Genomic DNA, 72,089 nt, shown 5'->3' with positions numbered 1-72,089 from the left:
TTTGCTCTGAACAGGCAAGGTCAAGAGAGAATTGGAGAAGAACAGGAGAAATTAGGTCCATTTTACAGCAGGGAAACCCCAGGCAAGTCTAAGATCCACATTTGTAGAGTCTGATTCAAATTGGAAGAGACAAAGGTGTGCAAAATACCTGCAGAGATCAGTGCCCAAAGGGCATGCCTACAGCAGAGCTGAGAGTGAAACAAGAACCTCAGTCCTGTACTAGCTGCTCTGTCTAGGTAGTCCATACTACTTAGGTCTGGTATGAAGATTGCTGAGACATCATTATGTGAGAAACCCTGCAGAGCACTAGAGATGATGCTGAGCTCTACCAGTGTGAGCTGACTTCATTAAGGGTCTGGTTCTGATCTCTCTTTACCACCTACAAATGTTAGTATCTCCCTACTGCCAGGCTTGGATACATTAGTTTCTAGTGTGTTGGATCCTGAAAGTGATCTTGGAGAGATGCTTTAAAAGGTATTTCTACTCTCCTTTCATCTTTTATGAACAGTGTTATGTTAAGTGCTCTTTGGCTGCTGTTTCAGGGAGCTGGCACAGCAAAGTGGTACGGAGCTCATTTTAATAGAGCTGGACTCATTAGCATTTCAAATTCTGAAAATATGCACAGCTGGATCACAGCCAAGGAACAGGCCGCCTCATCTGTGGCTGTCTACTGCCCTAAAAATAAAGTTCAAATCAACTTTAGTAGAAAAAAGTCTGTGTGTATATATAAACATATATATTATACATATATAAACATACATTACAGCCAAGCTGATGTTTGCTCATTGCCTGCTTAAAGGGTTGAAGTACTGCTCTGTCCTTTGGATGGTGTCTGACTGCTACGACTATTTTCACATCTAGGTCTTGAGATAATAAATTAGGTTTGCTGTGTTAGATTCTGAGCTTGAGGAGGAACAGACACTTTAGAGCACCATACTGCCTTGGTTAATATGGCTGTTTTCCCACTGTGACCTTTTATTTCAGCACACGTGCAAGTCTTGCTTCTAGTGAGTGGGAATGTTCTGAAAGCCATTTTCTCGGGTAAAGTAGATCATAGAATCATTAAGGTTGGAAAAGACCTCTAAGATCATCTAGTCCAACTGTCCACCCACCACTGATATTGCCCTCTAACCATGTCCCTTAAAGTCCTACCTGGGGTAGGTGATCATATGCAAATATCAAGTCAGCTGGGGGAAGAAAAGTTGAAATGATGTTGAGGAATTACCTGGATAAGGAAAAAATAAAAATGAGCCTGTGGCAATGCGTAGATCCTCAGTACATCCTTCACTTCAGGACCACATACAATAGTGGAGACCCCAAAATAAAATAATAAAAATATACAGAGACAAAATAGATAAATGGTCTGGAATGCCTATTGTGCAAGAGGTAGAAGTGTTATTTCTTTCAGTGTGGGAGAGATGAACAAGAAGAAACTGTCTTTAGCTTCATGACCTGCAGGGAGAAGGTCATTAAGAAAGACTTGTTCCCTTATGGTTCTGACAGCAAAGACATCAAATTATTAGACTCCTTAAAATGAGTGAAAGGAGGTATCTTGTCATAACATATGAGTCAAGCGTGAAAGTTATTGCCAAACAACTTCTGAAATCCAAAAAAGGTGTTAGAAATTGCTGGAAAGAAGGTTTCTTGGGAATTATTAAAAACAAAGGTCTGTGTAAGCACATGCATTTTGTCTCAGAAAATCTGAGCAACACATTGTCAAAAAATTGAGAGAATAATGGGAGGTGATGCTAAATGCCTGTCCTCACATGCTTCCTTATGTAGTTGGCTGCAATTGAGAGAGATTACCAGGCCTGGATGGTTTTGCATTCTGATCCATGATTATGCCAGTCCTCCAAGACAGGTAAAACTTTACCATTCCAGTAGGCTAAGGTTGGAATGCTGGCTGCAGTTCTGTGGAATTAGCCTGAGATTAGAGGATCATAAGCCATTTAGATTTTTAGCATCTGCAACCTGGGCTTGATTTTTCAAAAGATGATGAGGGTGAGATTTTAAAAGATACTGGGACATTATTTCTTCTCCTTAAAACACATAGAGGTGTGTATCCTTATGCACCCTTTCAAAGTAGGGATTACCTATATCTAAATAGATGTGTATGCCTACTTCTTCCATGCCCTGTTTTATGAGCAGGAGGTACCTTTCTCTGGCTCCTTCTCTAGCACAGGCAAAGGCCTCTTTCTTCACCAGGACTTGCATGTTCCGGGATTTGTAGGCATTCAAGTTCCTACTTGGGAACTTTGGAATGGCTGATCCATCCATCTGAGCAAGACATCCAGTGAGGAAAAGCAAATGAGGGATGAAGGGGTTGTGAGGGAAGCTACAATGTCACAGATGTGGACAGCATTGATTTTGGGGGAAGGAGGAGAGTGAGAACTTAGCAAATTCAGTGCTGAAAAAGCTGATTATGGGAGATCAGTGTCACTAAATCCCTCACTAGGAAGAGGAGTGATGGCTGCAGGAGAAGGTCAGCAATGTGCTATCAACTCATTAGACACAACTATCCTGAAAGTTGAATTAAGCACCATTCTGAATAGTGGCAGCTTATTGGAGTATACTGCACCACTGTGGATCTTTCAAGGGTGTCTGGGATGGGGAATATTCTTCTAATATTTGTTTACCTATACATGGTGACTCTGAGTGTGTTTACAAATGATCCCAGTTCCCAATGAGGTGGTGGTGTTGGATGTAACCACTATTTTGCCATCATAATCTAGTTCAAAGTTGACCTTGTGGGTTTATGGCTGTCTAGTTCCCTCTCAACTCTGGTACACAGGCTCATTTTTAATTTAACACCCATCATTTAAGGAATTAAAAACAGTCCAAAAAAGTTCTGTTGACTGAAGTCTGAAAAAATGAAATGTTCTTTGGGGGGTTTTGGGTGTGGATCATAAAGCACATTTTCGTAATATTTAGTATGTCATCTTCAAGCAATGTTTTTAAACCTCAAAACTCCAGGGATGTTCTGTAGGCTTTAGCAAACAGATGTTAGCAGTCAGAGAAGAATTATGATTCCTGCCCAAAAGTATTCCCTCTTGCCTATCAAGATAGCCCAACATGCAACACTTTCAGGATATGTCTCTTATAGAACTGAGGACATACTGTTTCTGCAGGTCTGTGAATCAAAGAGAGGTCCCAACTGCCTTTTATTAATCATCAAGGTAACATCATTTGGAGTGTCCTGATTAACAGACTGTGTGTGCAATACAGCACGCTTTGTCTCTATAAGCAGCTTCTAACTTTGAATATGTGCATTGAGATCCTACATATCCTGAGTTTTGTAATCTGCTTCATGGACTGATGGGAATTAACTGTAAATCCAGACCCTTTCTGTTACAAAATGCAGGCAAGATTGGCCCCAGAGGTCCTTATGAGGACAAGGTGACATCTGATTCATGGGTGAAGTTTAGTTGCAGCTCGGTGGGACTGTATCAAATTTCTGGCATTTTCTATTTAAATTTTCCTAATGAATGTTTGCAAAACACACCAAGATGACACCATGGTATGCTGATCTAAAGAGACCAGGAGCTTCTGCTATCTTACAGGTAGTTTGACTTCATCAGAGCTGTCATGCATTAAGATTTAATGGAGGCATCTGACATCTTGCTCTAGCTCTACTTGTTGCAGCAACCCTCTGAGAATTATGTAGACAACTTGCCTATGCAGCAGACCCTCAGCCTGTGGTCTTCTGTTCCCTTCTCCATTCTTCACATGCTTTCCTGCATCTTCATTTCTTTGGCAATCCAGTTTCCAGCCTTAATCTGAACTGATGTATTGTTTGCTTCTTGCTTTCTCACCAACAGATCAAGGGACAAAACTCCTCTTCTGTCTTTCTGCTTGCTTACACACAGGAGTCCCATTTAAATGAAGGTGAGAATCCTGCTTTCAGTATTTGGGGAGTTATCAGATTTATGAGCTTGTGATGGGAATTTTTAATGAGAATTTCAAATGGAGAAAAATCACTTTTTGAAGTAGATCCACTTAATGTAAATACTAAACTAAAGAGCACATTCTGCCAGTATTCACATGAGTAGACATGCCCACTCACATTACAGTAAGGTGAAATAGGCTACTTGTGAAAAGTAAATGTGTGTCTGATTAGTACACACTAATTGTCAGCTGTGCAGTATGTGTATGACCTTTCTGTACATCTTCACATAAACTTTCCTGTGTTTACACTGCAGTGTCTCATTTTACAAAGCGGTTCATCTTTGTGGTTATGGAGAATGGTCCTTATGAAAAGGAAACACTGCATTAGCTGTAACTTCAGTGTATTTGTGATTAATGGAAATAGATACTATTGTACATGAATCGCTTCTTTAGAGGGCAGCCCAAAGTCTCCTGGGTGTGTAAGGTGAAGTCCCCCTCGATTTGGGGGCTGTGATGGACCTGTTGCTTTGTGAAAGGCATTAATTATACTTCAGAGGATTATGATGTCCTGGTTATATTTAATTGCCATTGGTGTAGAAGGTAACAGGAAGGCAGTGATGAGCCTTCAGCTAGAGAGCTGCAGATTGGCCAAATAACTGTTTCTCTGTGATTGATATTATGGAAAAGAGATGTTCCAAGAGCAACATTAATGGCAGTGGTTTCCTCATGTGCTTGAAGATGAACTCAAAATCCATGCAGTCCTTGGAAAGACTCCTTTGAATGCTTCACCAGACTCAGAACATGCTCACAGGCCCTGTGTAAATACATGACATGGACATACTGCTTTCACTGTGAACCCAGACATGTGCTGGCAGATTTCCTGCCTTAATAAAGTGAAATCCCCTGCAAATGGCTTAGTCAACCTAATAAAAATCAGAACTGGGATCTATCAGTTCAGGGAAGTATATCATAATTGTGATTATAGCCTTCTACTGTCTGAGCCACTTAAAAGTGAATAACATGTTGAAGCTAAATAAAATTTGTAGATCTATTTATTTAGGGTGCTTGTTTCTTAAGTGTCTGGATGTAAAGATAACTTACATGAATTCAAGTCATAGAAAGGCACTCCCTGGAACATTTTTGAAAGCTTCCAGAGACAGAGCACAAGGCTGACGAGCTTGGATCAAGAAGTGCAAAATTCCATGCACAGAAGCTCCCAAGTCCTGTTAGAAGCAAAGAAAGCTTGCATTTGTAGCTGCTTCAGGCCTGATCCAACTCGTGCTGATGTCAATGGAAAGCCCTCTTCTCAAGCAGCATTCTGAGCCTTGAGAGAAGCAGGGCTTATGGAGAACGCTGTAAATGGGCAGTTTACGTCTTTCACCCTGTTTAGCAACAAACTGATCTGCAGCTGTCTCACTACTGAAGACGCTGCAAACCATCAGAAGTAATGATGTTCTCAGTCCATGGTCAAGTGCTGTCATCTGCAGCTCCTGGATTTTCAAAGGCTAAGCAGTGACTTAAGTGGTTGACTTGGGGATATAGTCTGACTTCATACTCTAGGAAAAACAATGTGGATTTTTTCACAGAAGGCTGTGAAGAATGACAGTACCACCACTGGGTCCCTGGAGGCAGGCCAGGTATACATCCTTGGTTAGAGAAGAAAAGCAACCAGCTGTATAGAAAAGGATGTAAACATGAAGTTTTAAGTTTGTCTTGCCTCTTCTGTGACAGAAAGGAAGCCTTGTCTGTTGAGCTATTCTGCTTCTCTCTTAAAAGCAACTGTAATTCAAACTGTTGAAAAGGAGCAATTTAAGGATTGGGTTTTCTTCTTTTACTGTATTTTTCCAGAAGATGACTTTCATGTAGGCCTCTTCTGACTCACAAAGAGAGAAATCATCTGTAAGGAAGTAAATCTCTGATGGCTGCTCATAAGAGAAAAGCAGCCAATGAGTATGGGTGATCTAATATTAATAAACACCACAATGCATTGAATAATCTCCTATTTGCTTGTGTTATGCTATTAGGAAGCTTAATTTTGTCAGGCTTCCAAGAGCCACAGCCACGTTTGCATCTATGGTGTTCGTTGCTGTGAGACTTAATTAGACTCTCAGTTAAAGGAGTGAGGCATACTCCAGTTCGCATCACAGTGATGGCAAGATTGTCCTGTCATACTTGACCGAAGTGGAAATATACAGAATGCAAACTCAGCCTTGCATCCCTTCAGCAGCACAAGATTTGGGCTTAGAGCTCTTGCTGGAATCATGAACCAGGACAACAACTACCTGAAGGATGATTGAGCTGCTGTCTGTAGTCATGACTTGTCTCCTGACACAAAGGACCTCTTTCAGTTGAGCCTTATCCTCTATCTTGTTCCTTCTATTTCTCTAATGTATCATGTTTGCCTTGGGCCCTGTTGAGTACAAAACTATTCCTCTTCAATCCTCAACTGCCATCAGGAGCTGGATGGCAGACCTAGACCTTAAATCAGCAATTTCTAAACAGCCCTGTCCCTAAGGTTTTCAGTATGGGCTTCCCTTATGTCCCTTTTTCATTCTGTTGAACGTGTAAGGTAGATAATATCAATTAGTCTGTTATAAATCTGACATAACAGTAAAGAGAAAAATGATTTCCAATATAACATAAAAACTTTGACTTGAATGAAAGATAAGCAAATAAATCATCTCATTCCCACTTTTGGACTTAGGTCTGCAGGGACTGGGAAACACTGGGTATAGTTTTGGGGATAATCCCCTGCAATGAAACAGAAAAGAACCCAAAGACAAGTGGGAGAGGTTTGATTGCAGATCTCCAACCTGAAATGTGAGGAGATGACAGAAGAAGGACTGGGGAAGGACTCCTTGGCTCTGTAAGCAACACTGGGATATCAATGAGGAAAAGAAGCATGTGCTGGGAGTACAAACACAGCCAGGTCTGGGTCTGAGGCCATTCAATACAACGCACAGACTCCTGCTGACTGCACGTCGCTGTTGGACCAGCCTGCTTCCTCCACCCCCTGAGCTGAGCCTGGAACGTGGCTCTTCATTGAGTCACTCTGAAAAGGAGTTGAACATTAACGCATCTGGAACAGCTAGAGCTTGGCCAAGCGCCTGGTCTGATTTGGTGAAATATTCTTGGTAACAGTCAAGCATTTTTAAACCAGTCCTCCATTAGGTACAGCTTTACTTTGCTAAAGTACGCCAGTTTCTCTTTATATGCAGTCTATTTTAAGGAGATTTATACGCAGCCTGTTATTTGGGATAATGGTGGTGCCCAAGGACAAACAAAGTGCAAACAAAGTGCTTTTTTTCATTCTCTCATCTTTCACCTGTCCTATCTAGCCCTGATCCTGCTCCAGGTTCTCAGTTACATGGGCTCCCACAGGTTTCTGTGATCTCCTTGGCCAAACAGACCTCTGAAAGGTGCTGATGCTACAATTAGGGACTGTGTGTGTGCATGGAGCACTTCTAGCAGCAAGAGAGAGCAATCTCACATGAGGAGAGGGTGAGAAGCATGTTCCCACCTCATCCCAGCTCTTACATTACAGGAGGCATTGAAGTCAACAGTTTTACTCTCTGATGCCTTCTGGAACAGGCCATGTATTTGCATGCTGATTTGCAAGCCCTTCAGATGAAGCTGTTTTGCTTCTTTCACATGTATTTTAGTGTTGCTGGCTAAAACTGTACATTGGAAATAGTATTTTATCTTTTTGGGCTGGATGCAATGTTTTGTTTGACCCCAAACGGGGAGTGGATGAATCCTGTTTTTTGGTGTACTCAAATTTAATGCATTTTGGATGGCTCTGAAACAAAATATCATGTTTTCATGTTCGGCCAGCAAACCAAAATGTAATTATTTGCACAGCTGTAAGCCTACTTCAAAGGAGACATGGCTCCTCCTGGAGTCTCAGGTGCATGCAGAGGGCATCAGCTCCTGCCATGAGTTCTGCATCCATGGAAGTGCAGGTCCCTCAACTTGCTTTCTTGACGACTGCCATAGCATCTCAACTCACATTTCACAGTGGGAAACTAGGGCTATCCTAAATCAGTGTACAGATGCATGCATTAATACATAAGCAGAAATATGTGGATTCAGTAAAAAACCTCAGCATCAATGTTCATGAAACAAATGTGTATCATTAAAACTTAAGTAGGGAGATGGATGGAAGAATAAGCTCTCCTATACTTAAAATTTTCCTCTACTTAAGTTTAAAGCATATACAGCGTGTTGGCATTCCTCCACGGGCAATAGTTGAGGCTGACTCAAGTGGGATGGCTTTGCCCTGGCCTCTGTTGATAGATGACCTCACAAATTTTGTAGTACGAAGCACTGGGAGGCTTAACAGAAGAGGAAGAAAAAGGAGGGGGAGTGTCGCTCCACTGTACATCCACACAATTTTTGTCAGTAAACAACTTCTCCCTTGTTACTCTGATGTATTAACATGGACCTGGACCTTGTCCTTACAACTCTGCCAACACCACCATTGTCCCCTTTAAAATCATGACACAGACAGGCATGGAGCTGAAGGCAAGGCTGAGGTTGCATTGCATGTGTACACCTGCACAGACCATCCCAGGAGAGCACTGCCTGTGTGGCAAGTGGAAATCTGTTCACTATTGTCTAGACCTATGTACTTCTATTTGGTGACAAGTCCTCAAATATATCTCAGCACTCTTGGATATGTGATTGATGAGCATGAAACAATGGGTTGGGCGTGTGTGGGGTTTTTTTGTTTGTTTGTTTGTTTTTTTCTGTCAGTCCTGCAGAACTCTATTCAGCCTGATATGTTGTGGTAGATAGTGTCTTGAGTTTGTGTGTAAGGACTGTTTCACATTGTGTTTCCTTCAGAATAACATGAGAAATGCGAGGGCCGGGAAAAAATAAGGGAAATGAGATGGGGGCTAAAGGCCCAGCTAATGTGGCAAAAAGCCACAGGGCTCACTAGCATTGGAGAGCTTGGCCTATCTAGCTCTAAGGTGAGTCTGCAGCCAGGTTTTAGTGGGGATGGGAACTCCTGAAAGCATTGCAAGGCACCACACAGTGAGACAGCTCTGTGGGGTCTGGGAACACAGAAGGGGAAGGTTTACCATGTTTGGCTCATTGTTTGTTTTCACTTCAATATTGAGTTCTATATCTGATTTTAGTGGGCCTGTATTCCCAGCTTGTTTTATAAAGTGATTATTAAAAAGTGGCCTCTTAAAAAAAAAATTATTAAAAATTGTTTCCTTTGGCAGGGGAACATTTTCACAAACAGGCTGTGTAATTACTTTAACTAGCAAGAGACCTGCCATTTCCTTTGGTCACTGACACAGCATTGCCTCTTTCAAATGGCTGCGTGCAGAGTTATTTTTTTATTAAAGCTTTTGGGAGACTCAACACTTAACAATAAGTTTAAAAAAGTCGACTGGAGACTTCTGGGATGCTCACTTCTCCAGCAGCACTGTTTGAACAGCTCTGTGGGCTGGGCTGATGTCCAACTGGATGGATGGATGCTTTGCTGGAATGATCCAGGAAGGGTTTGCTGTGAAGCTGTATCTTGATTGGCAAATCCTAAGCTAAGCGATGGTTTGAGATCTGCCCAGCCTGAGCTTTCAGTGTTGCGTGAGACCATCTGTCCTGCTTGAATGTGGGACAAGAATGAAAGATGCTCTTCTGTTGCAGCCTAACTGCGAACTCCTTTCTCTTTATGATCACAAAGCCTCAAATAACTTGAGCTGGTGCAAATTCTTTTGGGAAATCCAATACTGCTGCATGTAGCTGACCATCTAACCTGCTGTGTCCTGGCTGCCTGTGTCTGTGCTGTTTCTCCTCTTGAATCCCCAACAAGGAGATGAGACTCCAACGAGCTAAGCATCCATAGGTTTTCCTTTGAGGAAACAAGATACAATTTGGGGTCAAACTGCGTTTATCCCTGAATTATCTGTTACAGCTAGGTCTCTAGTAAAATGCATTCATCATTACATGCCTGTATTGCTGTTGCTGCATTTCTAAACATGATAGTGAATAGCAAATAGCACACAGGCTTGTGACAGGATGTGGCCTCGAGCGAGACTAAGGAGAAGGACTGTCTGCCAAGTAAAATCCCCCTGAGGCTGTATGGCATCAGTCAGACAAATGGAAAGCCCAGACATCTGCTGTGCTGTTGAACACTGCTCCCTTTGCTGTCTCCTGCTGCCACCCACATTCTTCTTGTATGTGTGTTCCCTCCACCTGCCCCATTCAGATGTATGTCTAGACAGAGGTCTGTGTGTCCACCTGACAGCTCAATCAAATTCAGGAGGTGTACCTGCACTCTTGATGAGTGAGGGGTGATTGTATGCTTATATATGCACTATTAACTACAAGAATGGCCAACCTCCAGCTGTGCTTATGGCCACTGCCCCTTGTGGGATTGATCCTCCTGCTCCAGAGGGGTCTTTCTGCTCTCAATATGTTTCTATGGCTGCTTGAAATTTGCTGTTGAAAACCACACTGAGATTCACACCTGGCTTGTAGAAAACAGTGATGACTTTATTAATAGGCTAGGAATTAAAATGAGAGGACTTTGGTGTTAGAAACATATTAAGAGACACAAGTGACTTTATAGGTTCAGCATGACCTTTAACTCTGATAACTGTTTATTGTTATATATGACATCCAAAATATCTGTCTGTTCTATTTTCTGGTTTTAACTTGAGCAGGCACCTAAAGGCTCTGATCTGCTTTGCTGTTACATTAGCAAGCAAGGAGATTGTATGGTGTAGCTTGGCTTGGGTCCTGCTGTGAGGTATTTGAAGGTGCTTTAAATACATATCCTTTGCTGGGAGCTCATCTAGTTGAGAGGGGAGATTCTGTTGTTTGATGGATAGTGAAGAATCTGCTAATGAAAATAATAGGCTGTGGACAAAGGAAGTAATGATTTTTAGATTTGTTTTACCAAAATACCTGTTTATTTAAAAGTTAAGTTCTCCATAAGTATTTTACTGGACTGGGACACACATATGAATTCTTGGAACTCTAACAGCCTTACTTCATAAATATTTAATAGAAGTGTTGCTATCTTAAACCTCCTTAGAATATCTTGAGCAAGGGCTGAATTAGGCTCAAAGAAACTTTAGAAATGAACAAAGGAGCGCACAGAGCCAGTTCCTGCTTGGCGAAGCTCCACTGGCGCTACAGCGTTTGGCACACAGTATTTAATAAAATACTTGTATCCTTACTTAAAGCTTTACATCATTAGCATCCCCTGCCTCTCTTCCTACATAGCATTTTTCTTTGGATGCTGTTAAAACTGCACAGAGATGACCCTTACAGCTCTCATGGTATTTGTGTTATTAGAAAGTAGAAACATGGGCAATGCGTGTGCATTGCCATTAATGCTTTAGGGCAAGTCCCTCACCATGCAAGGGTATGAGTTAAGACAGGGAATCTCCCTCTCTCACCTGGCTGAGGGACAAAAAAAACCCAGCTCAATATTTGCTTTCCTTTGGTCAAGAAATTGTAGTTTGGCTAAAGACAATTTTCTATGAGATGATGCTTTTCACAGAGAGAAAGATGGATTTTTTCCTTTCTGGAACTTGACCGTTGGCAACGGGCACAGTGTGGCTGTGGGGGGCCAGTGGTACATGTAAAAGATGCTCTGTGGTTATTCTTTACCCCATCTTCTGCAACCTGCGGCCAGAGGTGACCCCCATGAGGCGGCATGGCCAGACATCCCCATAGGAACAGAGAAACCAGTACACTGCTCCTTACTCATTCATTTGGCACCTGAGCCTTGTGGGGAAATCCCTTCAGCCAAGAGGGGAATGATAACAAATCCACATGCTGAGAGGTGTAACTCCGGTCTGTAGGGCACTTTGAATGCCTTTAGCTCCACTGAGAGCCCAAGCAGCTGAAAGATGGCAGGGAAAAGGTTTGGTGGGCATGGGGAGCCTCTCCCGCTTCGCTTGCACAATGGCAAAAAGCCACCAGAAGCTCCCAATACCAGAAACATTTTACAGGAAAGGAAATTGATTTGGGGCACTTCATCCCACAGAGCTAAAAATGTTTGGGAATGTGTGTTTTCTTACGAGAAATGTAAAGCCTGGAGGTAGCTGGAGTGAGTAATAACTAACTGTAGCATTAATAGGACAGGTTGGGGAGTGATGGAGTAACGCCCTTGCTGGAAAGGTCCATTCAGAGCAGGCTGGTGACTCTGAGTCCTGTTGTCCTTGGAAAGTGAAGGAAAGTGCCTGCAATGGAGTGGCTTACAGCAGCCAGAATGCCCAGCCAACCTGCAGAACTGGCAGCCACTGCTGAACATCAGGGTGTGCTTTAGAAGATGAAAGCTTGTACAGAATCCCAGCTTATACATAAGAGGGTGTGAGGGTTGTGTGAAGGTGATAGCAAAGTAGGGCTTGTGTTCATAAGTGGTTGGGTTTGGAGAATTATGGTTGCTCAGGTCCAAGCTTTTTATTTGTCCCACTGAGAATAAATGGGTGGTGTGCTCTTACTCCCAAGTGTCTGAGCCTCTTCTCCATCCTCCATTACTACTCATTTTCATTCTGTTCTCCTTGTCCCCTCATCTCCAGGTAATAAGGAAGTTTCTTTGTTCTTTCAGTGGGAGAAGTGTGAGGCAATTAGTGACTCCCAGAGGGTTGAAGCAGGGCTGAACCACCATCTGGGATATGATAACCAAAAGAGGTGTTTTGCACTAAGACCAGTGCTCAGATTTCATTCATGTTTTAAAGCCAGTGATTGCATCTGGCTTTTTTGAACTTGGAATCATCTCTGGGTGAGAAAAATGCCTCCCCGTGTCTCAAGCTTTAAATGAAGGGTAACACACATTCCTCTTTCCGTACATAACTTCTCTCCCTCCCTCCCCGCTAGACTGTGGAGCTGCTTAGCCCTTCTCCCCCTTGCCAGCCTTTGGAGAAGGTAATGCCCTCACACTGCTGCTGGCCCCTCCTCGCCTGCCTGGGCAGACGCTGCTTCTGAGTGCAGCAAGCTGTCCAAAGGAAATAACTTTCATGTCAAAGGCCCAACAGGCTTATGCCACAGCTGCAAGCCTGCCATGTGAGCAGCGCACAGACACCTATGTCGACCTGGAAGTCACCTGGCTGTGGTGCAGATGCTAGGTTTCTCTTCTTGCCCAGCAACATGCCCTGCTTCTGGCCCCTCTCCCCCCATCCTCAGGCTGGGTGCTGGCTTGCCCTGAAGCTCTGCCCATCCACATCTGGGTGTGGATCTACTGGAAAGCTGGCCAGCCAGCCAAACCTCCAGAGATGTTTTTCCAGGGGCTGGGAGCCACACCGTACTTCTTCCACCCTGAAAGCACTGCAGCTGGATTGCTTCTGTGGGGCCGAGCTGCTGGTGGAGTGAGATCTGGGTAGCAGTAGGGGGCAACTGAGGTCTGACAGCAAGGGGCAGCCTGAGGTTGTGCCATCTTTTTTGCTTTAAAGCCTATAAGATGAGTCTGAAGTGTGAAGGGAATGTAGCAATGGGAGTAATTTTCCTCATTTTTTGGTGGGAACTAAATTAGAGAAGCTTGGCTGCAGAAACTTTGTCTTTACTACTTCTTTCTCTGCTAGAAGCTTAGAAGGGGAAGAGTGGGGAAGATTTTATCAACAGAGGGAACACGCAAATAAACCTGATGAGCTGAGAGAGGAGTTGGTTTCAAGCTACGCTGCAGGCAGGCCTGTGCTTTCTTCCTAAGTGTGACATGAATTGCCCTGAGAGGCTTCCAGCACCAGGAAAAGGGATGCCTTCAGCTGCAGACCGACCTCTTTGTTCTTCCCTCAGTTAGAGATGCTTACTCTAGGACCTGGCAGGTGGATTCCTGCAGATTTGTAAACAGAGTGGCTAGGGGGAGAGGGGGAGTGTTTGCGTTAATAGATTGACCCTGCTACAGGCAGAGAGCCCTCACATAGATGCCCAAATCATGCTGCAAGCTCTCTGCTGTGACCTACCTAGTGACTTCGCTGGAAACGGTGCTGGCTAGCACTAAGCCTTGGGATGGAGAGGAAAAGCAAAATGTCAGGTTTGCTTAAAGAATCATGGAATCATTAAGTCTGGAAAAGACCTCTAAGAACCTCAGTGCCACGTCTCCGTGCTTCTGGAACACCTCCAGGGAAGGTGACTCCACTGCATCCCTGGGCAGCCTGTGCCAGTGCCTCACCACTCTTTTTGATAAGAAGTTGTTCCTAATATCCAACCTGAACCTCCCCTGGTGCAACTTGAAGCCATTACCTCTGTCCTATTGCTTTTACACTGGAGAAGAGGCTGACTCCCCACCTTGCTACAACCTCCTTTCAGGTAGTTGTAGAGAGCCATAAGGTCTCCCCTGAGCCTCCACTTCTCCAGAACAATCCCAGTTCCCTCAGCTTCTCCTCGTAAGACTTGTGCTCCATGTTGCTTGATGAAACCAGAAAAAGAAACCCAACCAGACCAAGTCTTTCTTGCTTTCCAGCCCAAAACATTTATGTATCATCCAATGTCTTCCTTTGGTAGGGCTGGTTTTGCATTCTTGTGCTCAGGGGCAAATCTTGCAGGAGAAACCCATCTTCCCTTTGACCCTTGCTCCCCACCACCCCACCCCCAGTGCACTGGCAGAGGACAGGAACCTAGTGTGCTTTCACCACACATCTGCTTGCCAGGCATTTTGCTTCATTCACGGAATCCTCCAGCACTTCTTACTGGAGACGGAAAGTGTTTTGGAGGCTGGAGGTGACTTTAGGTCTGCTCGCCTCCAGCTTGCCAGTGACTCATCTGTCTGCAGCTGATAGGACATCGTCTGATATTTTTTCTTAAAACTTCAGACAGCTTTACGTGCTGATGTACTGAAAGGCCAATTTCTGTTTTGACTGTTGTCATGTTGGCTCACAGGGCGTAAGGTATGTGTCACTTCTTGGGGTTAACCATTCTCATTCAGCAAATTTTATTAATAGCTCCAGTGCTTATGAATGAAAAAAAATGCGACTTGTTGAAGTTGGAAGGAGTAGGAGGGAACTTCTTGTTTTTTCCCATCTGCTGTAGATTTTGAAGGCTTTCCACAGAAAGAGATGCTTACAAGAAGGCTGAGCTCTGTGCAGCATGAATGGAGTCTCAGCTGTTTGCACCAGGTCTGAATCTGGCCCCGTTACTTTACAGAATGCATTGAGGCTTGTGAATGAAGCCAGCTGTACATTAACGCGTGAAGCATCCAGCAGCAATGTCTGGAGCTGAGCAGCAGGAACTTAAAGGCTGGGAATTCTGTACTTTTTTATTAATGACAAAAAAAAAAAAAAGGAATAAAAATCAGGGGATTGCATTAAAATCATAAAGAAAAATGAATAAAGAGATAAAGGTAGCATAGAAATTAGACACCAAATCAATCTGAGACAACTGCAAATAAATCCCTGGCAACATCTAATCCAAGATATACCAGATATACCTTTCAAAAAGAACAGTAAATGCTTCTGCAGGTCTTTTGCTTTAAACTGTGTTTCTTTACATAGGCTGGCCTACCTGTGGTATTCTTCCTTTGCTTTTGGAACAAAACTAAGCTGCAGAGGAATTAATTTGGCTGGCATTTCCACAAGGACCCCCAGGTTCAGGAACCATGTGGCTTTCAGATGAATCTTTTTATCGTGCCTTTCAAGGTTGGCCATGTTTTATATCCCCTGTTGCTGATTTGGGTCACTTTGCCTTAAGTAGAACATCTCTTCAGAAATGATGAGATTGGAACAGAGAGGATCTGAACAGGACTGATTTGTCCCTGTCTCTAGGGAAACTTGGGGAAGAGATGATGTTCCTGGTAGTTTGGAGGGACTTGTAGTAGGTAGCTGATCTCCAGCTGTTGTTTATACTTTGGGAAACCAGGTATATAACAACAGCTGGAGACCAACAACCTGCACTGTTAGGTTGGGTTTCCCTTCCTCTTCCTTTGCTGACCTGTAAGAAAACTTGTGTGGGTGATTCATCTCCCGGTGTTCCCGTGGTTACTATGAAGTACGTTGCAAACAGTATACATCTGTGACATAACTGATTGCGTGCATGTGTGTTGAGATGATTATCAAGGCAGACAAACTGCAGTGAGAGGCTTTCTTAATCCTGCTTTCATCTGTGGGCAGTGAACTTGCAGTAATTACAAGGATACAAATTTTAGAAGTTGCAGGAAAAGGAGCGCCTGTGATTCATAATGACATCTTGTTGAAGAGAAGTCTCTAAATATGTAGAATAGAAAAATGATAATTTCTCAGTAGAACTTTCAAAACACATTTCACTGAGGTGCTGTTAACAGTGCTATGAAAGTGCCTGGTTTCTTTGAAAATACAGCTACTAGAGCAGGCTTATGAAGAATATCAAAGAGCACATGTTCTGCCAGAGCAGCATAACTCCATTCCTTTCAGCAGTGATTTTGGTGCTGTAGCCTTAGCCTTTTTCTTGACCAAAGTAAGAGCAGCCAAAAAGTCTGTAACTTCATCCAACCATCTGCACACAGCATTATAGATCAGCATATACATCTTGGATGTTATATTTGTACGCTGTGTTACTTGGTAGGAAATAGTTCTTAGATCTATAAAAGAAGATGATGTGACCTCCTGAATGCAGACATATTGCTTGCCATGTGCTATAGCAGGTAGCCCTGCAACTTTTTCTGGTAGCCTTCCATGCACATCCATCTGTCTTCCATTAGCTGTTAGTGACTTGCCACCCAAGACTCCCTAGGAAAGAGCTAGGATATTGAAGTTGGAGTGAAAACAAGCTTAAAAAATTGCATTAATTTTTCAGGTTTGTAATCAGTGTAACGGAATACACCTGCTGAAGTCTTCAAAGGTTTCCAGATATCACAGTGATGCGTAACACAAAGCTAACACATGTGCATCTTTACTATGGCCTTAAGGCATTGCTCAGTAAAGGCTCCTGTCCTTTTTTTCAGAGGCTTAGAGGCAAGCATCAGAGGGTTCCAGATCCACAGAGCTTTGTACTACACAGGGCTGTTCCCCATGCAAAGTGGAGGCAACAGGGAAGAATATCAAAGGCTCGCCAGGCATATATCCCACCAGCTCTACTCATTGCTGGGGGTTTGCCCTAGCATGGGTTTTGGAGGAGTGGGTGGAGAGAGGGCTTGTTTGGCTAACATTGAGCTCCCGTTAATGGTTACCCAAAGACAAACTTCCTCCTGCTCAGCAGGACTTGGCCCTGTCTCCCGCTTGCACTGAAAAGGAGGTGACCTTTTATGCTTCGGCAGCTTCCAGGTGGCTGTAAGCACAGATCCCAACCACTTGGAGTTCCTCAGCTCTGACCATACTGATTTGATGTTCCAGAAGGCCCCAAGACGGAGGAATTTCCATACTTGCAGAGTGTGTGGATGTTTTCTAAGCTTCATTCCATGTCCCAGCACTTCTGCCCAAGCAGATCTGTAAGATCCTGCACTGAAGCACATTGGTCTTACATTAATTATAACTTCTGACATTAGAAGAATGATCTATAAAAGCAGAATAAAAACCCCATCCAGTGAACGGTCTCAGTTAAACAAACACATAAATTCATGATAAGCCCTGTGAACTGCTGAGAAACATCTACTAGGGTCCATAAATGTGCTGGCTTTCAGTTTCAGCCTTAATTACCTTTGTGCTGCTTTACTATGTGCTTTCAACCCATGCAATGAAAATACATCGGTGCTAGATATCACAGCAGCTTGCGGGGAACAAAGCTTCATCCTTCTGGAGAGCTGGGCTGTGGGAAAAATGCACCCATGTGCCATTCCTGTATAGACAGGCTAGTATCGATAGTAGGCTTCCATTGATTCAGGAAGATCCTATAATTCCTTCAAAGTAAATCTGAGATTCAGCAAAGTATGAACACTTCTGTAGACATGAATTTTGTGCAGTGCTACTAATTCCTGATTACTCCCAACTCCTTCTTGGATGTCTACTCTCTATAGTAGAACAGGAAGTAGAGCTAGTTCACCATAAACCCTAAAAGTAGTTTAAAAACTTTTTTTTTTATTTAGGGTGCCAGATAGTTTAAAGTTTGTTTTCATTTCCTTTTGTATTTCTTGGTGGTTTGTATCTTTGAGAAATATCAACTTTTCTGGTTTTATTGTGCTTTCTCACACCTTCCCCTCTGGAGATTTAAAAATCTGAGATGTTTATAGCCTTAAATACTCTGATTTTATTGGTCCTGCAAGAGCTCCACAAATGGCTCAGCCTTAGTCGGCCACTAATCTTCTCCTTGGTTTAAAACAGGGTTGTTAAAGAAACAAAACCCCTAAGGACAAAGACCCCCAAAGGTCATTTATCAGACACTAATCAGAATGAATAATAGCTCAGCTGGGCTGAAGGAAAGGTCCTTTTTGTGTAGTAAACGTGGGCAAATCTGGATCTATTCCTCCTGGTGACCAATAATTTGACATAAATTACACAGCAACTACTTAGCAGGGTTTGGAGGTGTTTTCTTTCCTTTGCCCTGAAGATGAACTTCATTTGCAGCAGGGCTGCCAAATACATTTCATTGTAAAGAAATTTGCTTTCTAAACTAGACACCCTCAGGGATTGAAATTGTGTGGAAACAGAGCCAAATCCGATTGCTCGGCTATCTACATTGGTTGGCTGCACCTGAACGAGCGCTATCGTTCCCCACATCTTGTGTTTACTCAGCTATTTATCCGCTGGCTTGGGGCCACGTTCCTGGGAGCATGGAATTCCATCTGCTTCTGGGTGCACATGGGAGCCCTTGGGGGCTGTTCGTGATCTTTGCAGATCTGGTACTAAAGAGTGACTTGCAGTTGGTTTCTGCTGTTCTGTACTTGCCTGTTATCATAGAATCATAGAACAGCTTTAGTTGGAAGGGACCGTCTAGGTCATCTAGTTCCACCCCATGCCATGGGCTGGTTGCCCCCCACCAGCTCAGGCTGCCCATGGCCCCATCCAACCTGGCCTTGGGCACCTCCAGGGATGGAGCACCCACAGCTCTCTGGGCAGCATCATAACAATGGCTGATGGAGTTCCCTGTCTAGCCTTACAGAAATCTCAGAACAACAAGATGTTGTGGTGCTGAGAGCTGTCTGATTGCCTTGCAACCTAAGCATACTAAAAATGGTTGCTATAGTGCTCAAATCCACAAAAAAATACAGTCCAAAATGGGAAAAAAAAGTTCTCTCAGCCAATCCAAGCACAAACTAAGGAATGAGTCATGTTGGATGTATTTAAAAATATATGGCCTGTTCCTGTACCTGTAATGTAAAACATTGCTGCAGCTCACTCTACTAATACAGTGGAAATTCCAAGTGCATTTCTCATGAAGCCTATCTGTTATGTTATCCAGTTGAGTTACTTAGAAACAGCAGTCACTGCAGTGTTTTAACAGGGGACCATAACCACGATTTCCTTTGTGATTTCAGTGTACGCTTGTCTTGACAATCCATGAAGGTGACGTAACCAGAAAACAGACCATTAATCTCATCCGAAGCTTTACATTCCAGTGTGCCATAAATCAAGTTTTAAATGAGTTTCCACTGAACAAAAGCAAAAGGGCTTTGCAAAAAACTTTCATTTTCTGGGAGGCTTTCTTTCACTGCAAGTTATTATATAATTCTTTAAGTAGCAGCTAGTTACGCTCAAGCGATGAATTTCTGTTTTTACATCTCCATAAGATACTTTGCTTAATAGATGCAGAAGCTGCTGAAAGAAAAAGAAGGGCCAATTTCAGTGTCCCATTCTTAGGGAAAAAAAATGCAGCATTTATTTCTTCATAGCCAAAGGACATGGCTGATTATAGGTTGGAACCATGTGGAACTACCTCCTGGAATGAACTGGGGAAGTCGGAATGCTCAGTAGTTGGTCTGATCCTCTGAGCTCATTTTTGTGCTCTGGCACCTCTGATGTGGTACAAATACAAAATCAGCTGTGCTTGCAGGCTTTGTTTTTAAAAGCAGTTTCCAACACCAAGTCTTGCCTTGTTCTATAGCACATAAAGCTTGGAAATGCTGAGTGCAGGAGAGGATGTAGCAGAGATGTGTGAAAATGTAGTTTTATACCCCCTTGTTGGATAGAAATGCTGGAAAATGCAATATATAGCACACAAGCAGGAGCTCTGACATGTAGCAATGCTTTACATCCGTTCGGTACCTGCCTGTGGTAGGATGCAGAGGCTCTAGGGTTGCTAATGCCTGCACCAGACCTGTTGTGCTCTGCAAAGCCTCTGGGCAGAGTCCTAACAGCCCTTCAAGGCTCTGCAAAAGGAATGGGAGGCCCCGAAAGGGGAGCTGGAGCAGGGAGCCATAGCCACATGTGTGAACATTTCAGCTCCTTTTTCAATGGTGATGACCTAGGGCAGGAAGGTAAAACTCAGCAGGAACATTTTGACCTATTAAGAAACAGCAGTGTTAGCAGCAGAGCTGAAGACACACTCTGATGTTGGGGTGCTGTCAGACTGTCTGGAGCAGTGACCTTTTCCTCCAGGTCAGCTCTAAGCAGGGAAGAGAAAAGAGGAAGGAAGTCCTTCTGCGTAAGTGGCCAGTCTGGGACGTGCAAAGCTCTTTGGTGACCATTCTCTGCCTGATTTCTCCTGTTCAGAAAGTACAGACAGCAGTGTTATCCCACCTCACAGGTGGGAAATTAACACAGCCTGAGAGATGCCCAGACAGCACCACAGCCCAGGCAAGTGTTTTTGATTGGAACCACTGCCCAGCCTCAGTCCCGTCATGGGTTTGGCATGAGGACAGGACCTTGGCATGGCCAAAACCACTCTGTAGCTGAATGATTGATCTGTGAATTTTGTGTGGCTCAGGACACTGAATCTACTTTTTTTGAAATATTGGCAACATCACATTGTTTTGCCTTGAAAACAGAGAGATGGAGCAGAAAGGCTGCAGAGGAAACGCGTGTTAAAGTCTAACTGTTTCCATCAGTGTTCACGTTCCTCTCTTCATTCAAGAACATGATCTTGAAAAATACATCCGAGGTCAGTCACAGGGTGGTGGTCTTGTTAGTGGTGGCTTAGGTAGAAAGGAAGGGTATTTCCCACCCACAGAGGCTTACTGGCCTGGTGATGGACAAGGTGAAGATGCAGGAGCAAAGGAGCCCCCTCTGGCCTTAGCAAAACATACAAATGTGCTATTTTCCTCTGACTGGAGCAAAGTCCTTGCTGAGCTGAAGAAGAACGGAAGCACGCATAAGTTGGCAGTGGTATCTTTTGTAGGATGGAAATGAAAGAAAATTGGTTTCTGGATTAGATATGATCTGGGCTTGTAGATCTCTCCAGCACGGGATCAGTTCAGCTGGTCAGCAGACCAGATTTGCTGTCTCCCTGACCAGATATTGCTGTGGAATTATCTCAGGAAGCCTAGATTTTCACAGTACAAAACTCACCTTCTTTTCTAGCTCTAAGACTTACAAGACTTACATCACTTTTTGTCATTCCCTTGCCTCTATTTGCCCTGTTACTTTTCCTTTACTGGAATAATGCTTTCTAACAATAAGCACCTGGGAGAAGCAAACATTCTCAAGCATTACATCTGTTTGTTTCTTGAGTCCTTATCAGAGCTTTCCTACTAAGGTGCTTTCCCATGTAATTTCTGCTTTCCTCCTTCTGAACTCTTTCCTGCTTTATTACCTCCACACTGCCCATCTCATAGGGCCAGTAGCCTGCTCATGTTCTCTCTCAGGCACCGTGCAGATCAGACACAATTTCTGATTTTCATCCCTCTAAGCTTCCTCCCCAAAGTCTGGACACCTAGAAATTGCTTTCTTTGTGCTTCTCTAGAAGCCATCCCTTTACAAACTTTCTCCATTCGAGATTCCTGCAGCAAGAAGAGGACAGAGGTTACAGTGTAGTTGTGCCACTTGTAACTGGTCTTGCACCATCAGAGGTAAGAAGCTTGACAAGGCAGCCTTGAGTTGTGACCATCCACTATTCATCTGGCTCACGAGGCCTCTGCAACTGGCCTGTGGGTGGGGTGAATCTGCACAGGTTTGAGGAAGCATCCAGGCTTCTAGAAGCACTAAACTACCCTGGAGTAAAGGCTGGAAACTGTATTCCAACTCTGCAGCCAGGGAAATCATCAGCTTCAGGTAAAGGAGATAACAAAAGAAGCTCCTTTATCTCTGTTGAACAAAATTATGAAGTCTAGAGCATGTGTAGGAAGACATGCTTGTTCTTTTTGATCTTAAGTTCAGGCTTCTTGAGGGATTTTATGTCTCTTCTGGACCTTCTTTGCTTCAGGGACTCAGGGGCTATCACAGCTACCAATGAACAGAAACGATCAGCTGGGGCACTTTAATGATTGAAGGCAAATTCTCTCATGCCAAATTTAGAAACTCAGACTGATGGGGTTGGAAGGGACCTCTGGAGATCATCAAGTCCTACCTCCCCTCTTGGGCAGGGTCAGCTAGAATAGGTGATCCGTTACCATGTTCAGTCAGATTTTGGGTATCTTGATTGTTTTTTGATGCCAAGAGGTATTTTATTAAACTTTAAAGACTTCAAAGAAGGCCTTTGCTAAGAGCCAGAGTGCGGCTGGCCACTGGGCCTGCATGTGCCTCATGCGCCTTTAGCAGGTACATTTCAAACCCTCAGGCTCTGCAATTTTTAGAAAGTTGTTTTTATGTATCACAGACAGAATTGAAAGGGCTATTATCAACTGTTGTAATTTTGTACCAGTGCCTCACCTGAGTGTGCACTGGAGGGACACCAGGCCTTTGGGACATCGTAAATCTGCATAGATAGGTGGGTCACTGTCTGTCTTGCTCCACTGAGAAAAATCCACGGAAGACTGGTGTAGTGGAAAACTACCCAGGATAAACACAAATGTCAAAAGGAACAGCAATCTCTTCTGATGCACAGCCAGGAAAACTCAAGGTTTGCAGGAAGCTCAGTTGGTGACTCAGGGGGTGGTATTCTTCCCTTTGAGTCAGTCCTGAACCTATGCCTAGGTATGACCACATCTGAAATGTGGCTCCTCGGACAACAGCCCATGAACTGTGCTGGAGGGCTGGCTCCTAACTGCATTTTTCTTGGAAAACTCTCATCCAGGAAGAGTTCAGTCTTGACCAACGTAGCCGATGAAAGCTGGCAGAATCACAGCTAAGGCTTTGTAGCTTTGTTTGAGCAAGCAAAGAAACTTAGATCTATTAGATCAGATCCTTAGTGCAAATCAGTATAGCTCTGGCTGAGTTGCAACTACAAGCTCTTGGTCTAACACCATTGATAGCACAACTTGTTGATTAAATAGGAGGAGAGAAGAGCTGATGACCTGTTTGCTTGCTGTAGTTACAAAAAGGTCACTATTACCTCCAGAATCCAAGTAAAATGCATTGTGGACTATGAGACAAAGCATCAGAGTATTGATAACAGTCACTGCCTGAATGAGTTTCAACTCTGTTTCCTGACAAGGTTGAAACACATGAAGTGCTTCATGCTCACAGAAGTTGATTGAATCTCCCATCTTTAGTTAAGGCAGTGATCCTGCAACAGCTTGTTCGTATATGTGCGCAAAGAAAGTTCATTTGCTGCAACACTGTGGACAGGATGTAGGACTGGAAATCACTTCATTTGACAAGAATTCACACCCTGGCTGGAAGGATCACATAGGAATGACTGGCTTGCAGGCTAAAATACCTTTTTACACCCTGGCACGGTCCCCATAGATCTAGGTTCAGTCTTGTTGATGACTGAAATGTGCCCAGGTTTGTGCTGCTGCTTCTCCATAGCAGTAGCTGTGCTTATAGAGTATTTCTCTGTAGATCAGCCTGTGCATGTGTTTTAGGGAGAAGCAGATCTTTTAGCTGAAGAACCAGTGCTTGGGAAGAACAGCAAATGATTAAGAACAAGACCGTTCTTGCAGTAAAACTTCAGTGTTTCCAAACAAAGAACCCATTAAAATGGCATCTGATGTGTGACTGTGAGTGTGATAAGGCCAGAGGAAACATTTAATAGTAATGTTCTATCACTTGATGCTACAATGGTAAAATGGGAAACAGCAGGGAGTTATTTTCCATAAAAGCTAATACACTGAAAAACATTGGGCTTTTTATTGGTTAATGCTTTATAAAGCTATGTGTTGATAAAGACACAGTCCAATGGATGTCAGTGGTGTGGAAGATAAACTTGTGATTTAGTCTTTTCCTGGATTAATTTGAGATTGCAGGACCCATAATAAATTCTGCAGCAGTAACAGCACTTAAACCTATCATATTCCACATTAACTAGAGATTTATAGGTCTCCTAAAATATGGGGGCTCATATGAATGTCAGTTCGTGTAGGTGTGGCTCAAACAACACCACTGAGCTCAGGAGTGTTATCTTTGGGTAATACTTGACAGTGCTTTGTTCAGATACTCATCTACAGGCGGACTTGTATAGATGTGAGTAGAAGGAAGGAGAGGAGACAGAAGAGGAGTTACCAACCCTGCTAGCTGCTATTTCTGTTGTCTTAGAACCATAGAATCACCAATGTTGGAAAAGACCTCTAAGTTCATCCAGTCCAACTGTCCATCTATCACCAATATTTCCCAACTGAGTAGGGAGATGACTTTGTCCTGCATGACCAAAGCCCCTTGTTCACACCTGAACAGAACTTCCTGTAAACCATATTTGTTGACCCCAGGCCAATCTACAAATACCTTACAGAGCTGACAATCTCAGGCTGAGGAGCAGGTGCATCTTCTGCAGAGTCTCCGTCTGAATGCAGAGGGGATAATCCAGCACAGACTAATTCAGTCATTTAATTTCTAAACCGGTAGTGACATGTGATGACGGTCAGAGTGGGTTCAGCTACACAAATGTGAGAGCATGCTGAAATGGGTAATAGTTTGCTCTTTTTCTGCCTACAGCTCTTAACAGAAACCATTTCTCCAATCCCCAGATCCACCCGTGAATATTATGAGCTCAGAAGTGAGGCTTGAAGCCAAACCATTCTTGCTATTGGTTTTGCAAAAGCAAACAAAAAAACAAGTAATGAGGTCTGTCCAGCTGTTTTTAACCCATTTCTAATTATAGCATGTTTTCTGAAAATGATGGATTTCTCCTTCTGCTCTGGTAGCATCACTTAGGTGGCCATCAGGAACTGATGGTTCTGGCTGAGACAAACACCAAGGAACCCATATTTCTCCATATGTTACAAAGCAGTGCTTGTGTGATGAGGTGGTTTCAAGCTACGTGCTGTACAGTGGCTTCAGATGCTTAAACTGGTTCCTGTTGGGTTTGTATAATGGGGTTGATATTCTCTTTGTAATTGCTCTGCATCACCAGTGGGTTGTGTTTAGACCAGTCTGAAGCCCATTTGGGATTCTTCATCTGAACCTGTGCAGCAGATGGATCTGCAGCAGTAGCACCCTGGAACAGGTACCTTAGGGAATACCACCTGTGATTTGGAGCCCAGAGCTGGACACCAACTTCCTGTGGTTCATAGAGCATGACTACTCCATACACACACTGTGAATTTCCCACGTCAGCCTATACAAAGAGCCCTGCCAGACATAGTCCCTCTATTTCTATTTCAATAAATTAAATAGGACTGTTGTCTGACTCTAAATTCTGGCAAGGAGAGAGAAGGAAAGATTTAAGGAGCTCATGGGTAGTGTTAATGTTAAGAATCATTTTCATTTAAAATACATTCTCATTAGGTTCAATCAAAATACCAGAAAGTAAAAAAAAAAAAAAAAAAAAAATCATTCACATTGCACCAGTGTGTTTTTTGCTTTTTTAGCCAAATGATTTTTGGCTAAAAACTTCAGGTTTCCTAGGGTCAAATGAAATGAAAAAGCAAGCTAACCCAAGCATCCGTTGAGTTTGTCATTTTATGCCACATGGGATACTCTGAGAAATAGTTCTGACCAGGTCTATTTTATGCTAATGACCTCAGCAGCAGACAGTAGTTAGGGTTTTTTTGCTCACCCTTTAATTAAAAATAAGCTTCTGGTAGGGTATTTCTTTTGAGGACGCAGGGTACTTGATCCTTGTGACAAGTTTTAGCAGAACAACCAATTCCACCGTAAATAATTTGCAGAAGTATGTGGAGTTTATTAGTGTTCTGTGGAGTAATTTTGTGTTTTGTTGTGTTTTGGTGTTTTGTTTGTCTTTTTTTAAAGCATCCAACATCTTTTTCCCCTGAACAATTATACTATAAGCATTTAATTGGGTAAGCAGTGCCAGTGAAAACCCTTCCCCAATATCATTTTTCTGGCCATCCTGCCGGCAGGACTGAAACTTAATGACTCATGTGGGTCTCTGTTCCTCTCTCCAGTGAGAGCTAATAAATCCTAATGGAGTGGCTGACACTTTATGGCTCTAGTAGAGGAAGAGGAAACGAGCTCCTTGGTTGAGGACACCATGGCTAGAAGAGTAAAAGAAGCTCTGCGAGGAACATGTGGTGATTCTTCAGCTGTTCTACCCTTCTGTAGCTGCAGCTATCTCTGCTTTACCATGTGTCAGTGCCACCAGACACTGAAATGCCCTTATGCTGGCACTGGCAGACATTCTGTCTGGTAGCTGAACTTCTGTAGACATCTAAGGAAACAGAGGGGAAGAGCTGGTGTGTTTGGCCAGAAGAGCTAACACACTGGGGTCGGGAAATTGAAGTATTTGCTGGTGTATGTGCTAGGTGTTCACATCAGCTGCATGGGCAGCTCTGCAAAGCCAACATTCCTGGGGAGCTCTACTGTCTTTGTAGGTGGCCAATCCACAGCCAGCCTACCAAACAATTACCCTAGTCTTCCCTTCTTGCACACACTTAACAGGATCTGGGAGCACTGCCTTAGAGAAATGATAATCCTGGAGAAAGTGTATCAACATCTAATGTTTATGGTCCTGAACACTGTAAGAAGTTTCTACTTTCAGACCTACTCACACAATGTGTCTGCATCTCCCAGATGCTCAGTGATCCCAAAAACCTGTGTTTGTGAAGTGCTCAGGTCTGCCCAGAGACACTTCCAGGCACTAGGGAGAACAGGTTGATGTTTTTTAAGACTTTGTTGTTAGGGTTATTTCAGGTATTTCTTCTTTGAGAGCCTTGTTACGTGGAGCTCAGCAGTATCCAGTAATCTGTGATACCTTGTAGTTGTTATTGCCCAAAAATGCAGGAACTAATTCTTCCTGAAATGTGCTTCAACCTATTTCTCTGCTCGTGCTAATGATGTATAATGGTATCCCTGCGCTAATCTGGCTGTTTGCCTTGCTCTCACTGCATCTTTTCTGGCCATTTTGGCTGATTTTGAGTGGCTGATTTTGGCACTGAAATAATCTGTCCATCCCGTTACCTGGATCCAGGCAATTGCATGGAGTCCCACCAGCGTGTTGGTGCTGGCAGTCTGGGTGCTCTGCTTCCATCATTACTCTTGTCATTTGCTCACCGTGGCAGCACAGAAAGTCTCACTCTCTCTGCTGTTAAAATTTGTTTCTGAAACTCATTTTTCATATGGTTGTTTCAGGGAAGACCTCTGAAAACCTTGTTTTGCCCTATTTGTGGTGTGCTTAATGCACTGCAGGAGCATGGCACTAAGGGACATGAGTTAGTGATGGGTTCGGTAGGTCAGGTTGCTGATCTTCAAGCTCTTTTCCAACCTAAATGATGCTATGATTCTGTGATCTTTGCAATCCACAGGCTTTTCCTGTGCTGCCATTCACCTGTTGTCTCCGTACATAATGAACTCCAAGTGGGAACCTGCTTGGTTTGATCTCTCATTGATTATGCTTGAGCCCATCACCAAGGCAGAGGCCTAGGGTATGATTTGCTTTGTCAGACTGGTATGGATCATTGCCCTTGTTTCCTTTTTCTGCAGCATGAGCTGTAGTCTTCAGGACATACCAGCTGTCCACTAGGACACCAAAATGCCTGAGGTCTTGCTCCCTTCCAGTAACACAGTGGAGTTTTTTAGGGTTTTGCCTTTTCTGCTCACAGCCTTGTTTTGTTAGGTCTGTCTCATGGCTGTGGTGAGTGTGGAATGGATGACCTGTGGGTTCTAGCTGGGCTAAACACCTCTGGGATTTGTGGGGAGTGATCTCAGTGCCCCAGCTGGGCGTTGGTGATATCCATATCCCATTCTCAAAGCACTATGAAGAGGACGAATGACCGCACAGCTTCTTCCCTAAATGATGGCATCTGCAAAAAGTAACAGTGAGAAACTCAAACTGGGGTTTAGGGTCCCAGCTTGCTAACCATGGGGATTTGCTGTGCAAGATGATGGCTTATGTTGTCAGTGAGTTACAAGGACCAGCAGATGAAGCCAGCCAGACACAGAAGCCCAAATAACAGTGGGATGATTAACGTGTCTGTAATCAGCAGGCACCGCAGTGCACTGCCATGGTTCGCTGCTGTCAGAGCCAAGGCAGCTGCATGGATGAAGTTACATCATCCCTCATGATGTCATGCCCTGCTCAATGCAAGGCTGCTCCAGAGAGGGGTCTGGAAATGCAGGAGGTGCGAAGGAACTCTTGTGAGACAAAGGTCCTCAGGAAAACCAAGCACTCAGGTCTCTCCTAGGCATGGGATGACCTCAGGAGCATCACAGGGCACAGTTCCATTTGCATGGCATCTGTTTGCACAGGCAGGGAAAAGGCAGTGCTGCTCTCTAGCTCTCTTCAGTCCACAGCATATGGGGTGTGTTTTAATTCAGTGCACTCAGAGGAAGCTAAAAAGATATAAAAATCCCAGGAACTGGCTAGGTAAGCTGAGAGCATAATTTACTGGTGAATGCTGAGTAGGAGTGGCCTGGGGAGAGATTCTAATGAGGGTACTACAGAGCTTGTCCCAGTGAAAGTTATTTTCAGAAAATGCCTTCAACTCGTGATGACCAGCCTCACTGTACAGGGTTATCCTCTTTTCTATCAACAACATGCCTGGCCTCTGCCTACCATTCATCCACTATGCATTGACTGAATTCTCATTTGAAAGAGAACGAGTTCTTTCTCCCTTCCTTCCCTAGTAAGTCCCCAAAGAGAAGTTAAATGAGTTATTATTTCTTTAATATGAGACATCTGGTCTCTGGGATCTACAGCAAAAGCAAAGCTTAAAAAAAAATGGGAGGAAAAACTTCCCAGCTCTTATTTCCACGACCCACAGAAATGCCTCCCACAGAGCTGCATGAGAAAAGTGAGAGCAGGGCTGATAAACAGCCCACAGGCCAGCAACTCATCCGCTCTACCTTCTTTTTGCTTTACATTATGCCCTGCACCTCCCCAAAACACCGTTTGCTTGGCTGAGGTGGAACACCTGTTTGCATCTGCTGCTGGGGGTCCTTCGATGATAGCTGAGATAATTTCATAGCGTATCTATGGAAGGCACTCAGCTAATAAAAGATACTGGGAAATGATGGTCATTGACCCAACTAGAGGTTCTGTGCTACAGAATTTTCCCAGAGTGCAGTGATTTTTGTTTTAGCAGAAGGAGTCAAGTTTAGAGATTTCTGCCCCAGAGTGCAAATTGTCACCAGGCACGTATTTGAAAGCACAAGTTGAATTCAGGCACATCACAAGATGATTTCACTTTCTGCTGGCTTTCTAAAGGATTCACTTTGTAGCTCAGATCTGCAGAAATGGATTCATCATTATGAGAACAAAGGAGAGGGTATGACTCCCAGTCACTTGTTGATTCTCTGCATCCTGAGTTGGCTTAGCATTCATCCTGACTCTTAGTGTAAGCAAGAGCAGCCTGCGCTTTGGTTTGAATTGGTACCAAAGATGGCCAGGGACCGACTCCAGGACTTAAACCAGACGCATATACCCCAGCCAGGTGTGAGGCCACTGAGTGTCACAACCAAGTTTTTCCAATCCTAACAGGGAACACCCAGCCCTCCTGAGTGAGAATTATTGTCACCAAGGCAAATGTGTTTTCAGCCTGGAAGTCAAAGCTGAATTTGTCTTGGAAGTGTTGTTGCATGTCTCAGTGCTTAAAGGGGAGTGAGTTTGTCCGCTGAACTTGGTTGTGAATGGTGCAGAGCTGAAAATCTCAGCTGGGTACCTTCTGGAAAATCTGAGGGTTGCATCAGGTGGGAAACTAAATATAGCAGAGTCAAGTCTGAATAGAGGTCTGGATTTCATGTTCCAGTCCAGAGAAATTAAAATGAGGCTGAAAACAGATCCGCATGGCTTGGATCAACTAATTAAAGATAAGAAAGGAGTAACTCAGGAATGCCTTCTTTACTGATTTCAGGAGGTAGGATGATGAACGTTCAGCTCAAGATTATTGAGCAAGACATCCTCTGTTGGACTCTAAGGGCCAAGATAAGCCTCTTAGGGCCAGAAAGGTTAAGGATTGTCGTGAAGCAGCCAGGCAATCTGAGCAGTCAGAGCACAGACAGCACAACAGGTGGAATGATTGCCTGTCAGGGTGTGAGGTGAGTTGTTAACAGAATCATAAGACATAGAAAGGGTTGTTTTGATAACGTATTATTGTAACATGCCCTGGAAAAGGCAGCCCTTGTGACCCAGGCCTCCAGCTCTTTCCAACAGTTACAGTAGCTCAGAGGCTGAGGTAGGCTGTTGGTGAAAGAGTAACCCCACAGAGCTTTTGGGTGGAGTTTCGTGGCTTTGCAACATGTGCTTATTAATACTTTCCACTTACACAGTGGTTCCAGATCTTTGAAGATTGCTGGCTGCCTGCTAGGCCCTGTAGAGTGACCTTCAAGCCACCATCCTTCACTTGCAGATCTGTTGAAAAATGAGCAATGCTGAGGACTAGGAGAGGTTCTTTGCTCAGAAATGTTTGGGAACCACTCAGCTAGAGCTGGCAAACAGCAGATACCAAGAAGGGCGTGCTTGCCCTTTGGTTAATGACACAGTACAGAGAATTGAGATAAAGAACTATTCAGAAATCTAGGAGACATAAAGTTGTGGTAGCAGAGGATTCACACATTTCTGAGCTCTGAATTTCAAAACTTCTCAGATAATTAGGATATCACACAAAATGTTTATATTGGTGGATCACAAATAACTTGAGGCCATTCTCACTATGGCTATTTGGTGGATCTCTGTTGACTATAATGCAATTCTTGGTATTTAATAACAGAAACAAGAAAACCTTGTCCACAACCAAAACCCGAACCTGAGAGCCCAGTCTGTCTGTCTGGAGGGATGCCACCCTTTCCATCATGTATCCAGGAGAGGGCAGAGGTAGACACGAGCTCCTCTCGCTATTTTGGGCAGGGCTGCCAACAGGGCTGGAAGCTGGTGCCCTTCTGCCCTGCTTGGTGCAGGCCCATGGCTCTCAGCAGAAGGGACTAGGATGCTCCCTCATAGTGTGGCTCTTTTCTTTGTGCTTCAAGAGGGAAAAGGGGCTGTGACTCACTGTATCTTGAAATCCTGAGGGACTTTCCACTGATTTCAGCACCCAAAGTTGCAGGCAGGGCACACCCGGCTCAAAGAGGTCGTTCCACAGAACCATTTGCTACCCTTTGTATGACACTTCACTCAAAGTGCAATCTTTGTACTCCCTCAGAAACCCCTGGAGAAGCTATTTGTCTATGGTAAGAGTTCCTCTCATGAGCTAACTACGCCACCACATAGGATAACAACTAAGATTGGAGGAAACAATGGTTGTTTTCCCATGTAGCGTTTTTAGAAAATGCTTATTTTTCCTTCCATGCTTCCAGCACAGATATGAGTCTGGAGGAGAGCCAAACTTTGTTTTTTCCCACTTTGTAACCATCTCCTTCCCAGCAACTGGGAGCTGTTTAAGCTGCATACAGGAGCCTCTCAGATAGCAATGGTTCATCATACGGGTTCGAGACAAATGTTGTTTGCAGTTGTTCCTGGATTGCTGTAATGGAAAAATTTGGACATGACCAATGCAGTGCTCTTCATGTGAGAACATGTAATATTTCCACAAAGTAGTTGGTGTCTTTCCACTCAAATGGGAAAGGCAGAAAGAGGGGGGACCAGGATCATGGCAACCACAAGGATATGCCCAAAGCAAAATGTTTCTGGTAAGTATGACTCACAAGAGTCAAAACACTTCTTTTCAACCACTGGCCAGCAGAACAAGAAGAGGAAGAGAAGATAAACAGGACAGGACAACAGAACAGCGTCTCCACAAAGTTTCCAGTCCTCTTGCCCAGTCTCTGAACACAAGTTTCCAAATGTCTTTTCCCTCCTTTAAAGCTCATTGGCAAGGACAGTGGGTGCTTCAAAAGGATCCTTTCGTATTATATTTTCCAGGGAGATATAGCTTACAGGATTCTTCAGGATCACAGTAAAATCCAAATAAAACTGAGAATGGTAGCAGCTAAGCTTGAGTAGAAATCTGGTAATGATATCCCAATTGCCTTTAAGTCTTAAGAAGAATCTACCCTTCATTTTCTCTGCTGAACTACACACACACACAAACACACATGCTTATTGATGTGTTCATGTTCTTCAGTGGCAAGGACTAGCCATGCGCAGCATGGGAAAAATGAGGCAAGGGCTGATCTGCAGGTCAGTGGTGATTGGCTGCTGGAAATGGAAGTTTTAGTATCTATTGTGTTTGCAGGCAAGTTGGGAGCTGATCACTCAGCCCATGCTATTCCTCTGTGGGGTATTTTCAGTGTGGAGATGTGTGCATGGAAGATGAGACTCATACTTCAACCCAGAGCTCTCAGATAAGAGCAGGATGCTGTTTTCAGGTAACTAACCAACTGAACCCAATGCCCTACTCTGCTTCTTGGGACAGCCATACACTCCTTCTGGGTGTGGGCCCAATTCCTTGTGGAAGGTTCAAGGAACAATGACAAAAGAAAACAAATTCGAAAGCAAAAGAATCTGCTGATTTTAGGTGACTCAAATTTTGGGTGGGATTTATAGTTATTCATGGCACTGAAATCCAGAAGGGATTTTATTATACCAGCAAAGACACCAAGAATTAGATCTTCAAACAGTGGAAATAAATGCAATTCAGTCAATCATAGGGTATTTCACAGCTGCTAGTAACAAAACATCTATCTTAACATCTCCCTTCCCATCATCTAGAAAGAAGCAAATTGATGTTTCATGCAGTGAGTGTGTGGTATGGCAGGGGGGCTGTTCATATGATATGAAGCTGTTGGCGTAGGACAGGGAAATGTAGGACTACCTTGGTCTGTGTGACTTCCGTTAGGCGGCAGTGGTTAGGTCCTTTTTTCTCTCGGTGCCTAGGCCATCATCTAAGTTACACTTTTCCTAATTTGCCCATTTATATTTTCACACACTCACAGAATCGCAGGGGTTGGAAGGGACCTCTAGAAAAAATCAAGTCCAACCCTCTTCTAAAGCAGGTTCCCTACAGCAGGTTGCACAGGTTGGTGTCCAGATGGGTCTTGAATATCTTCAGAGAAGGACTCCACAGGCTCTCAGGGCAGCCTGATTTTATTCTCCTCCAGGCAGTCCTTTTGCCTCTTTATAGTTATTTTTTTTTCCTTTTGGATATAAATGTGACACTATACTCAATAGTATTTGCACCAACCTTTTCTCATTAATGTCTAATCAGCTGATATAGTGATAATAAAATTTGTAAATAAACAGCAATTTTTGCTAGAAACATTTTTAATGATCAGTGCAATTTTTAAAAAAAGTTTTCCTTGTAGGTAGTAGAACTTTCAAAAATGATAACTCAAATTTAATTTTATTTTGGAGGAATATCTCCAAGCATCCTATGGAGTACTGCAAGCTTCAAATATTTCTATACCTTTGAGGAACTGGAAAGATTCAAATAAACCATGGTTGTTGCTCATTGCCTTGTGGCAATGTGAGAAATTTTAATCGTGGTGAAATGTGCTAATTCATCCTTGATGCCACAGCCCTGAAAATGTTGAAACCATCCTTTGCTGCTGCTGTAATGCTGTGCTGTTGATCCACCAGGAAATTCTTGTTTACAGCCTCAGCAATTCATATTGCACTTACGCAAAAGTGGTGCATCATATTGTCTCATTCCTGCCTTGGATATCTCATTTGTTGTTCCTAACTCACATTGCTCAAGCTTCAGGCCCATATGCTTCAGCAATGAAAGTTGCATAGATGAAGAAATACCAGGAACAATACAATCAAATTACAACTTGTTCCTGGGGAAAAAAAAAAAAAAAAAAAAAACCATCAAGAAAAAGACCCATGATGTGAAGGAAAAGGGAAGTGGGGAACGTCCAGAGCAACTCTGTGGCCCTGAAAATGGAGAAAGCAGAATTATCACATTCTCCGTAGAGAAAATGAAAGTTATAAAGAAATAATTCTTTCTGCATTCAGACATTACAGGAGATTACAGTATTCTCAGTAGGAGATAACTGGTATCATCAGGGGATTTGTAGGAATTAATTGCATTTAAGCAAGTTATTGCTAATGGGAGTTGCAGGGATCATCACTCATTCTTGGGAGACTTTCCCACATGAGTCTTGATATGCTTGGTTTACATTCCCCTGCTGACAGTTGGGGCATCACCATGTTGGACTCAGCCTAGATGGCGTGTCTACTGCAACCCAAGTATATCCATAAGCAGATATTAAAGAAGCTAGCTTCAAACTGCTAGCTGTAGTATCAGCCCCACCACTGCCATGCTGAGCTCCAAACAGAGTAAGCTTCTTGGACCACAACTGGCTGAAGGGTAGCAAGCTGTCAAAGTGAACTTGATGCAGCTCAGACGTTGCACAGTGAGTGGCTGTGTTATGACAAAATGGTATTTCCCCAGGTGGTTAGAAGGAGTAGGCATTATTACAGAATGTAGGTGTACAGATAGTAGAGAAGATGACTGGGCAATTCAGTTGCAAATGTAACACTAAGCCAACGTGAGAGCTGCAGGGCTCAGCTTGATGTGGGCCACAACTGTCCAATTTGGAAACTTCCACACCTCTCCATAGAGCCTGACCTTCCAGTCAGGATGTCTGTTGTGGTGGATGGTAATGGGTTGCTCTTTGTAAGCCTTCCCCTTATCATATGCAGGACAGCAGGAAGCAGTGCCTCACTGCCTGCATTTCAGCAAGCTTTGCAGCAGCTCAGGGAACAACTGGCTCTTCCCAAGTTGCTCATGTGCATTTTTCCATATCAAAAAGCCTGCACTTTCACCAGTTGCACCAAGAGATGCACACTGTGCTTTTTCCCTACTCTGGAGTCAACTTGACTAAGCTTAGAAAGGGACAATAAGGGGGAATATCAGGTTTTCTTTCAGAGGGAGGTTACATCTCAATGTGCGTTTGCAGATGGTCTCCACAGTGAGCATCAAAATGTGGCTTTTGGGTTGTGGGTTTGTATTTCTCAAGGGACTGCTTACTCAGTGAACAGTGCGGTGTGTCTGATAACATGAAATGCAACTTGAAAGAGAACAGCATGTAAAGAACAGCATGTTACCCCATTTCTAGCTTTGGCCTGAAATATGCATACATAGATACATTTTTTTCCAGTGAACTGTGACATCCTGACTTCATCCCAACTCTTGCTCTTGGTACAGAACACCGACTTGCTGCCCTAAATAAAGCCTGCCTTGCAAAAGAAGGAGACACCAAAGCTCTCAGTTGCATCTGAATTATGAAGTGTTAGAACTCTTTCCCAAAGCAAGTCTTTAAAGCCCTTAGCTGATCAGATAAACATTTCACAAACATTTCTGCTGGGGTTGCAAAATCCTTTCTCTCCAGAGGGCCTCAGCCTAGGGGAACAAATAAGGGCAGCAGATGATGCTGAGATGTGTCTGCTGTGTTTCCTGGTTGTGGGTGACAAAAAAGAAAGGATTCCCTCTTTTCTTCTCTTGAAATTAATGCTGATCTGACACAATGTTTTCTTTTTCCTTCCCCCAAATCTATTGAGATACAGCTGGAAATCTGGAGAGTCTATAAAAGCAGAAGCCTCCATTATCTCCCGGCAAGCGTAGCTGTGGGCACAGGGGAATCAAAGCTTCCTTTGAGAGGAAACGTACGCTAAAAAAAGAATAAATAATAACCAAAAAGTCTGTTATGCTTAGGAAAAAAAATTGAGGTAAATACAAATATTATTCTCTTGCAAAATCATTACCACATCAAGTATTGATCCAAGAAAAAGAGCCCACTGACTGCTGTAAAATCACATTCACAGCCACGTATCTAGCAGAGATTTTGTCCAAAAGTTACTTCACAAGCTGGTATGTCACCGGGCCTTGCAAGAGGGCATTGCAGTGTCATACAATCATCGAATGGTTTGAGTTGGAAGGGACCCTTAAAGACCATCTGGTCCAACTCCCCTGCAATGAACAGGGATACCTACAGCTCCATTGGGTGCTCAGAGCTGTCCTGCCTGACCTCAGATGTCTCCAGGAACGGGGCATCCACTGTCTCTCTGGGCAGCCATCAGCATGTACCTTCACAGTACAAAAACATGCTAAATGCTAGACGAGGCTCAGTGCTTTTAGGGCATTGATTCATTTACTCTCTCATTTGCTTTCTGCAGGCATCCCTTTACACAAGCTCAGCTCCTACAGGACAAGAGCCACCGCACATGCCGGCATTGTTTAGGGTAAATCAGGTCCCAGGGGGTCTGTCCTTATCGCTGCTATGCATCCACAGCTGCCTGGGAAACATCAGCAAGCTGCATGCAGAGCAAAGCTTCTTGTAAACACACAGAGCCAGCTTTGCAGCTCCTGAGCATGGGTTTCTGCCCAGGGAAAGGCCAGATGGCCACCTGCAATGCAGGAGCCCCTCCAGCCCCCTGCAAAATTGCCTCTTAAAGAAGATCAGGCTCTGGCCTTGCTCGACATGACAAGACTTAAACTGAACTAAAAGCTTGGGCTGCTCATTTCCAAGCTATGATTGGACTTGATAATCTTAGAGGTCTTTTCTCACCTTTATGATTCCATGATTCTATGATTCTAAGGTGCTGTACCTTTTATTTGGTGCAGGACTGGTGCACAAAGAGTGCCTGTTCTTGTTTTCTCTCTCTTCTTTCCTTATGCAGATAGGGCACGCAAGATTTTCCCTGGAATAGACTTGGAACTGGCCAAAGCATCTGCAAATTCTTGTCCTGCAAAGTGCCAATACATTTGCATGCCTGCATATTTTCATTTTCAAACTCTGTTTGCAACGTATGTCTATCATAGTCCAGTGGTGTGTGATGCTTTGTTCTAGCAAGTAAATTCTGAGCAGGCTGTGGGGTTAGCTCGGTCCTGTAAGCATCTTGAAGCATCTTGAAGACTTTTCCTCTAGGTTTTTGGTAATGCCCCAGGATTGACACTAATAAACAACATGTTATCGGGGATCAGTGCTGTTCTCTAGATTAGGGATCTACATCTGAAAATGTTTACTCAAATGTTTATCCCTAAGCACATGGCCAGGCCCATGTGTTTCAAGATGCTTGACTTGATATGCTGGGGAGCTGTGCTTGTTTCGGAGAGAGTCCTTGCTGAAACAGCACCAGAGGGTAGGAAAGGCAGAGGTAGAGGAGTTGTGAAATGTATGCAGCTCTCTCAGCTTCACCAGTTACCATCATAGCAGGTAAAGGAGCTCTGATGTGTCAAAACTGGGGGAGTCCCCATCCCTGAAGGTTGGAGAAGCATGGAAATGTGGCACTGAGGGACCTGGTTAGTGACCATGGTGAGGATGGGTTGGGGTTGGACTTGGTGATCTTAGAGTTCTTTTCCAGCCTTAATGATTCCATGATTCTATGAATAGTGCACTCACCAGCATGGCTGCGAGTAGGCATGGGTGGCAACTCAACGTCTCATCCAAAGACATAATGTCCAGCAGCATCTATAAGAGTGCTCATTTTTAAGTTTCATTTTGGTTCTGGATAGGTGAAAGATGATGCCTGTGAGAGATTTCTGCAGAAATGTGTGATGCAGCCTGTAGCCAAGTCACTAGGGCCTTCTAACCGCTAATTTCTCTTGGCCAGGATCTCATCCACTGGCCTCCCTTCAGGGAAGCAGTGGAGCCAGCACGTACGCTCACTTGGCCACAAGTCCCTATGACAAACAAGAACAATGTTAATAACAACTTATTAAGGAATTTTTATGACAAGTTGAAGTCATCTTTGCAGATTTGAAGATGTGTTTTCTGTCTGTTTTGGTTAAATTATTTCTGATAAATATATCAGGATATCTCAGATACACATTTACTTTTAACAGCACTAAGAGAAAAAGGGGACAATGCAAACTCCTCCAGACAATTAGAAAGTGGTTTGCCTGATATTTGGCCACCCTTCCTTTTTCAGCAGACAGTACCATACATAGGAGCCAGATAGGTTCGGGAGCACATAGTACTTGTAAATCAAATTGCTTGCCTCCAAATCTGAGACAAGAACGCCTGTTGGAAATGTGCAAGTACAATTTCTGAAACAGGAAACAGATGTATTCAGCACTGTAACCCTCTGTGGTTTGGAGTGGGGTGGGAGGTAGGGAGAGTCCCATAGCTAGGGTCAGAGACACACAGAGGAGCAGAGGATTATTAACTCTGAGAATAATAAGTAATGCTTGTCAATCAGCGCTGTGCTTTTCTCTGCGGGCTTCAGGGCAGCTGCATTCAGCAACTAATTAGCCACTGACCCCCCTGCCTCCGACTCACCATCAGTCCCGAAGGCAGTGACTCAGTGGCGTGGTAAATCCTGCTGTAGGGTCCTAGCACTAGATCAGGACGCGATGATTGCATGATGCAAAATTAGATGATCCACAAAAAGTTGCTTTGCCACCTCAAAAACCTTCAGAAAATTGTGGCTGGGTGAACATGGCATTGGTAAATGTGATACTGTGTTAGGAATTGTCTGATTTCTGATCTTGTGCCAACCTAAATTCCATCTCACATACTCTGGTAATCCATCAGAAGTGTGATTGTGTGAGCAGGCAAAATGAGGACTATGTCCATGGCATGGCATAGCGCATGGGTACATAGATCTGGCTCTCGTTACCAGGGACCTGAGGTCTGCAGGACCTGGAGCCACAGAACAGAGGTCACCACCTGCCATCCCCACTCCTGCATGCAGGCTCATAAAAAGGTCTGTTGCCACCCAAGGACAGCTGCTGAGCCACTGGCTTCCACATTGCCTTAGGCAGCACAGGCTTGTGGGTGGCCTTGGGCTTGGCTCCATCTGTGCTTTAAAAGTTAGCTGGGCTAATTGCACTCACCCGCCCTCCTGCTGAGGGCAGAATTCACACTGGCAAAAGATCTCTGGCCCTAACAAGCACTCAGGTACACTACCCAGTATTGCAGAGCTGATGAGCCGTAGCGGGGACCTGCCAGCTGCACTGTGCTCACTGCCTACGTGTGTGCTCACCTAAATGGCTAACTGACAATTAAGTTCATTAAACTATTACAAATTACAATTAAGCTGTAATGAAAATTGTTGAAATTAATGCATTTTGCCTCAAAAGTGGACCTGTTTAAAGCTGTTGGCACCTGTATGCTTGATTCACCCATCTGCTGGTGATTGAATATCCAGAGCAGCATTAGCAGAAGACAATAGGCGCTTCATTTTAGGATGGTGAGGCTGTGCCTGGGACAAAGACGTCTTCAGCTGGCACAGAGGTGGGCTGCACCAGCGCAATACCAGCAGCAAAGGAAATTGGCACATCACATCATCTTCTTCCTCCATGCCAACTGAGAGCAATCAGGGGAATATCTTATCGCAACGTAGAAAAGCGGAAGCAGATGCACTTTGCTTCACCACAGCTTGAGGTTTGGGAAGGGTGTGGTAGGAGCTGCAAGGTGCTGAAGCATCAGAGCAGGGCAGCTGAGGTCACCGGGGTGGACTGCAGAGTGAGAGCTAGCTTGTGTTGAAACACGATGTGATACTGCTGTGAGAATATGAAATAAAGCCATCGCTGGAGCATTTGTTGGTCTGTTGCTAGGCAGACTGTTCAGAAACAGTCGTATTTTGCAAACTGATTCCTTCTTTCCTTGCTTTTTTTTTTTTTCCTTGAGGTCTTTGATAAGTTGTCCAGGGTAAACTGTGATTTTTATCATCATATCTGCCCTTTGCTGTTGCTGTGAATAAAAACACTTATTGACTTCCCAAAACACCCATGCACTGATTTTCAGAATATTCCTCCAGGTATTTGGTGCATTGCAATGCAATACGTTTGGTTCCTGTGGCACAAGAATTGTTTCTTCTCCATGAGAACAACTCAAGGAAATCAGAGTTTTCACAATTGCACTGCTGGTATGAATTTTCCCCTGTGTGGGGACTTGAAACACTTAGTTCTTAGACTTTATTAAAAAAAATTCAATACGTTCAATATTCACTCCACTGGGTTGTTGTTAATACATTCATTCATTCATTGCATTTATTGTTAGGCATCTGTCAGTGCAACTTGGTCACCCCAAACTCCTTCTCTGGGATGGTGGCCATGAAACAGTCTCTGGAGCGGTAAGCTCCAGCTGACACACAGATGACGACGCACTGTGCTGCATCCAGAAGCCTCCTGGCATGTCATCAGCCCCAGGCCTCTCCATCCAGCCTGTCTTCCCAGGAAAGCTCAGAAGTACCTAAGCCTGGCTTGCTACAAGCTAGAGGTGAGATCACCTCTGGCACAAACACTGGAGCAAAGATCTCCAGCCTTTCCCAGAGGTCTGGCTGGCCCAGGGGGACTGTTGCTTCTGTCTTCCAAATAATCCAGCCCTAAGTGGGAGCCTGGGTCACCATTCCACATTCCCTGCAGGACATATAGCTGAAGGTGGGACATCCATGTCACCCTAGGTCCTGAGCTGCTGGGCTCAGCAATGACCAGGGACAAAGATGCTTGGTTTTCAAGGCAAAGGAGGCATGAAACTTCCCAAAGTAGCAGCGATTGTCATTGGCGGAGCTGTCTGGAGAGCAGTCACACTGGTTAGCCACAAACATTAGCAACCAACTTTTTAGTGTCGACTGCTGCCCTGGGTTTCATTCAATGAGTATCAGCAGAGAAATTCAGCTCAGATTTGTATCTGTCATTCATTATTCCTCCTCGGTGTCTAATATCTTATAGTCTCTCCCATCATCCCAAGGTGACAATCAGTTCATCCCCAAAAGAGCACATAGGATGCACCTGAAATCATACCACTTCATTCTGCTCGCAGAGCACAACTTGCTTCTTCTCTAAATGCTCACTCCTAGCACTTTGGTTTTCCCACAGCAGCTTGGGCACATTTTATCTCCTCCAGGGCCACAGAAAAAAACACACTGTCACACACACACACACACACACAAAGTGCTCTTGAATGTATTAGTCTATATATCTCAGCTGATTATAATTTGAACCATTCCACTGGAGCAGTGATATAATATGTGCAAAGTGTCGAAGAGGAGCCCAGCTTGGAGGCTTCTAGTGGAAAAAGATAATTCAGATAGACAAAATCTGGCAGGAAGGAGAACGTCATGAGATCAGCCCATAGAATATGCTGAGGAATACAGAAAGCAACTGAACAAATCTGAATAACTTGGGCAGCAGTTTGCATTCATTAAGATCCGGCTCATCAGATGTCTCCAGTTGGGAAAGCGCATGAGAGCCATGTTTATCATACCAAGTTCCTAACAAGCATCCACTGTCCTACAGAGCTCCACTGAAACATGCAAAGAGGCAGGGAATGGCTGGGAGGTAATGAAGTGATGAGAGAAATTCCTTTTGAATTCATCACTTTGCTGGCTGGCTATCAAGCCATTAGTCCCACAAGAAATTCCCAAACATCGTGTGTGAAAGACAGGTTCCCTTGCACTATGTTGTCTCCACCATGTGCTGTCTGCTGTCCCAGCTCCTGCTTCCATGAAGGGGCGTGGTGAAATGTAGGATCTCTGGGGTGCGGGATTTGCTGGTGATGGGAACCAGGCCTGCCTTTGCCTTCTTTCGCACATGCTTGCTTCCTGCGTTGAACTTTTGTTCTCTGAGGGCTTTGTTAATCCCCCATCCTACGCCTCTAACTTGATTTTGGAGAAGCTGAGATTATGAATGTTTTTTTTTTTTTTTGGACAAAGACCTGGTACCTGGTGGGGACTTACAAATACTTTTGGAGTAGCAGTGTCACAGCTCTCAGAGGGTAATTTTAGCTTCGAATGAAGGTTTTCTATATTTGATTTAACCATTTTGGTATGTCTTAAAATCATATGCATTTTTCTCTCAGTTGTTTCTATTCATGCTTGGGTTTCCTCCTGTTTCTATTTAGGGCTGCAATCCCAGTGATGTCCCCACAGCCTCGCTAGGGACCCCTTTGCAAGAGATGTGCTGCAGGTAGTGCAATTTGGTGACAGTTTCCTTCCCTTTCTCCTTCATAAATCTGTGTCTCAGTCAATACCCTCCAGACAATCTCTGCTTTCAAACTATATTCCTTCCACTGAGTATCTGCATTTTAGATCACTCTCCCTCCCTGGCACTCACTATCCTACACTGAGTCTTGTTTCATTGCTTCCTCCTCAAATTTCCAAGGGCTTGGTGCAATACAGATATTGGCTGCATGTTTCAAAGTCCTTTCAGATGTGAATGTGCTCACTCACTCTTTTTTATTCTCAGCGAATTAATGAGGATGTTAAACAAAACCAGACACCGACTTTAATCTGTCTTCCACTCCCACCAGTATCTCTGCTTTTCAGTGTGGAACAGCTACTATTTCTGTTTGTCCTATGGTTCTTCAATCAGTTTGCTGTCTGGATGAAGGCTTCCACATCTTCTCCACTCTAAATGTCTCACGGACACCATACTGAAAGGCTGATTCCTTTCCCTGCAGCGTTCCCCCTCCTTCATCTGGGGCTGTTTGTCCATGTTGAAGGCAGGGCTGTCATTTGTTTGGTGGGATGAGTCGTCCTCCTAAGTGTGAATAAGCAAATTCTAAAAATTAACCTATAGGCTTAGCACACCTGCTGCTTCTTGCTCATAGTACTGTTTGTCTCCTGAACTATAATTTGCCCTCAAGGACACATCAAATGAGGGTTCCTCCTTCCCACATAACCTCCTCTCTGTTTATGGAGACGGCAGGAGACATGAGCTGCCCTGCTGGGTTGTATCCCTATCCATGGGAACAGGGCAGGTTGATCTCGGCAATATTTTCCAGGAGTTTGCTCAGACCACCTTGCAATGACTCAGGCTCAGGCTGTTCCCCTTGAGAGTCACTGCTACCACATAGCAGATCTCGCAGCTAGGATTCATTTTTGGCGCCTGGCCTCTTGTTTGCTCACTTCACGCCCTTCATCCAGGTGCCACATCCTGTTTTCTCACCTTTGAATTTGTCAGATGCCTTCAGCACCTCTGGAACAAGCTGTCCCAGGGCACAGGCTTCACAGAAAACACCTATATTTAAAGAATTACTGCGTATTCAGCATCTTCCCTAAGGATTTGTGAAAGCTGTTGAATGCTTAGCACATGTGAATTGTGGTTGATTCTAGATACTTAAACATGGACTTTAAGCCCCTACTTTTTTCTAAATATTGGGCTATCATGTAGAACTACAAAAGGATTCATTAAAGAATTTGCCACAGTATGTGTGCATCATCCCTGTAACATTTATGTATAGTACCACGCTTAAACCAAAAGACATTGTACCTTTATTCTCACTCTTTCTGCAGGGTGTGAATATATAACAGTTTCAATGCGTGTTCATTTCTTCCATAGCCCCGGAATTGCCCCCAGGTAATCTGCAATGAGTCATCCTTGAATTGCAACTCCAAGAATGCATACATTCACAGTTATGTTCTGCATGAAGACAGAGCCCGCGCATGGGTCAGTCTGCTGCTGGCCTCAGGACACCAGCTCAGTCTCTGGGCCACCTACCCATCAGAATCATGCTTGGGTTGGAAGGAACCTCAAGGAAGAACCACTGCTCTGATATTCATTTATGTAGACCTGCTGATGGTATGTTTTCAGAGCATCAGCTGATGCTGTGGGGATGAGACACTCGTAAGTGTGCCCAGCACTGGCTGTATGTTATTATATCCAGGTGTAACCAATTAGGGCCAATATTTAATGTCAACAAGCCTAGTTCAGGTTTCTCTTTCCCAGAAGTTCCTTCAAGGAGAGTGGTCCTTCAGAGGGAGTTTCCTCTCTTTGAGCCTTAAGGTTTGCCCTCTGCACTTGTTTGTGAGCCCACAGTGTTTCCAAAACCTGTTCTTCAAACCAGTTTGGAGAAGACATTTATTCTGTAGTTGCTACAGCCCAAGCACTTCTGTATGTGGACTGACCATGGACAGATATGTGGGAGGTGGCATCTCTGCTCCTGACTTTCCTGCCCCTATCAGATAGATTTCTGAGATCAGCCAATAGAGGTGGCGGTAGCTGTAGCCTCTGGCCATGTAAATATACATCCACATCATATCATAGAATCATAGAATCATAGAATCATAGAATTAGCTAGGTTGGAAAAGACCTACAAGATCACCTAGTCCAACCATCCACCTACCACCAACAACCCCACTAAACCATGTCTCCCAACGCTATATCTAAACGTTTCTTGAACATCTCCAGGGACGGTGACTCAACCACCTCCCTGGGCAGCCCGTTCCAGCGTCTGACCACTCTTTCAGAAAAGTAGTATTTCCTAACATCCAGCCTAAATCCTAACATCCAGCCTACAGTGACTTCTTTTTAATGCAAATGGACTCCAAATTCCCATAGTGTTTAAAAATTAGGCATCGATCTGTTTGAGTGGAAGCTCTTTGGGGTCAAAGTTCTATTCCCATGAAAGCAAATGGGAGTTTTTCCTTTGGCTTTCATGGAACCCAGATCTGGCAAGCTGTAAATATAAGTCTGTTACATCTCTTTCTCTTTCTTCATCAGGTTACTGCAGTGTTGTCCTGGGAATCAGCTTAGTGAATTCTCATTTAACCCAACACATCCATGAGGTACCTCAGCAAGACGGGAACATTTCCTGTGGCTATTGCATCCGCTCAATATTCTTCAGAGTGAACATCACAGCCCTTAACTGTTGAAACAGACTTTTCTTTCACGGCAGCAAGCCCGCCTGGATAAGATGAGAGGGACACCATAAATATTACATAGGGTCTGAGGCATTTACTGCAAATTCAACAGGAACTTTTCCAGCTTCCCACTGGGAGAGATTTCTTGGGAATAGAGAACTCTCTGGAGCCTGTAATAACTTCTTAAGCGATAGCGGGATTTTTGACATTCCGTATTACACAACAGGAAGCAGAATCTTAATAGAAATACTGCACACAGTTGCCTTTAATAGAAAACAGTCTATGCAGCGCTGGAGGAATATTTAAAATATTCTTTTATTTTTAAATAAATTGATTTGAGAATGTTTTTAATACACTGAAGGCTTTTGCCCCTCTGCTCCTCTATGAGGAGCTGTCATGGGGCCTCCCCTCAGCCTCCTCTTCTCAGGGCCGAATAAAACCAAAGGTTCTCAGCTGCTCCTCAAGTATGTTTTTCCCAACTTTCAACTGAGAGGAATTCCTTCCAACTGATGTTGCTTTTTAATGCAAACCAGAGGGTAGATGGGCTCGAATCAAACCCAGTTTTAAGGTAATTTGTGGCTGCTTTTTGGGATCTGAGTGAAGAACAGCGCTTGGACTTCTTCCCTGCAAGCAAACAGCTGGTGAGTAACTCTTGTGAGTAAGCCCCATCAGATGTCTGTGCAAATCAACCTTTCTTCCGCCTCATCTGAAAGCAGGCAGCATGACCTACAGAATGCAGAGGGCTCTGCAGGGCGGGGCAGCCCCAAGCAGCTCTTGGCACCACGCTCACCTCCGGGCACTGACCGGAATCCCTGCGCCTTGCCCTTGTTGCACTTCCAGATTTAAATGGGGAATCGTGGAGAGATGACTGATTCCAGCTGAAAATATTGCTATGAAAGTGATGGTGTGCTATTTCCTGCAGGCCACCTATAACCACAGCTCCAGTGTGCCCCTGGAGTTGGGACACAGCAGATACAGCTTTCATCCCCAGTTCTGCTCCTGGCTTTCTGTGTGGCTGTAAGAAGCCATTTCCCAGCTGCCTGCCTCAGCTTCCCCCCACGCAGTTAGGATTTCGGGGTTTGTTGCCTTGTGCCTATTTCTCGCCCCTCACTTTGCACTGCAGAGCATCCAGAGACCAAGCTAGCTGTAAAGCAGAGCACAGGAAAGCTTTTTCAACCTCAGTAACATTTTGTGGCTTCTATCCTGAGGCATATTTAAAAGGCCAGGTTTTCATAAGGTAGGTAACAAGGTGAAAATTGTCTCCTGTTACGTTTTGTCAAGCCCAGCCCTCCTCCCCACATAGTACCAGAAGGATCGCCCCGCTCCTTCCATTAAAAACTCTGGGTTAAGCTTCCTGCTTCAAGCTGTAATTTTAGACCCTCTGTGGGTATAAATAGACACAAACACACAACGGAGTTATGCTGACTGACATGCACCAGGAATGGGGCCCAAACGTTTATTTCTTCTCTTCACCTCCACTGTCTGTCTTTGGAACACAGACACACTTGTACAGACCGAGACACGGCAGACATTTCTGGGAACTTAATCCCCTGCAAAACCTACAGGTTTCAGTCTAATGTGGAAACTGATCTGCAGATTTACTGCTTAAATCTAGATAGGAAATAAAACGCCCATAACAGAGCTATGTGGAGACCTTCGGCAGTGTTACCAGAGTCTGCATATTAGCGTGGTGACCCACCAGAAACACTGGAAGTTTATCATTCCTTCTCCATGACTATGTATACAGTGTTTGGAGGAGAAGAGCCTTTTCCATTTTCTTTTTTTAAAAAAAAAGAAGAATAATTATAACCAGGCAGATACTTGTGGAACTAAAGGACAACTCATCTCCCCATGATCCATCTCGAATGACTCAGCTCTGCAGTGGGGATCTGAGAGCAAGAGTGAAGACATGAACGTGTTTCTCAGCCATATCTCAAGGGATGGCCCCACTGCTCCTCGCTCCCAGTCTGCGGCCCTGCACCCCACATGGGACCGTGCTAAGCTTTTCTTTCCCCTTCCCCCATGAAAAATGACTTCTAGACAAACTGCTTCCCATGAAGAAACTTCTTCTTTCATGGACAGTCTGAGGGGAGGAGGGGTGCCCCAAAAACTGAACTGCCTGTGTTGGATGCAGACGTCTGACAGTGCTTAAGTGGAGGGAAAAAAACACAAACACGTCCATTTTCACTGGACCTGAGTACTTGAGCATGTTTTCTCACAGCAATAACCTATGATTAACTACAGGTGATTTCCACAACTGATAAGGCTTTTTCTAAGGCTTGTTCTGGACTCAGAGCACAAATTCTCAGCGTAGTCATCCTCTTCCCAAGCCTTAAATCTCTCTCCAAGAAGAGTGTCCGAGGGAATCATCCCCATGAGGCAACAGGCAAAAAAGAAGGGGGAATTTTCTCACATTCCTTTGAAACATGAGTTGGAAAATTTCCATAGGAAAGAAGAGTGCTTACGCAGCGTTAGTGACTGTACATGTGCTTTGGATTGTGTGAAACCCTATCTGCTTTTTCTCAGCAGGGTCCTGGATCCCTCACGAGGGAGGCAGACAGAGCAACAGAGCCAGGCAGCGATGGTGATGTGCTGCAGAGCTCCTCCAAGAGCCCTTTCTCAGGGCTACCCCAAAGAGATGTCCCCACCTGCATTTGTTGGTTCAAGTGGGCAGGAGGAGGAGGAGATGCTCCTCCTCAGGATCAGAGGACTTGTGAAAGCAAAGTGTTTGGAGTATAAAGTCTTTGTTGAGAAGATGGTAGTGGCTTCATGCTGCTCAGTCTGGTTAGAGCCTCAGATCTCCAGTCCTGCCCTGTCCTCCAGGAGCTTTAGGGGCTAAATGCTCAGACAGCTCTGTGTACCTTTCCCGGAAATGAGAGATTCTCTCCTCTTCTGTGCACATGCATAAATTGAGAAAGAATCTGGGGAAAGTGATGATTGTGGGTTTGTGTGTACAGGGGCAGCCACACTACTGCTGTAGACACCAGCCCAAACATCACCTTGTCATTGCTCCTGGCAGGATCCGAGGCTGAAGGCACCAGGGAGAGGACAGAAAAGCTCCCTCATGCTGTAAGGGAAATGAAGTGCTATGTGGAGTGAGGGGTCGTTTCCAGAAGACAACTGGGCGAGCACCAGGCTGGCACTGTTCTTTGTCCACCCCTGCTGCCCACGGAAGTGAGCGGACCTACATGGGTGAGGGGGAGACAGCTTGCTGAGAGCAGGGTAAAGCAGAGGAAATACTGGGAACACAAATACCACTAAAACTATTAATCATTACAGCCCAGCAGTGCTGCTAGCATCTGCTGCTTTTCAGGCTGGACCCTCACCCTAAGCTGATATCTCATGCACCCCTGAACTCATCTTGGCTGAAAACTAGCCAGGGTCTGGTAAAACAGCAACCCAGAGACAGCTTCCAGTCTCCTGAATCAGCATTCTGAAGGCTAGACGTGCTGAGTTACTCGCCTTCCTTCTCTCAAGGCATGTATGTGTACATACAGATATAAAACGCACACATAGATATGTGTTAGTACGCACACCCGCCTCTATGAAATGTCAGCCAAAAAATAATTCAAAGATTTCTCAGCCTGGTTCAAATGCCGCTAAGGTTCAGAAATTACAGCCCCCTCCTGGAGTGGGTAAGAGCTGACACAAAGCAGCAATAACCCAAAATTTCCCAGCTGTTGTGTCTGGCCTTTTGAAAAGAGGAATTCCTTGCTACAGAGCCTGAAACCTTACTCTTTCCACTTGGCATTGCCTGAGGGCGCTAGCATTAAAAGGGTGTGTGAAAAAGGATTTATGGTGAGCAAGGTGCTTGAAGCAACAACATTATTCTTTCGGAGACTTGAGTAGGTGGATGCTAGGGAGAAGGGGAGTAACCATTGCTACCTCTGTTTTATTTCCCAAGGCTTGCAAAGAAACACCTTCTGCTCCAGAATCCACTGGCCCTATAATATTAGCAGAGATTGCTCATGGCTCTTCCTGGGTTTGTCAAGCTGTCTGCAGTCAGGGCTAAAAGGAACCTGAAGCAGAACAGGGTCATAATCACAGCAGAGCTCTGTGGGATAACAAGGTAAGGTGTTGGACTTGGCCTGTTTTACTTCAGGTTTACTCTGTGATTCTCTTAGCTGCTGGCTCATCATACTTGTAGCCCATATGGAAATGCATGGTTTGAACTGAAGCTTCAAGTAAAACGCCAAAAAGCCCAAGGGGGTTGATTACATGTCATGTCTCATCTGGAAGATATAGAAGCTGAAATCTTTTAAGACAGTGTGAGTTTCCTCTAGCTTATAACTCCACTGCAACTATTCCCAGGGCAGTCCAAACCTGCGTAGTTTTTTGACCTAGAAGTGTTGCCTTCATGGCTTGTGATATTGTCTGTAGCTTAGAAGGTTGTTTGTAATTTGTCTTCAGTTGCACAAAGGATGCTGCACAGATCTACACAAAAGCAAGTCTGCAGGAGCTCAGAGCTCTCCTCCTTTCAGTCTCCCCCACAGCCATCCACATCTTCCCTCCATCTGATGAGGGAACATGCAGCTATTTTGATGTTATCTCCTATTGTTTACAGAGTGCTTTGATGGCAGAAATCAAACTATGTACTTGTAGTGCTTAACTGCTGCAAATATGAAATGTTGGTGCCTATTCTGGCTCTAAGAAACCAGTTAACAGCACAACTTTAATCATTTGGCATTAGCTTTTAGCAAGCCCATCGGGGTGGCTGTAACCAAACCTTATGATCATCTCCATCGCTTGCCATTGTTTTTCTTTTGACCATCAGTAATTCATTCCTATAGCATGTGTAGAATGTCCAGTACTCATTTAACCACCCAGGGATTCATCATGAAGATGAGAAGAAAGCTTCCCTAGTGTATCCTATACCAAGAGTAGTTTGGATTTTTCAGTTGATCACTATTTCCAGTAACTGGTAAGGTGGTGTAAGCAGAGACACAGCCAGCAATATTGTAATTATAGTTATATTCCATGATGTTTAATTTAAATTAACTTCTTTTCTTTTCCAGTCTAAGTAATGTTGCCATGTTATTTTTATGATGTAGTCCTGTGGTTTCTAAACTAAGACCCACAAAACCCCACAGGCTGACTGTCCCAGAGCTCTACCAGGCTACACACTCAAAGAGGCCCTCGCTAGCTGATGTGAAGTTCCATAACCCACTGCCACAGGGCTTGGCATGCTAGAAGTGTACCCTGGTATGATGGGTCTTGTTGCTGCATAGTAGTCCCACATACACAATAATTAAAATATATTTTGGAACTGCTTACCTACTACATTATTGCTCTCAAGGGCATAAGACTTTACATAAAATTAACCCCAAGGCATGGCCCTGGAGAAATAAGTATTTATATGGAAAGGGCTAAAACGTGCTCCTGTAGCAATCAAAGGCAATCTTGCTATTGTTTTATGACGTTGGAAAAGATTCAAAGCATCCCGTGATGGCTTCTCTGGGTTACGGGAGTTATAATTAGGGTTTCTATTGCTGATCTTTGAGTCACAGCTTACTCCAGGTGTGTAAAATCCAAGCACTCATGTTTTTAGTGCATGAAATAAAGACAGGCTGGGGAAATGGGATGGGATGGGGACTTGAGCCTGTGGGCATGGAAAGCATCTGCGGTACCTTTTATTCTCCCCACTAGAGTTAATCTGACATTCTGAAATCATCTTCCCTCTACAGAATAATTTATACTTACTGCAACAAGATGTCTCCAGGGTGGTGCCAAAGATGGTTATGTTGGTGTCAACCCAGCTGAGAACCCTGGAGCAATGTGCCTATTTCTAGAGCTGCAGGTGTGGCAGAAGGGCATTTCTTGGGGTGGATATGGTAACAACAGTCATTTCTCATATTGCTTGTGTCACTCATGTCTGAATTAATTATTTATACAGATTTTCTCCCATGCTGTGTGGTTAAGATTGCAAGCTCTCAGCTCTGAAGCTAAAGGATACATACCACCCTGCTGCTGCTTCCATAATGACACTGCAGTTGAGGTAAGGCTGTACCAGTGGTATGTGCACCTCTGATCAGGCATTGCAGCTGAAACCCAGAGCAAAGGAAAGCCTCAGCCCATTTTCGGGTCTGGCATGGGGCTGGTTCTGCTGCTGGCTCATACTGTGCTACAGATGATCTCAGGGTGCATCCATGAAACGGGCCACTGGTCTGGGGAAGGGGAGCTCGAGAGCGTTATAAGGCACGTGGCTTCTGGTTGCCAGAAGGCTTGGTATGCTGGCATCAGAGCTTCTGTCCTGTCACAGCAGGTAAGCATTTCACAGTCTTTAATATATCTTCCTTCTTCAGACCATAGATTTCAGTGTGGGAATGGCAGTAGAGGGTGTCTTATCTCTGGACTTGCTGCGAGGACCGAACCTGGGTCTTGCAGGCTCCGGGCTCAGCCTCAAATCAACAACAGCTCCTGCCCTCATCCCCTGCAGCCACTGATCCGGAAAAAGCTCTGCCCATAATCTGGTGCTAAATCTCTGCTGTTCAAATAGCTCAGCTCTTAACAAAATAATCCTATAGAACGGCTTGGCTCTCAGCTGAGAGCACTAGGAAGATCTGGGCAGTGTATTACAGGCAGGGCACGGCACTGGGAAATCAAGCTTTATTATGTGTGCTCTGGCAGCAGAGCGCACACTGAAGTGATGCTTACCGCATTTAAGCCACTGTTCTCTTCTAATTTCTAAGCCTTTGCCCATCACAATATGCTTGGGATGTTTTTGTTTTTTTTTTTTTTTAGGAGAAAGCAAGGCTAATTTCTAGGCCTACTGTTGAGAAAAGAAAAAAAATCTGGCTGTGAAGTTTCTCCTCTTTCTTTCTTCAAGCTGACAGTCATAACTGCTGCTGTCCAGACCCACACAGAGGAAGGGACAAAAAAGTCCCTTTGAGACCAGCTTGCCTGCCACATGGGAGCTTGTTAAACAGGCTGCAGATTAGCAATCTGGCCTTTAAAAGCATTACCATATTTTCCCCCCCCCTGCTCTAGGAGCCTGGTAGTGGTAATGAAAGTCTGAAGCCCTGGCTTCAGTTCCTTTCTAATTTAAAGATTAGATACCAGCTGTACTGTAAATCTTTTCCTGTTTCCTCTGGCCAAATCTTGAAAAAAAACCCAGAGTCGTGACCTAAAGTGAAATCCCCAGCCCCTGTCAAGTTGATGGCGTATTCCTTTGCTTCAGGGAAACTGTTATGTTGGTGATTTCCCAGGTTTTCTTCTAGGGCATTGTAATACTGATCATCAGAGGTCCTGACTCTAAGGTTCTGTTCCATGGGAAGATTCATGATTTTCAGAAGAAAAAATACTGTTTCCTTCTCTGGAAATAATAGTGCTTACTGAGCCTTCAGTTTGTTTCTGTCCATGTCTGTGGAGTATTTTGCTGAGTGTGGCCAAAAGGAGGTGCATAAATGGCAGATTGGTAGTTTTCAGTAAAAAAGAAAAAAAGCTTATCGGAAGAAAACAAGGAGATGCTCTCAGTCCTTCAGTTCAGGAAGGGCTCAGCCAGCTTGAGACATCCCTGTTTCAGATGTGGTGTAGATAGACTTTAAAGTCACCTCTCCTTGCCTCCAGAGCTGCAAATGACACGTTTACAGCTAAAGCCCCAGCAGCAAGGGGCTTGTGGTTCAGGCCGAGTCATTTAACACTTCTCAGGCTCTGTGTGAGCTGAGCTTTCACTTCATTCCACACTTTAATGCTGCTGAAACCACCAGGTCTCTCTACAATAGATTTCCTATCAAAACTATTTACTTTACGGGATCTCTCTGTTCCCAAATATATACTCATTTAAAATTGCTGGAAGAAGTTTGGCTAGGCTTGCTCAGAGCTGGACCTTTGCTCCCTCGCAAGGTTCATGAACCTTCACAACTCTCTAGCTGAACTCAGCCTGACTTTCCCATATACAACCAAATCCCAGTCCAGGTCTGTCTCATTCGGTTTCATGTTTCACTATGGGCATTTTTTCACAGCTCCAGTTTTAAAGACCTGAGCATGGGACAGATACAGGGCTCCCATAAACACAGCAATTGTTATGCGTCTCATTTGTTGTATCTGAAACGTATTTCCCTGTAGCAAAATCTTGGAGTCCCTGGGATGTGAATTAGTAGCACGGCAGGAGTGTTTATGGTTCATATGTTAAAATAATTCCTCCAAGATTTGATTTACTTTAAACCTCACACTATTTCTGTTTGGTCTGAGGCATTGCAAGTTAGCAGAAGTACCCAAAATGATGAGGGAGGAAGCTCAGTTTGTTCTGCAATGACCACAAAAGGGCAAAGACTTTGGCTAGAAATGTACACTATAATGCATAGTGTATGAAGTCTGCCAGAAAGTCTGAATTAGACAATTCTCTCATGCTGTTTCCTTATAAGAGCCCAAAGAGGCGGTGCTTTATGTCAAGAAGCATGAGTCAATCCTCTGAGGAGGATACTCAAATGGAAAACAGATCGAAGGAGGGCTCTGAAGGCTGTGCTGCTGCAGGTCCTGTCCCTTGAAGTGAAAAGCAGAGGAAGGGAGGAAAAATGGGATTGGTAACAAATGATGTGATGGCAGAGTGTCAATCGCAGAGGAATTTCATCCTGGCCCCATATTACTGCGGCACCAAGAGTGCTTTCCAGTGAAGGCTGTGTCAGCACTTGGTTTAACTTATATACCGATTCATTGTCTGCCCTTTGGGCTGAGGCTGATTTTTCTAGGAGTTAACCTGGCAACAGTTCTCATCGTGTATTTTCAGCTCTCATCCCTGCAGCATCGGCCCCGGCTTATCCAACCACGTCACAGTTCTCTTGGTATGGCCAGGGATGTGAGCCTGAGATGCAGGCTCAGCAGCAAAAGTGAGGGTTTGCACAAAGCTCTCCATCCTCAAAAATCACCTGCATCCCATCCCCATCCTGTCCTCAGCCTGCAAGAACCAGTGGGTATTTGGAGGGAGCTTCCAGCCCTTCTGACCTCGAGCATCATTTGGGCTAAGGGGAGTGGGGCAGTGATTCACGACTGCAAGCAGTGGAACTGCCCTGCCTAATTAGTTACTGCCAGCCAGAAAAGGTGGCATAAATGCATATTCTTGATCCAGTTCTATGGCAGAGTAAAATGTGATAGCTTAAAATCCCTGTCTTTGTAATGGGACATGAAAGCAGTCAGCATGCCTGGTGGGTGATGGCTCATAAAGCCATGATAACTTGATCAGACCATGCTGAGAGAACGAAGGGCAATAAATTACTAGAATGAGATGCTGTTCTCCCAGGAGCTCTAACACTGCTTAGCTGGAAAACTATGGTATCACTTGCTGCGGTGTAAGGTCCCCTGCTTACAGCACTCTCTGTGCCTAACATTTGGAGTGTGGTAAATATGCCACCAGCTCTGAAAACTTCTCCTGGGACCTACATGGAGGGGAGGGAAGGTCTTTTCATCAGTTACAAACTGGTGATAATAACCAGCAAAGCTCAGGACTAAATGTTCAGCTTTTACACTGCAGACCCTGGGTGTATACCAGGGAAAGTGGTAATACTTGCTAAAAATACATAATTATTTGGAACTTAAAGCTGACTGCAAAGAGATGCAGGAAGATCTCCTGGCACTCGGGGGATACTCAAGATGACAGCAGAAGATGTTTGATTTTATCAAACGCAGAGTGAAACACAAAGGAGAAAGGAACCCAACCACAAGCATACACAATTATCACTGCTCCGGGAAGTTGGTTGGATCTGACTTGTGCAAACACCAGCTTAGGACTCAATAGAGAGCAAAAGGCAGGACTTACTGCAAGCAAACAGCACAGAAAACACTCTGATTATAAATCCCTGGCGTACGGATTTTATGTGCGGACCTACTCATTCATCTTTTCTCATGAAGGATGCAGTAAAAAGGAAGACATGGAGGAGGAAAACACGTAAAGGAATAAGCACCCTGAAGGGATGTGAGAGAGAAAAGAATATTTGATCATGAGGGAGAGACAGGAATAGAAATAGAAATATAATGCAGTACTAGAGGAGAGGGCTATCTTTCTGCTATCTGAAGGATTCAAGCTACTTTTACACTGCATCACCTACACCAGTGTTCAAAACAACTCAGCTGTGTCCCAGAAAGCAGGTGCTTGAGGGCTGCAAAGGAAAGACACCCAAATTATGAGTTAAGCCCTAGAGCTGAAGGTGCATGGAGGAAGAGATCCAGTGACTGCTGGGGAATAGCCAGTCTTGGTCCCTGCCCAGGATGATTGCATGTTGAAGTTATTGCCCTTCCCAGATATCTACCACACACTGCAAGTCAGTGGTCAAAATCAATTAGGAACAATCACATCCTCCCACAGAAAGCACACACACTATCAATCTCCCTTTGAGTAACCATGCTGCTTATTAGCTTATTGAGGATGTAATAGGAATAGCACCGGGTGAATAGTTTGTGACAGGTTATTTATGCATCGGACTTCCTCCCGTTTCATCTGTTTGCAAATTGACCTTGACTTTCCCTGCTATATTCATGGTTTGGAACTACTTGGTTACTAATTGCAGTGGCACAGCTTGTTTGAGACGGCCTTTTCCCATTGATAGCCCCTCGGTCTGACATCCCACCCTGCTTTTCTACAAACAAGCAGTGAGGTCACACGTTCGGGCCCACCAGTCTGAAAGCAGTGAGCTCAGAACACATTTCAGCTGGAGGAAAGAGAGGAGGAAAGCATTTGGCCCTGCTCAGAGGCAAGGGGGAGGAGAGGATGAGCTGGGCAAGAGCCCACATATGCTCGAATGAGAGTGTCTGATATTTCCCAGACGCTGCTCGGCAAGCAGTAAGGCCTGGCCCAGGCTGGCTGAGCCGCCGCAGCTCTCACTTCAGAATAAAAGCCCCAAATCTCCATGCTTGGCATGGAAGAGAGGGAAACAAGCTGCTTTTCTGTGTGAACAAGTCCTTAATGTGGGAACACTCTTGCCGAGCCTGGGCAGCGGGGATCTGTGGCCCTGAGAAGTACTGAGCTTCTTCCTAGCACCAGAGAGAAGCCAGCTCAGTGATGGTCTCAGCATGGGGCAGACAACTTCTGCTGCTGCTCCAGGGAAATGACCAACCAAACAGGGCAGCATCTGCGTTATCTGGAGTGTCATAATTTGGAGTCACCGTGGTAAAAGCCTGGCTGCATGCAAGGAACTGTAATTATCCCTCCCAGTGAAAGGAAGGAGCAGCAGGCTGCCTGCAGCACGTAGGGAGCTCGGGGTCACTCTGACCCATGGGTGAGTCAGGCTGCCCAAAAAGGGCCTGTCTGTGGGCAGCAAGCTTGTGACTGCCCTGGGCCACCCCGACAGCAAGTGGGGGCCTGTGGAATTCCTGGAGAGGCAGATGGCTCAAAAGCATCGCTGCTGAGGCAGTTTGGGCTGAGAACACCTGCCCTGGCTGCTGAATTGCAGTTGATACAGCTGCCCTGGGTCTCGCTCTGCCCCACACTCCTTCACCACCACCCAATTAAACAGCTTGTTTGGGGATGAGAGAAGGTCTCTAGGCTTGGATACTGCCCGTTGTCAGGAACAGAATGAGGAAATTGCTGTCCCCAGTGATATGATCATTAACCATTGCAGAGGTACTGTAGGAGCTGCAATTTGCAACAGATATTTATCATTTTACAATCATTTTCCTCGTGTTGGGGTTCAGCATCTGCTGTACAGGTATCATTCCTGCTTTGTGCTGCCCTTCTTGTAGGGGATTGCGTGCTGGTCTTCAGTATGATGGGGAACTGTTTGTAAGCAAGTGGCAAATACTCTAATTAAGCAACTGGGCTGTATAATGAGGCTGTTCAGGGGGTGGTGTGATGGAAGTTATTGCATAGTAATGCACAAAAAAAAAAAAGATTTCTGGTGGGTTGTATGCGGGCTCAGACAGAGAGGCTGAAGGGTCTTGGAGCACCTGGATATCTCTGCTCTGACCCCGTGAAGGTTTCAGCTGTGGAATCCTGAGGTGTATGGATGTACATTACTGCTTTTGTATTTTTTTTTTCTCAGTTTGTGTCACTTTTGGTCTGTACAGTGAGAGGAACTTGGGGTGTGACTTTGCATGACTCGGCTTACACGTTCTCCATGCAGAGGTGCAGTGTGTGTCAGTGCCAATAAAGTGGAAAAAAACCCCAGCAAAAGGGGCTGACTGCTGTGGTAGGTGTTAGCGATAACCAGCCAGCAGGAGAGGGGAATATCTTCTGAAAGTTTTCAGCAGGATTTAAGAGCAAATAAAAGGAGCCCTTGAGAACTCCTAGACCATACGAAGCTCTAAGTCCGGTAGGAGAGAGAAACACACAGATACTGAGGTGATGAATCAGATTAAGGAGATGGAAAAAGTTGCTTGGAGTGGCAAGCCCTTCAAGAGTGTGTAGATTTGCCTGAGCTCTCTTCAAAAAAAAAACAAAGACAAAAACAAAAACCATACAGTATATTTAGGGAAAAAAAAGCATCACAGCTGCTTTTTGCAGGGAGTTTCTCTGTCAGGAAGTAATGAGATCTTGCTGCCTGATTGATAAAACACACGCAGGGTTGGAGTAAAGAGGTTTCTTCTGTTGTAGTCTTCAGGGCATCACTGTACTCTGTAATATATATAAAAAAACCACTCTGCTGACTCACGCTCTGCTCTCTGGAAAGTGCAGCCCTCTTGGCAGCCCCCTTCCTTCCCACCCTCTGCCCCTGGCATTTCTGTGTTTGACAGCACTTTTCCGATTTTTTTCCCCCCTTCCTTCTCCACTCAAACTACATCCAAAAGAATACAGCTTGTTGAAGGCAGCGTTTTGTCTCCACTGATACTATTGGCAACAGATGGAAGATTCCAGAAAAGCATGCCAGTGAGGCTGGAAAAAATGTTAAAATATCTATAGCTGACCATACACTGTTGTCTTGCACACATCTATCCATATGCAAGGCAGATCTGGCTGCTTTCCCCAAATTACTCCTGGAAAGCAACTGCAAAAAGAGTTAGGTTGAGAACTGTGAATGCTGCGGACATTATTTTCAAAGCTTAACAATACAACTTAAAACACATGCTTCTATATTTCCTAAGCAATACTATTAATATTTTTTCCTTTCGAGCTCATGTTTTTACTTGAGATGTGATTGTAAGGCAAAGGCTAATCCGTTCTAATGGCTGCCAAATCAAGACCTCTGAGATTTTTCCACTTTGAAAGCTTGTTGGTTTGTTTTGGTGTTGCATCCTTGAAATGTCGTTTGCTCAGGGCAGGCAAGAATTTCATAACCAAGTTGCATTTCCTCCTATCTATCATCTCTTTTCAGTCTGGACTTCAATGTCTATTCCAGGCTCTGACTGCTGTTTCCAAAATAGCAAGCCCCTCAGCAGACAGGAATTCCCAGTGTGACTCAGTGGCCTCAAACATTTCTGCTGGGAAACAATGGGGTGGATAAGTGGCTAGGGGGACCCTTGAATATGTAACATAATTAATATTGGGCTTTGCTTAAAAAAAATAAAACTGAAAAAGCCACAATATCAATTCCCTTTCTAATTTTACCACGCGTTCTTTGGACTTTTTGTGATGTATTGTTCCTGCTTATAACCCTTAGCATCCAGTATTTATGCTGACAGCTTCAGATTGCTATTTTTCCCCTTTTAAAAGCCCTTTTTTGTTTTGTCATTGTCCTTGTCGTTGTTATTATAAACAGAAATGGTTATTTTCACAATCAGAATGTTTTCCCAAATTAGCACTTTCACGAGGACCTGGAAATGCTAGCAGACTTAAGAATGGCAGTTTCTTTGCAGGATGCCCACTATACACTAACTTGCTTCTTAGTGTTGCTGGACTGATGAGGGTAGGGTGATCTTGAGATTTTGGTGTGAGATTTTGGGTTATTTTGGTGTGGGTTTTTTGGTTTTTGAAACTTTGCGGTAGTTGAGATTGGTAATGCTATAGATCTAGCTGGCTTTCTCTTCAATTTGCTGCTTTGTTTGGTGCCTGAGTTTGCATCCTAATGGAACAAAGGGGAACCAGCAAGAAGTGACTCACTGAAACTGTATCTTCTGCCTTTTCTCACAATTCTCATGAGAAATTTGGAAGAAAAATAATGTGGACTAGAACTGCAGTTTGCAGCCCGATCACCCATAAACCAATGACTGGAGTTACTCCAGTTCACGCTGTTTTGTTGCTACTAACTTATAGAGTAGCAGCGATCAACACTTCAGTATTCATCTTGCATGGGAAATGACACACTTGTTTGGTTTGAGATGTTATGGCTTTCTCAGCCAAGAAGCAGCCATATGAGCTTGGTTTCTTTTTGCAAACCGGATGATTTCTTACAACCATCATATGGGACACTGAGATGGTGTGGGAGGGAGTTGAAGCATCTCTAAATTGTTGCCCTTCCTTCAGAAAGGGGCATAGGATGATGCCTTTAGAGACTGACCTTTCCTTGAGAAGGAAAAGCAATAGGGCTGCAAGATCACTGTCTCTTGCTCCCAAACTTGGATGCACTGAGGCACATGGGACTGCCTGATGTGTTGCCATCACAGCCCCTGGGGCAGTCCCTATTTCTGTGTACCCCCCAAGCATCTGTCCCCTCGTGCTTGGATGCAAATGTTGAAGACAGGCACCATTTTGTTTTGCTCTGATTCATACAGTACTTGGCAAAAGGAAAGAGAAGGGCATCTTGGCTCTCCACCAGACCTCCAAAGTGCTAAAATAATACTAACCTCATAATAAATCTCAAATTTTTATTATTGTCTGACACTCTGCAGCTTATTTTGGCTCTGGGCACCTGCAAAGTTGGAGAAAAAAGTGAAAACTTGTCAATGTGGAGCAAATGAAAGCACCCAACTTCAATCTGTTTAGCAAGACACAACTATGAAGCACTGCGCCTTGGAGAGAGGAGCAAAGGATTTCCTGGAAATGAATTCAGGAGCTGTTTGATCTCCAATTGATGTTTTGTTTTTGTTTTCTAAGCAGCAGTAACATTATTTTAAGATATAAACAGACCATTTTGCCTCGTCCTTGAAGTGAGTCATTAATTGCTTCTGACATGAATTAATTACTGCTTGTGCATAGTTTCAGGGGCCCTGCCATCTCTGTTTTACCTTCTACATTCTTTCTAGTTATGCATTTGTATTTCTAGTCTCTTGATAATCACTGATCCTGACTGTCAGCAAGGAGAACCTAAAGCTTGATACAGTACGTGTCTGGGATGTGCAAACTGATGCAATGGAATGCAATAATCAAGTTTCTACAGTGGTGAGAAATGCAAAATAATTACTCTTGTATGACAAAGAGAAGCCCCAAGGGCTGGCTTCACAAAAGGATGCCTTGTTTTTCTTGAAGGCTGGATCCCTGCCTGCCCTATTCGCCATAAGCCATGCTGTGATCTCGGGATGGGACCTGCAGTGCTGAGTTTATGGCCTAAAACTTAAGACAATTGCTTTGTCATAGCTGGTGGCTCAATAAATAAAGTGATTCCAAACTGCTGTGTGTATTTGCAGCTGGGGACAGATGTTTGCCACTATTGTTTAAACTCATGCCCAATTTTGTCCCATTGATGGCTGTGGGTAGCATTTCCAATCAGGCCAGGAAGGCTGTGCTACACAGGGAACTTCAGATACTGTTTTTAGAAGACGTGACTTTAACTAGATTTTCATCAGCTCCCTGATATTCTTTCATTGCATTGCTCAGTTGAAATCTCAGGAGGGCTTGAGTGCAGGTGATAGCCTGCAGCAAGTTTTCACTGGTCAAGAAAGTATTTCTGGTATTTAAGGGGAATGCTTAGTCTTTTATGTTGCTTTTCTGTTTTAGCCCTTGTCAGCTTGTTCCTGTAACAGAAGAAGAACCGGTTCCCTTAGATAAATCCAGGCTGAGAAATACATATTAAACACTTTTTCTTTTCATGTCTCCTTTCTCCTTTGGATTAACCACTCTTCTTTTTTTCTTCCCCCACCCCAAAGTGGAAGCATTTGGGATTCTTTCCTCATTTTAGTCTCTATTTTTCAGACCAACTGGAAAAAAAAAAAAACAGACCGGAGGGAGCTGCTTTGCTGTGGGTGGGTTGTATGGAGGGCAGTGAAGGAGAGAGAGGGCAGTGAAGAAGGAGGGAACCTGACTCCCATCTGGAACCTCTTTTAGAGCCTTACTTCAAACCCCCTACCTGGCTCCTCTTGTCTTTCTCAGACTCTCCTGGCCCCTTATCAGACTATTGATTTTCCCTCTTTTGTTGTGCTTAATGATGTGTGTATTTGTGGGATTCTTTTCCCCCCCCCCACTGCACGACCAAGTACAATCTGATTGGGTGATGAGCTGATCTTGCTACCAGTTTCTGAAGTGTTTGTTACAGCCAGGTGTACTGCACGGCAGACAAATGCATCCACTGTGAACAGGAAAATCCCTCTTCCCTTCTACTCCTTGCATGTCTCCTTTGGCCCTTTACATCCAGTTCTTTTGATGCTTTCTCTTGATGCTTTGATAAATGTGGTGAGTGTTCCACGCCAGCAGACGGCTGAACCGAGCTCTTTGCTTGCACAGACGCCAATGGATCTTTTTTTGGTTTGGGTTTGTTGTTTTTTTAAATACGATCTGAGAACTGACGTGCTGAAAGAAGCAAGGCGTGGCTGGTTGACACCGAGGGTGATTTGTGTGATCCTCTGTGGGACCAAAGGGAGCTCCAGGAGAGAAGTGCAGCTCGTGCTGGATGCCTAGCCATTGGGCTTAGGGCTTGGCCAAGGCTATCAATACAAGCCTTGCTGATCAGAGGCTATCAGCCCATCCTGCCCGGGGCCGGGTTTCCCGTGGGTGTGAGTCCTCCTTCCTCCTTGCTGCCTCCTGAGAGAGCTGACTTCAGCTTGCCCTTTAGGCAAGAGGATTACATAGCATCAGCTGATGTCATAATCTCATTCCCAAGTGCTTTTCCACATGCTTGAGATGGGTTTAGCAGGTAAGGGAGAGCTGGCAACTGTCACAGTTTGCAAAACAAAAAGACGCCTCTGCTCTGTTGAGCTGCTTCTGGCTCCTTTGACTCAGAGCTCCCATGGGCTTAGCAAGCGATGCTGATACTTCTGCATCCTCCTCCTGGCTTTAAACCCACCGTGTGGATCATTAACGCCGGCTTCTCTACCTGAGTGTGGGATAAAGCTAGCCAAAAGGGTCATGGCACTGAAAGCAATACAGAATTGCACGGCCCCCGAGGTCCAAAGGCTACTAACTCTCCTCCGTGTGTGGGATGGAAGAGTATCTGAAGGAGTCAAAGAGCTGTGTGTTTGGGTTTGTTCCTGCTGCTGTCTCACAGGTCTCTCAGCAGAGGGCCCGGGCCTCTCTAATAGAGGCTGTGACCCAGCTGTCCTCTGCAAGAGGTGCGTGTGTTGCCAGCAGTCAGCACAATCGACCTCTGGTTGTGAGCCCTTGAATGGAGAAGTCCTGGGACCTGCATAGCAGATACCAGTGGCCTTTCTGAACTGCCCTTTCCTCCTCCCCATCACACTCCTTCTTTGCTATGCAGAAACCAGCCTTGGGCCATGGACCAGCTGTGAGTATTAATACAGCGATAGGAGTCTTGGCCAAGCACTGAGGTGGTCCCTGCGTGATGCTGGGGCCTACTGCCCAGTTCAGGATGTCATCCTCATGTCTAATCTGACCTCCTGGTAGCACATCCAGAACGTGAAGTGTCTCTTGGAGCATCCCAGGTGGCATTCAGCACTTTGTGCTGCCCCACGTGGGCAGCACTAATCCAGCCAGCTGCAATCCTCCCAGGCTGTGCGTGGGGTGTGTGTGCATTATGGGGCTGGGGGTTGGTCTGGTGTTCGCCTGGGAAGAACCTCTCCCGTTCATCACTCTGGAAAAAATGCAGTTTGCTTCCTGAAGCAGCATTTTGCTGCTCTCTAGGGAAGGCTGAGCATGAAGGACTGCCGACAAGTAGGAATGCTGATATGACCCTCCTCTTCCTCCTGGGGAAAAACGTGGCCATGGGCAAGAGCCTGGCCTTGGGTGAGGACAGGCTGTATTTTTACATTCTGCTGAGCTGGCTTGGTGTGTGGTTGGGGAGGGACAGGATGATTCCACTATGTCCAGTTGCCAAATGTTATGGCCTCGGCGTACCTTCATGAGCAACGCCATGCTTCCCTGGAGCTTCACAGAGCTCTGCTCTCAGCCCAGCACAGCTGGAGGCACGTGAGCAACCACTGGGCTGATTCCACAGCTGTTCCTAATAATGTCCTCTTAGAGAGCCCACTTTTAGGTGACTCTTGTCCAAGCATGCACACTAAGCCCAGGCTACAGCTGCTGTGGAGATACTGGCTGCACTCACTGCTGTCTTCCCTGTAGGTGCAGAGGCACTGGAGACAAAAGGCTTGCAATTCAGCCTGAAGAAGCTGATAGGTAAGGCCTTGTGTTTCCTCATGTGTTACTACAATATGTAAGATCAGATGAAGAAACAGCTTATGAAACCCTTGTTAATAATTTATTTGACTGTAAACTCCTTTCTAGGAACCTGGCTCCCCTGCAGCATTTCTAGGCTTAACCATTTGTTTAGGAGCAGCAGAAAGTGGGGATATCATGTTGAATTTTTCTTCATCACAGATTTCCTGGGTTAACCTGCTCAACCTGATCTCCGTTAGCCTTGTGAGATGTTCAAGGTCATGTCTGAAGGAGGGAAGCTGAAAGAACATCTATTCTTCTGGAAGAAGTGGTGTAACATCCCACACCTCACCAGCACACCCATGGACCCCTTGGGACGAAGGTGGCTGGCAGTGTGTGTTTTGAGAGACACAAAAACTCACACTGGTGGGTTTCTGCCTTTGGAATACTGGGATCTTCCTGAGGGGCATGTCTAACTAGAGCCAGGCTTCTATGTGGTCTTTGTGAAACTAAAGATATTGGTGGGAGGGAAACAATATGAGCCGTGCTTTTCATACATTTGGGCAAGATGTGCAAAGTGAGAAACGTTATTATAAATTGTTGTTCTTGGCCAATTCACCCATTCTGTTTCCAGCATGTAACTCTTGCTTTGAATTTTTCTCCTGTATCTATGCTATGCAGGTGGCATTATTTCAGATTAAATGAGAATACAGGGAAAAAATTAGTCAGCTGAGTAGGAAATCGTGCATCTCCCCCTTAGTGAGCCTTTTGATCAAATTCCTTCACGGTCATCAAGGTTGAGACTGGCTTTCAACAATATGCACTTTCAATGTTATTCCAAAGATGACTAGGTTGTGCTATTGTTAATTCTAGGAACAGCGGGAAAATTGCATGAAGAGCTGCTCGGGAACATCATTTTAGATGCTGTGTTGAGGGACTTGGTTTAGTGAGAACTATTGGTGATAGGTGGACAGTTGGACTGGATGATCTTGTAGGTCTTTTCCAACCTTGGTGATTCTATGATCTCTGCCTTCTCCAACATTTGTGCTACGGGTATGGGACTCATCAGTGGTTGCTCAGAAGCTGAAAGCATCTCCCCAGTAAGCCACCTAGAATCACCGGTTGTATATCCTCATCCTCAGCAGCTTTCTCTGAAAAAAAGAGACGTGATGTGGGCCGCTGCATTCAGGGAATCTTCTCCAAAGCACGAGGAAAAGGCAGAGGGGTAAGGAGGAAATGGAGGGCCATGGAAAGGAGATTTGGTGTCCCCTTTCCATTCACAGTGTCCATGCCCAAGTAAGGGCAGTACTGAGAAAGGTAATGGGGGAGAAGAGTTTACCATTAATTTTTAAATTTAGACACCTGTATTGTTCAGTTCAAGCTGTCCTGCTAGGTAGCTCCGCAAGGAGTGCAAAGGGTTGTTAATGGGCTGCAGGGAAACCTGTGGGGTAGTTCCCTGACACTTTAAAGCCTGAGAGTTAAAGATCTGCCCCTGGAGACACCCACTAAGGGTGCATGCAGCTCTCCAAGCATTTTGGCAACAGGCACAAGTCACAGACAGAGCTGATCCTCCTCCTGTGGCAAAGACTTGAAAAAAAAAAAAAAAAAAGATGCAGGAGTGAGAAACTTAAGGCTTTCCCCCTACTTTCAAGACTAAAATTAAGCCAAGTGATGCATTTTTCCGCTGTTTTTTTAGCTGATCTTTCTCATAGCTCTATTTCCTGAAGCAGTTCCATGTCTTGAGGTCATCCTAAGGGTGCAGATCCTCGTGCTATCGCTCCTCCAGTGGCCTCCCTGGCTGGTGGGTCTGCATCTGAAAACTGTTAGGAAGACCAAGAGGTAGGGATAGCTTGTCCCTGCGCCAAGATGTGCTTTTCTCATCATTGCCAGCATCTCCAGCTGTGCTTTGGAGCTTGCAGACTTGCATCGTGCTGCTGATTCTCCACTGAAGATGGAGGCTTTGGAGGCTTGATCTCATATGTCAGGCTCCAGAATTTAATTCTGAGAGACTGTATATGATATCTCAGGGATTTCAGAGCACCTGACGAGGTGGTATTCATGCCCTGATTGAAGGCTTTTCCCACTGGAAGCTGAGTGCGCAGTTTCTCAGCTAGGGTGGGAGGTGGAACTGCCTCTTGCAAGTGCCAGCCTCCATGTGGAGTGCCAAATAGTGGCAGGACTGCCTTAAAGAACTGTGGTTTATGCTGATCCTTTCCTATAGAGAGAGACTAGTGTTGGGGGATGGATCATTTTATTTTACACAAATGCTTGACTGTGTTTAATGTTGATTTTCGTTTCTGATTGACCCTTGTCTCACTTGTGTTCTCCTTTGTTCTCTAAATCAAGCGAGTCCAAGACAAAGACTGAAAAACAAGGATTAGAGCAGGGAGGAAAACTGAGAGCCTGGGTCTGGTTGGAATGGGAGAAATCAATTGCCTTTTGTACCCTCAAGATAAATAGAACAAGGGGATAAGGGTTCGAGTGTACTACATGGTAGAAGTTTGTAAGTTCACACATGTTATCTGCTCTGAGGAAAAGCAAATATTTGATCAATCAGACTGAATGGAAACTTTGAGGGGGGGGACACTTGTGCACAGGCTTGAATTCATGCTGTCATCATTCAGACGTGGTCAACGATGTCTGTTTGGCTTGAACTGATGTAAGAAGGGTCTGGTCAACATGATGTGAAGTCTGTGTTATACAGAAGAGGTTCAGCATCAACAAAGAAAACAGTCCCCTGGTTTTCCCAAAGGAGAAGCCCAGAGATTCTATTTCCACAGAGATCTTCTGATGTAGGTAGTCATAAGAGTGTAGATTTGTTGGCGGGAGAAGGGTGGGAGATAGGGAAGTTCATAGGGTAAGTTTTGCTTCCTGCTGCGCTTCCATGGGCTGGGCAATGCTCATGGTTATTCTCAAGGACAGCTTGGAGTAGGAGAAGCATTTCAAAAGGTGCACAGAACTGTGGAGCAAGTGAATTTTCTCATGATTTGTTCTATGTTTGTGCTACCAGCAAGCAAGACAAGGCTGCTCTGGGCGTTTTATTTCTTAGAGCCATTTCTGTAATGATTACTCATTAGAAAGGAAGCATGAAAACATACAGGCATGGAATAAAAGCCCAACCTAACCACTGAAGTTTACTAATTGTAAGGACATCTCAATTGGCTCAGAGCAAAGGTTCATCTTTCCGAGCATCCTTCCTCTGCAAGTGGTCCATGTAGGTTATGGAAGGGAAGAATGCAGAATACGGGGTGGAATGTCCATGCACTCACCCTCCCAGCATCTGCCAGTCCAGTCTGGGAACCTCTGGCTCCCAAAGGTTCTGTCTGCATAGTTGGGTTGGTTTGCTCTCTTGTGTATACTGAGATGGCTGACAGATACCACATTCAAGGGCATTCCTCTTTTACTTTACAGAATTTTGCATACAAGAACTTCTTTCAGCAGTCTCCATGTGTAAGGCTAAGTATATTTAGACACTAATAACACCGAGATGAAATCGTTGTTCATTTATTTTCTCCACAACTTACTAGTATGAAATGCATACATGTATTATTACAGAAGATCTTAAAGGCCAGATTACTCATTGCTTTGAATCCGGGTATTTCTGGTCAGAATTGAGTTGTTCCCTGCTCTTCCAACAACATACCAGCTGAGATTCAGCTCATGAAACATACCCACACATGTGAATATAAACCCAGGTAGAAAAGCCTCTGTGAAGTAAGGAGATGAATCACATACAGGGAATATTGCCGTGAGGGAGGACTGCAAAACACGTCTGGGGAATGCGTCTGCAGTGCTTGTGATGGATGAGAGCAACTCAGACCTCGCCACCTGCCTCTAATCCCTGCAACACAGTGAGAGTGGCTCCTGAGCTGCTTCCAGCCGGGCAAACAGATGTGCCGTGGGCTTCATTGCTGCTTCAAGCGTTACCCTATGTGATGCTTGGGGCATGTATATCTATTTGAGGTGGTTTCCATCAAGATTTTTCCTGGATATATTTTCCATGCCAAGCCTCTCTAGTGCCAGACTTAGAATCATAGAATGGCTTGGGTTGGAAGGGAACCCAAGGATCATCAAGTTCCAGTCCCCTGCCAAAGGCAGGGCCACCAACCTCCAGATCTGGTACTAGCTCAGATTGCCCAGGGCTCCATCCAGCCTGGCCTTGAACACCTCCAGGGACGGGACATCCACAGCCTCTCTGGGCAGCCTGTTCCAGCACCTCACCACTCTCTCTGTAAAGAACTTCCCCCTGAATCTAAACCTTCCCTCCTTGAGCTTATAGACTTGGCCTCTTTCTCTTGTGTGTCTCTTCCCTCAGCTGAGATAGCATCTCCAGCCTCTCCCATTCTCTCTGCAAAGCTGTGGACTCTCCAAGAGCTTACCATCGATAGGTGGCCTGGGTTGTGCTAAAACTGACAGGGAGTAGGGCCACATGCTTTGGCTGACTTGGCAGCAACTCATGAACTGCAGTCCCCTGGTCAGCTCGTAGAAAACTTTTTGTCGCAGTGAGCTTGATGTACCAGATATCTGTACACAAGTAGCTGCAGGTTGGTTTCCTTCTCCAGTATTTGCAATGAGCAAGGGAGATCTTCTGCTGGATGTGAGCTGCCTTCTTCTTGTTGAAAAAGAGCCCGATTGGACTTCTCAGCCTAAGATTTGAGCAAAAAAAGGCTGTTTCTCCTTTAGTTTTTGTCTTAGTCCAGGCATTAGAATGCTGTGTAATATTTCACAGTGCCCACTGCAGAACACAAGGAGTTAGGCTGTTGCTCTGATTAAAACCTAATCAGGAGAAATACGAAAAAATTAATTCTGCTATATCTGAACTCCTCGATAGGTCTGATGGCAGGAGGTACTGTGCTGTGCAGCCATTCAGTGTTCATCCAGCCTGGGGTCTGCCTTACGTTTTGAATTATCTGCAGTAAGTACAAACATGTGCAGTGCATTTCATTACTTTTTATTGCAATAATTGAGTTACTTTTTTTTTTTTAACAGACTTTCCCCTTCTTTCCCTTCTTTGCCATTCTGAGAATCAGGCTCTTTTTGGCATGGCTGTGCTTTTTGGGACTTTCTGCTTTACTAAAATCTGCTGTAGCCCCAGTCTTGCAGAATGGCTTCATTTCACCCTGCTACAGGCAGAGGCAAGAGTTTTCCTACAAAAGAATAGCAGGGATTTGGCCTGAAAGGTGCTCTGCTTCTTTGAGTGCATGTCCCTTTGCAATTACAAGAGCAGAATGCAAAATTTTCCCTTTGGCAGCGTCTCCAGCTCTTGCAACTCTTGTATTACATTGTGCTTGAGTTAAAACTGAAGAGGTTTTTTTTTTTTTTCTTGTTATTTAAAGAGGTTCTAATAAAATTAGAGAAAATCTAATAAAACCTTAGGTATCACAATTGTAGATTCAAAGCCTGAAAATATTACCCTACCCTCTGACAAGCTGAGATGAAAGGAACCCAAATATTGCCACTAGTTAAGACACTTGTCTTGCTTCTCCAGGCTTGATCCGTGAGTACTTGTCGTGCTGTGCATTTGGCAGATGGTGGGAAGTAAAACAGCAGGTCATGCTGAGTATGCTTCAGGTGTGTAGTTCCATCCTGTCAGCCTTGGGGTGAGGGTGAGCCATCCTGAAAACCAAACCAAGTGGTGTGAGTGACAGAAGTGACTGAATGGCTGTGACGTACAGAGATGCAGCAGTGCCTGCGTGTGGCTGTGCTTGTGCAGAGGCTGTGGTGGGGATGTGTTATTTTTTATTTTATTCAAATAAACACTGTGGCCCTGTTCTTTGATGGGCTGAAGGACATGGGAGCCTCTTTTTCCCAGACGCTTTTTCTGGGAATCTGTGTTCTCTCTCTAGAATGCAGAATAAACAAACTAGAAATTTTGGGTTTTTAAAATCAAAATAACTATTGTTCTGCCTTCCCCTCCATGGCCTCCTTCTCTTCCCACCAGCTCCCAGGCAGCTTTCCCTCAACCCAAGCATCCCTGGGGACTGTCTCCATCCCTACCGCGCCATCTGTCCTGAGATATCCCATCCCACAGCCTTGGATCGCTGGCTGCTCCCCTATCTACGTATCTGGGGCTCCAAAAACCAAGATTATCTGCATTGAAGAAACATGAGGGCAATTCACAGAGCTGATGCTTTGAGTTGGTCCATTTTTAAGTATTGCCAGTGTTTCAGTCTCTGAGAGTGTGAGATGTCCCTTAATTGGGCTTAATGAGGGGAGCAGAAAACGAGGGGGAAAAGCTTCTTTGCAAAAAGGAAAAATGATCTTAAACCACAACACTGAGTCCTGCCTGCTAGGAGAGGAGCTAAAGGGAGCAGGCTCTTCTGTTCTCCAGGTGATGCTAGTGCGGCACTCTGGAGTGTAGCAGCCTGTTTGTAGATGCAATGATGGATACCAAAGACATCAATCAGGCACTGGTGGTTGATTTAACCTGATGGTAAGGCTAAGGCACATAGCAGCAGCTGGAACAATTTGCTGCAAGCACATGCCAATGCTGAGTTTAATTACAGCTGCTAATTAGCTTCATTGCACGAGCTGTGGGATAGGTGGAGATGGGGCATTCTCACCGAGCTCCTTTTATCCCAAATTAAACAGCTACTGGAGCTTGCCTCAACCCATGGTCTGTGACAGCAAAGGATGCTGTGCGTGATGAAACAGAGCTGGGAAATGAGTGGTTTCCTTTAATTACTATGGGCATGAGGGTTGTACAGAGCAGGATAGGTTAGTAAGTGAGAGCTGCACTAATTCTATCGAAAAAAAAATTCTAAAAATGAGACCACTGACCCCCACAAGGTGCAAATCAACATAGATTTTTTTTTTAATATGTCATGTCTTAAAATAAATAAATAAATAAAGATCCAGGGATGAAGAATCTGTAGGCAAACTTGGAGAGCAGACATAGGAAAGTGTTGCTTAATGTGTAACCAGAATCACCCCTGATGCATTTTAAGCCCATTGCAACTTCGAGTGTCTACCATGACCGCTGAGAAAGGATTAATCCATTCTTCTTTGTCCTGTGTGTAGCTGAAGGTCAGAATCATTCATCTTCTAGACTAAACAACCTTCATTCTTTTGCTCTTTCCTCATAAATTATGTCTTCTGGCCCTTTTTAATGTTCCCTTTTGGACTTTCTCCAGTTAATTCGCATCTTTGAGAGCTCCGCGCCCAGGACCAGTCACTACTTTCCAACAGCAGCCTTCCTAGCTTTGTGATTGTTGAATGGTTGTGTGTGTTTGTGAACCTGCCTGGCAACATGGAGAGTCCAGGGTTGCCCTTGTTCTCATGGGAGACTTTATCGCTCTCCCTGAAAGAAGGTTGTAGCGAGGTGAGGTTCGGCCTCTTTTCACAGGTAATTGCAATAGGACTGGAGGTAATGGCTTTGAGTTGCACCACGGGAGGTTCAGGTTAAATATTAGGAAAAATTTCTTCTGCAGAAGACTGGTTAGGCACTGGAATGGGCTGCCCAGGGAGACAGTGGAGTCACCATCCCTGAAAGTGTTCAAGAAACATGTGGATGTGGTACATGGAACATGGTTTTATGGGTAATATTAGTGGTAGGTGGGTGGTTGGACTAAAGGTCTTTCCCAAAGTTAATTAATCTATATTTCTATTCTTTTATTATTGACACAGTTTCTGCTTAATAAGAGCTTGCACACAACATGCATCATCTTTTGAAATCCAGATCTGTTTTATTTCTGATCCTAGAGGCATGGCTGAAAAGACTGGTATTGTTTTGTCCAAGTCTTCAGCGGCATTTTCCTTCTTCCTTCCTCCTCCCAACTTTTCTTGTCTATCAAGCTTCGAGATGTGTTTGCATTAAAATCTATGTATTTTTGTTTTGATCTTTCAGTGATCTCTCATGTTAATGATCTAAAATCTGGCTTACAAGCACTCCTGCTAAGAGCCTGGCTTCAGCAAGACCAGCAACACAAGGGACTGAAACTTTACAGGCCCGGGAACTCCAGCGATATAAGTTAGAGCATTTCAGGTTTTGTATTCTGACAGAGCCATTTTCCTTGTCCCAGTGCTGGGCTCTTCTTGCCACAGCATCCTCGCAGTGTGGACAAAGCCCGGATGTTGTTTAGGTCAGGAGAAGTGCAGATGGGATGTATTTTCCTTGTGTGGACGTCTTTACCAGGTAGCTACACGAATTCCCCAAAGAGCAACTAGAGGAGAGCATTGGGAATGGCTGGAATCAAAGTGAGACAACCACACGGCATGCTGAGCTGAATGCTTTGCATAGCTACACAGACAGCACACAGTGAGCCAGAGGGCAGGGAACCAGCCACTAGCATGGCTTCTTCCTTAGTTCTTATTTGCCTTCCCATTTGTTATCTTGGACATAAAGAGGTCTGTAAGCCAGGGATTTGGGCAGTTAACCTCAAATAAACCCTAAAAGACCTACTTCAGTGAAGTGTAACAAGCGGCTGTTGAATTTAATGGAGCTGGGCTTGCTCTCACCAAGGGTGATTTGGACTCTGAAAGCTTGTTGTTTCCTGGAAGCTGCTGGCATTTGTTGGTCGTCTCTCTTGCTTTATGTGCAACTTTGATTTTACATTAGCTTTATGCATCTCTCCTCTCCAAAACTGTGTACATGTGAGAGAGAGGAGCCTGCAGTGGAGGGATGCGCCACTGTAAAGGCAGGCATTTGTTTCTGCTGTGAAATATCCTTTCTATACTCAGACAGACAGCAAATATTTGACAAGGAGCAAGAAAATCAGGTATGCAGCTTGACAAAGTGGTGTCATGACTCACCAGCAGATCATTTCACAGCTTCACCCAGCCCCAAACACTGTTCAGGATCAAAGCATCTTGCAACCAGCCAGGTTTGTTTCCTTAAACAAAGCCAAATCATGCTTCATAAGGTCAGCAAGCTCCCAAAGGGTCAATTACGGGAATACAGCTGCAGATGGGTAGCTGTGGCATGAAATGAAACCACTCAGCGAGTGGGGTGAAGGAACTCTCCGTTCTCCCTTTTACAGGTTGGTAATTCACTGATGTGTAAAGGAAATTCAGCAATTGGAGGCCCTGCTCTCAGTTCATGGCACGCAGGTTGGCATAGATCTCTTCCAGCTCTGCTTGTTGACTTCTCAAGGTGCAGTCTGGAAAATAAACCCTATAATGGATGGTCGAAAGGGAGCCAGGAATTTAAATCCAGGCTTTGACCAAACAAAAGTTGTCCACATGTATCTGTTCTTCTGCTCTATGTAATGGCTAGTAATTGAGA

General features: G+C 44.5%; 1 long non-coding RNA gene across 1 annotated transcript; it reads left to right on the top strand.

Annotated features, from left to right (window-relative positions):
• Positions 61,432 to 68,724, top strand: LOC110400447. The gene is made up of 5 exons (XR_002439851.1): positions 61,432 to 61,451; positions 62,834 to 62,887; positions 63,089 to 63,292; positions 67,698 to 67,781; positions 68,355 to 68,724. It is a non-coding gene; the product is annotated as an uncharacterized LOC110400447 (long non-coding RNA).

Source organism: Numida meleagris, chromosome 5, assembly GCF_002078875.1.
Source record: "Numida meleagris isolate 19003 breed g44 Domestic line chromosome 5, NumMel1.0, whole genome shotgun sequence".
Taxonomy (NCBI): Eukaryota; Metazoa; Chordata; class Aves; order Galliformes; family Numididae; genus Numida; species Numida meleagris.
The sequence above is the reverse complement of the archived record's forward strand: the minus strand, read 5'-3'. Positions and strand labels throughout refer to the sequence as shown.